Source organism: Amblyomma americanum, chromosome 1 (assembly GCF_052857255.1).
Source record: "Amblyomma americanum isolate KBUSLIRL-KWMA chromosome 1, ASM5285725v1, whole genome shotgun sequence".
NCBI classification, from domain to species: Eukaryota; Metazoa; Arthropoda; class Arachnida; order Ixodida; family Ixodidae; genus Amblyomma; species Amblyomma americanum.
In genome coordinates this window covers 424,231,165-424,303,253 of record NC_135497.1, presented here as the reverse complement: position 1 = coordinate 424,303,253, position 72,089 = coordinate 424,231,165, and the positions used below count along the sequence as shown (strand labels likewise).

The 72,089-nt window shown below is 46.6% G+C and overlaps 2 long non-coding RNA genes across 2 annotated transcripts; both read right to left on the bottom strand.

Annotated features, from left to right (window-relative positions):
* Positions 1 to 16,719: 16,719 nt before the first annotated feature.
* Positions 16,720 to 26,682, bottom strand: LOC144103618 (uncharacterized). Its single transcript, XR_013308311.1, has 3 exons — positions 26,379 to 26,682; positions 21,170 to 21,388; positions 16,720 to 17,168 (listed from the first exon to the last, which is right to left on the bottom strand). It is a non-coding gene; the product is annotated as an uncharacterized LOC144103618 (long non-coding RNA).
* Positions 26,683 to 42,688: 16,006 nt separating this feature from the next.
* Positions 42,689 to 71,592, bottom strand: LOC144103610 (uncharacterized). Its single transcript, XR_013308309.1, has 5 exons — positions 70,731 to 71,592; positions 67,248 to 67,435; positions 64,529 to 64,747; positions 46,323 to 46,541; positions 42,689 to 43,108 (listed from the first exon to the last, which is right to left on the bottom strand). It is a non-coding gene; the product is annotated as an uncharacterized LOC144103610 (long non-coding RNA).
* Positions 71,593 to 72,089: the final 497 nt, after the last annotated feature.

Genomic DNA, 72,089 nt, shown 5'->3' with positions numbered 1-72,089 from the left:
ACCAAATGCCTTTTATTTTACGAGGACACACACCCATCTTCATAACCGTTATTCCAATCATACTTATGTAGCCAAATACAAAATACGCATCTACAAATACAATTCAGAACGAGACAATACATTAAACTGAAACCAAACCACATATAAAGCACCCACAACGTGCACATGTGCCCAGGAGGGTAGAGCGCGTGAATATCCTAACCAATTGCACATGCCGATGAGCCAAAGAACTCATAAATTCATATGTCCGTTCATAAAACAAATTCAAAGCTATTAGTGCGCCTGCTCCCTGTGCCTGTGACACCCTTGGGGAGCGTATTGGTCAGCTACGGGGCTTTGCGTGCGTGCTACGAATATTCCGAAATTACTTTCGCGAAGAACGTTTTCAATTCTACGCTCCATCGAGATTTCTTTCGAAATGTTTCAGGGCCACATCCACATCCACTTCATCTTAGAGCGTGGCTAAAGGATGTAATTTCAACATTGTAAAAGCTTATGATGTTACCGTCTTTGATCAAGAAGTCTTGGCACTAGAATTGTAGCTCTAGTTCTTTGAGCAAGATCATGAAATACGCTGCATGAAATACGTCACGCATCCTACGCAATTTCCAATTAACGAAGAAACAACTAGCAGTAGAAAAAGGCAATATAAGCTATGCTTTCGCGACAGGAGCATGACGTTCCGCCTTTATAGTGTGTATTGGACATAAGGCATTTTGATGAATGCTGCTATGAAACACGTATGGAGTTTCCGAAATCAAGACAAACCTTCGGGTCTTCATTGTACTATTTCCTTCAGAAGCACTGATATAAACTTTCTTTTACACTAATGATCTTAACCTGCCGGGTCAGAGTAAATCACTGTTGGGACATGAGTTCCCTTCAGATGAATCTTCCTGCGCTAAGAGGTGGAGATGGCAGTGCCGGTCGCCAACAGCAAGTCGCTGCTAGGAGCTTGATAGAGCTGCACAGTTACGTAGCAGGTAACAGAGAGACCTGTTGCGGTAGATGAGACTAATATTTCCTACCCGAGCAAGGCCTAAATTGTGACGTGCAATAGATTGGGAGAGAGGCGAAGCAGAGAGGGGCGGGAGGAGAGCGTTGTTTCAGGGCAGAAAGGATAACGCAGCATTCCGTTATTAGTCCCCGTCAATTGTTACCTGAAAGCGAAATGTGGAAGAGTCTGAGAGGCCTACTACTGAAACACAACTGTCTGCAGCTAAGCTGCGAGAGGCGCTCGGGCGCCCTCGGCCTTGAAGCTAATCAACCGCACGTAAAAGAAAAACAGCAGTCTCTGTTATAAACAAGGCACGGCAGACCGGCGGCGAAAAGAAGACGATACGTGGTTCCTGTCATCCTGGTCTTTCTCTTTCCTCCCCTAGCATGGAGATCTGTGCGACGTCTCTAAGCACACTGAACGTTAACAAGCTCGCACAGTTCTGCATAATAAATCCACGTTTAGAATCGCGGTTCGTGCATAGGACAAGGTTTGGCTGGACTTTGCTGAAGTAATCGCGTCACACGCAAGTTCTCCCTAAGCTCGATATTTGATGCTGCGTGGTAAGTGCCAGTTCAATCTACAAGCGTCGTCCCGGTGGCTCGAACAGCTTGACTATGCGAACAAATTTTCAGATCTGGCCTTGCGGCAGATAGCTAGGAATAAGCACTGGCCGAATGCATGATACTTCACCTTCACAGAGCCTAAGGCGAGAGCAACTTCCCGCAGAGAAGAGAACTGGCGGCCGAGTTCCACGCCTGGTTCTCCAGTTCGACGAACACGAACAGCTCAGAGGCGTCCACGTCGCACAGCGGAGCGTGCAGCACGAAATCCTCGTAGACGTGCTTACTGCTTACCGCCGGTCGTTCGCTTCAGCTCTCGGCAGCATTCTCCAAAAGGCGCGTAGACGGAAGTTTCCAGGCTCGGCTTCGAATGGGCCCACGTGAACCTTGCTGGCGCCGCTCTCGTGGGTCATGCGCCACAGTTATTTCTTCGTCTTTGCTCTTTTGTGAATCGCACGTGCACGCCTGGTATCGATGTAGAATGCATTTAAGCGCTGCTCCCGAGTCATCACCTCTCCTGGCCTACGTCAGCAGCGTATGTGTAACCGGCTTGGTGATCAATGTATCCCGCTATAAACAGCATCTGTGGCACGTGCAAAGGCAGCAGTGACTTCGGGAGATAAGCCATCGGAGAAATGTGTAAACATGAAGAATTGTGTTCCTGCTAAAGTGGATGCACAGTGCTCTTCAGAAATATCTCGTGATCCACGTGAATACGTGCCCTATTTGAAGAGAACTGCATCCTCGCCTTCTGAAGAAACTCTGAACATCCTCCCACCGTCTGACGCCTCCTAGGAACCCTGCATGAGTGCAGCTGAGCTGGGCACTGACGCTAGGCTTAGTGACTCCGCTGCCACACTGGAGGAGGTAGCTCTGCCGGCGTCTCTCGTGGCATCACCTGCCACGCAGTCGACACCTCATCCGTGGCACCAGGTCCAGCTTTGTGCTCCCGGTTCATCGGCAGATGCACCCCTCCTGCCTTCGCGAAATGCCGGACTGCTCGTGAGTGATCTGCCACCAGGGCACATGGCCATCAACTCTACACCACTAGATGAGCCTCAAACCGCACGGCATGATGAACAGGACATTTCAATGGACTTATCGGCACCTCTACCGGTGCAAAAGTGCCCTCGCGCAACTCACAAGCGTCCCTCGAACGACAGCCAACCGATTCCCCCTTCGGTAAATGATGGCTCCCAAGGTAAGCGCACTTGTCTTACGATCGAGAACTCGGTGGAGCCTACACCAGGATCGTCTTCTTACAAAGTGACCATTAAATCACTGGCCAACAAGAGCCTTACCTATATACCGAACAAGATTTTACAAGCTAATTGGGACGCGTGCCTCGGAACCAAAGTTTTTCGGGGCTTCACAGCCAGGACAAAGTCCAACACCATTGCAGTGTGGCTTCCGACTCTGACTGACGTAGAACGGCTGCAAACGCTCACCAGTATTTCGCTGACAAGCGAAATCTCAGTGCCAGTACAAGAGTATTTAGTTGAAGGCTCCGACTTGCAGCGCTGCGTCGTCTACAACGTGGATATCACTGAGGATCAAACTGCTGTCCAGCGTGAGCTGTACTGTCCCACGCACCGCGTCATCCAGGCCCGACGCTTGGGAAAGGGCCGCTCTTGCATAGTCACCTTGCAAGGCCCTCTGTCACTACCAGTCCGTCTGTACTATTATGGCTGAATTTTACGGCCTCGGCCATATAAACCGAGTGCGGTATATTGCTATAAATGCTTCCGTACTGGACATATGCGCAAATCCTGCCCCTTCACTGCTGCCGGTGAAAGTACATCGGAAGAGAAAGTGGCTTATCGATGCGGCTTTTGTAAATCCAACGACCACGAGATAACATTTCCAAGCTGTCCGACAAAAAAAGGCAACACAACAGGCTCGTCGTCGAATGACTAAGCATTGGCAATTACAAGACAGTATAACTTCATTGCCGACATCCAATCAGTTCGCAGCTCTCTAGTGGGATGACGACGAGTGGCCGGAGCTCCCTGAGCACACCTCGCATGATCCTTCAGCTCGACAGTCTTCTAACGGTACTGTGCGAAAATGACGCATCCGAAAACAGCCAGCAAAGCAGCGCAGTGTGCCTGAACTACTGCAGGACGACATGGCTGCAGTCGACGAACAAATTGCACATCTTTTAGCGGAGGTCACCAAGCTCCGGTAGCACCGTGAACTGCTCGCTCGACGTACACGGGCAGCGGAATCATCCGCCTCATCTATCAATGGCGCAACAATATCGCCTTCCTGCCACCCACTAGTGTCATTTCCTGCCGCCTCTTCCCAGATTACCGCAATGCCCCAGGATAATTCTGCGACCCCTTTGTTCAGGTTTATGGTCAACCAGTTGTGCAACCTGACGTCCGTGATTCTACAGCGCTTGGGCTAGTAACAAGAAATGGCAAGTTCCAGCCGTGCTGGTGTGCTGCAGTGGAAATTCAGAGGCATTTCCACGGAGGTTGTAGAGCTCAAGACCCGACTACAAATTTACAAGCTCCAGGTGTGGGCCATGCTGCTACAGGAAAAAAACGCCTTGCCATCGATTCCAGGCTTCAGTGCCTACATGTCTCCTTCAAGGATAGACCGTCGTGTACAAACTGCTGCTCCCCCGGGCAAGGCGGCGGTGTCTGTGGACTCATATTTTCCACATGTACGCCTTGCTCTCTAAAACTGGTGCACGTCGTATCAAGAGGTAGGGGCAGTGGATGTGAAACTTAAGAAGGGAACCGTTGTGGTCGTTTCATTTTACGTTAGACCAGCCGGTGCTGCTTCCTCCCGTATTAATCTTGGCTGGTTAACAAGTGTCCGTCGGCAGTATCTCGGGTGTCCGATTTTAGTCGGAGGCGACTTTAACGCCCCTCACCAGGATTGGGGGTACCCCACTTCAAGCCCTCGTGGCAGGCGTGTGCGGGACGCCTTCAGGGATGCCCAATTTGTGCTGCTAAACCATCCTGGGACAGCAACACGGCCAGTGTGTCAAACTCGCAGTGCTTCCTATGCTCCAGACTTGACGTGGTTGTCGGGTCCAGGTACTCCCCCCTAGAACATGGAGCCAGACTGCTGGAGAAGTGATCATCACCCTATCATCATCGGTCTTCACACCTCAGATTTCCGACCTTTACGCTACAAATATTCTATGATCCACTAGGATAGTTTCCGTTCTTGTATGGACAATCTCTCCTCAGATTCTTCGCCAATCCTTGTTGAGCACATACAAACAGCGCTCAACAGTGCTACAAGTATCACCTGGACTGTTGTTAGTCGACCGGCACCAGACCTCGGCCTTCTTAACTTGTGGGCAGCACGCCTTAAACCGAGCTGCCTGCTACGAGAAACCCTATTTCGTCGCAGGCACGTATGCGATTGCACTATCTTACAGCTAAGGCACGCAAATATGAACGCGACCTCTCTCGGCGGCAGTGGCTTGCGTGGTGCGAACAATTTTCTGCAAAATCCTGGAATGCCTCTCTCTGGCGAACATTCCATACAGTGGAACGCGGTCACCGTTCGACTGACGCAGCGGCAACCGCATGCTTCGCGGCTAACTTGTCGCCAGATGATTTCGCCAAAGAAGCACCGCGAAAGTTTTTCCCGAAATACAATGCTGTGCCTTCTACATCCGCTAGTTTAAATAGGGCAGGCATCCCAGCGCATGTATATCAAATGCCGTCTGATGTCGACGTAGATGGAATTGCGTGTCCATTCTCTATGCCTGAGTTGCTGGCTGCAATAGATGATGCGAAACGGAAAACAGCGCCCGGCCCGGACAATATTCAGTACGAGGTGTACAAGAACCTGAGTAGCGCTGCACTCCTCCAACTACTAGACACGATAAACAAAGTATGGTTGAATGGCGTAGTGCCCGAGAGCTGGAAAACCGCGGTCGTGATTCATATACCGAAACCAGGAAAGCCTCCGACGGACCTTGCCAACTAGCGACCTATCTCCTTAACTCCTACGCTGTGCAAGCTGGCGGAGAAAATACTAGCCACACGATTGTCATGGTGGCTACAGCAGCACGGTTTTTATCACCCAGCACAAATCGCCTTTCGTCCATATATTGGTACAGAGGGCGGGTTGGCTGTCTTAGCATCTGCCGTTTTGTCATCTACCTGCAGCCGCAATGTGCGTACTGTTCTAGCAATGGACGTTGAAAAGGCATATGATAACATCAGTCATGCAGCCATTCTGAACTCCATTGACATGCTTCTTCTCCGTCTGAGAGTGCGTAGTTTCGTCCAATCATTTTTGGAAGGCAGAAAAATTTGCAATACGCCTCAGCGGCGAAGCGGCCGGATCATTTGTTCCTCTCTGGGGCGTGCCCCAGGGATCAGTATTGTCGCCGACGTTATTTAATATTGCTTTCAACCCGCTGACTTGGCGCTTACATGACATCCGTGACATAAAATTTCTTCAGTACGCTGACGACATCACGTTGTGGAGCACTCACCAAGATCTCCGTAATCAGGAGGCTGCCCTTCAATTTGCCTTGGATGTTACCTGTAATTACGCATCATCCATCGCACTTCAGCTATCCGTGCATAAAACAACACACACGTCAGTCGCCAACCGCTGGGGACGCCGTAAGCTTGCTGCAAGTCCAATCCGTCTTCGTCTATTAGACACCCGATTACAGGAAAGTCCGAGTGTAAAATGTTTAGCTTAATGATTCACCAATCAGGATCAGCGACTGCATGGCTTTCTCAGGCAAAAAGGCAAGCTATTCAGACTTAGTGTTTGATTAGAAGAATTGCCCCTAAAACTGGTGGCGCAGGATCGTTCGTTGCAAGGCAATTGGTGAAGGCAGTTCTGCAGCCACGTATTGTTTATCAAGCCCAGTTTCAACATCTTACAAGAGCCCAATGGGATCGCCTTGAAGCCGTGAACCGAGAGGCTATGAGGACCATTGCGTGCCTTCCACGCATCACACCGGTCATAGCTTTACAACAGAATGCGCAGCTCAATACCATTGATGAGCTGTTGCAGCAGCGCCGTGAAGCGCGCAGCCTGAATGCCAGTCTGTCACACTCCACGCATGCACTGAGGACTTATTCAACGTCACACTCCATTCTTCAGCCGCCAACGCCAGTTCTTCCCCCATGGAAGTTTATATAGCTCAGCGACAAGAAACCAACAGATAATCGCCGGCCAATATCTGCTCATTCGGCGTGGTTGCTTCGCCAGAAATTTGAGGAACAAGATTCTTGCCTGCCTGAAGAATCCATTGTTGTCTACGTAGACGAAAGCGTACAAGACTGCAAAGCAACAACAGCTATCTACTGTCCGTGCAGACCTGCCCTGAATCCATCCTCTTGGTTTCAGCTTACGGAACCCCCTTCGTCCTTTTGTGCTGAGCTCGTTGCAGTTCAAGAAGCACTCTGCTCTGTGGCCGACATAACTATGCTCCCTGCGGCCCGCGTTGTCGTCCGCACTGACGCCCTTCAAGTTGTCCGGTTGCTACGACGTGTTAGCCGCTGTCCCACGATATGTCAGGACATCCACCGGCGCGCGGCACGCATCCCGCAGCCAGTACGTATTGAGTGGGTCCCACGGGATCTACTGGCCTATCAAAGACAGGCAGATTTAGCGACCCGCCTTGCGAATACAAACTCACCACCGCATCGGCTTCTTCATTTGGACAATTTTGCCCTCCTTTCATCAAGAATGGAACTCCTCCTGCGCCGCACACGTGCTCTCGTCCCTCCCTGTGCTGTAACCCTCCCCCGCGGTCTTACCCGTGCAGAGGAGGTTGCGCTTAGGAGGATCCGCGTCCGGGTTGCCCTCACACCAGCCATCACTCGGAAGTGGCCTCAGTACCGAGAATTGTTTCCTCGGCCAAGGTGTCCGATACGTAAACACGAGGACATTGAGGCCGACATTCATCACTTACTGTGGGACTGCCCAGCTCTCAAGCCTACAAGGATCCGGCACCTGATTGTAGCAGGACTTTCACCAAGCAACCCTGCTTCATGCATTGCCTGGACGAGGGGATCATACCATCGTTCTCCACTAGACTTCTTTAAATCAGCTCACCTTTTTCCATTCATTTAATCTCTACTGCATCATTCATCACTCTTTCACACATCATTGATGCCCTGGGGCAATAAATTTCGCTTTAAAAAAAATGTGTAAGGGCGCGTGCGAGACACCTGAAGAGATGATTTTGGACACCAGTCCTCGTCTTTTGTCGTAGCATTGCTTACAACACCGAGAAGTCGCAGACCTGAGGCACGAATATCGTACAAAACTAGCTGCCAAATCAGTCCAAAAAATCATTCAATAAATTAATGAACCAATCAAAGAAACAACCAATCAATCAGTCAGTCAACCATTCAAATTAACTATTCAATTGAATCAACCTTCAAAGAAGTACTGTCATAGGCCGCCGCTAGAAAATGGGGCCCAAACAGCCACATCACAAAATTATTAAACAAGGGATCTTTTTGCCTTACAAATTTTGTGCAAAATGGCGTACCGAGATATTTTGTCTCATAATTACGAGACTATGAAACTTAATGAAATATTAGGCTTTCATTAACTCTCTGCAACTTTCCTATTGCCCTCTCGTACCTTTTCCGGCAAGTCGGAGTTAATACGATTATTTTGAGGTTAGCTGCCTTGTTATTGTCGTGGCAGCCATTTGGAGCACCTAATATCCCGAAAAATACCATAAACTCAATTTGTGGGCGCAGAAATATGTCGTTATCGATGTTTTGTTTCTTTGTTCTTATTGCATATTGTTAGCTTGTAATTGCAGCTTAGTAGCTTTGATATTCCTTGTCGTTTTCCTTAATTTGATTTTGTAGCGAGTAAGAATGCATTCTTGTTTCTTGAAGCGGTCTGTGCAAGTGTGGCCGGCAGCATTGAGGCGAGAAGTCTTGCATGCTGTATGCAAGACTGTACGCAAGACTGTATGCTGTAAACACCTTGCACGAACGTTTCGCAAATATATTTTGCACACAATTCCGTGATCAAGTTCATGTGCCCCGACCGCTAAAATGAACAGTGTTACAAACACGCTGCTCTCTTCCAATAGCAGGTGGCAGTCTGTTGATTCAGTTTATGCCATTATGCTTAAACATCATGAAAACACAAAAACATAGAAATTTTTAATGTGTTAATTTGACATCAGAATTCAGAAGCATGCTTTTATCGATGAAAAAACTTCTCACCATCGACTTCTAAGCCGTCCTGCAATGTAGGACACTACCACATGTACTACCTGCTGCGTCACGTGGGGTAAAGCCTATAACATTTCCCAATGACAGCAATGTCTTGTTTCTCATCAGAGACTGCAGCCCTCCGAGGCTGAAGAAGTCGTTTTGTCTCTAGCGGTCGCCATCGGCAACACGCCAGGAGAATCTCTCACCGTAATCGCTGACTCGCACCAAGCCCGTAGGAATTTCATCAACGGAAGACTGCGCACAACGGCTATGCGACTATTCATCAACACAGGGGCGGGAGTACCAGAATCAAACTACAGATATGGGCACAAGAACGAGGGGCTCTCTAGAGACCACGTGGTTAACTCCATCGCTTGAGGCCACACTTAGCGAGCGGGGGCTGGAGCGTGGCTGTCGCAGTCTGTACCCCTAAAGTACGGCGCAATACTGGGGTATTAAGTGGCAGTAGGTGACGATACCCTCCGCCTCGTTCTAAGCTCAGCAAAGAAGAGGCGACACGCTCGCGCCAGCTTCAGAAAGACGTTTTCGGGCCTACACATAATCATCAAAATTCATCCCACCGCGAAGAAGGATAGATGCCCACATTGAGGAGATAGGGCTACACTATTCAACACCATGTGGGCATTTCAACGTTACCCGACAGTGCCTGCATGCAAAAATCCCACAACGCAGCAGTTTTGGAGGCCGTGACCAGCACGGCCTTGGAGTACCAGCTTGCCTTTATAAAACGAGCCAGCGCTTCGAGTGTCTCCTTCGGGGGCCCGTATTAAAAGAGGTCCGGAGCGACCCGCACTGCTGCCATCTAGAAGGCTTTCAGAATAAAGTTTTTTCTTCTTATGAGAACACGCAAATCTGCTTTACTTGCGGAATCACAATGTGTTCGGTGCGGTCGAATCTGCTCTCTCCATCCAGTGTGTGTGTGTGTGTGTGTGTGTGTGTGTGTGTGTGTGTGTGTGTGTGTGTGTGTGTGTGTGTGTGTGTGTGTGTGTGTGTGTGTGTGTGTGTGTGTGTGTGTGTGTGTGTGTGTGTGTGTGTGTGTGTGTGTGTGTGTGTGTGTGTGCGTGTGTGTGCGTGTGTGTGCGTGTGTGTGCGTGTGTGTGTGTGTGTGTGTGTGTGTGTGTGTGTGTGTGTGTGTGTGTGTGTGTGTGTGTGTGTGTGTGTGTGTGTGTGTGTGTGTGTGTGTGTGTGTGTGTGTGTGTGTGTGTGTGTGTGTGTGTGTGTGTGTGTGTGTGTGTGTGTGTGTGTGTGTGTGTGTGTGTGTGTGTGTGTGTGTGTGTGTGTGTGTGTGTGTGTGTGTGTGTGTGTGTGTGTGTGTGTGTGTGTGTGTGTGTGTGTGTGTGTGTTAATATTTTTCTTTCGAAGTTCTTTGTGCTAATTATTTTCTCCTCTTTCTCCCTTTCGTTTTCTCTCCCAAATTCTTCTCTGCCTTCTCAGTACGCGCTCGGGTTTCGCTCAGTATCTTTTGTTTTTTTTCCCCTACGGCTGCCGCTTTTTCACGGGAAGCGGCCTTTTTGCAGTAGACAAATCAGTGGCCTAGGCGATCAGGGCTGAGCTGCAAAGGGTTTCTTCGCACTGGGACGGGGAGGGGTATCGGGAGTACTGAGGGAGGATTGGAGCATTCATACGTTAAAAATATACAGCTGTAATCACTTTTTGCAGAAGCTGCAAATTGAACGGGAATAGTCCGTTTCACAAGTCGGGGCTTTGTTCGTCGAAACAAAAAGAAAAATGGTCAGATCACTGTCGCTCCATCTCTCTTGAGGTTATAAGGCAATGCGTTCACGCATACCGCATTCGTCGCACCGTATCTAATTGGTCTAAACCTTTGACGGTTAAATGAGAAGTTGCTGATAGGAAGTATTCGCTGAAGCATTTTTTTTTTGCAGTTTCCGATAATGCGCAAATTTCGAAGCCACGCACAGCGTCATGGTAAAAGAGTTGAACTAGACCGCTTTCCTCAATTTGTGGTAACGCCATGCTTTAACACGCACATATTGCGATGCTAACACTGAGTAGTAATTAAGTTAGGGCTTGGTTGTAGGCTAGATGGTACGACATTGTGAGCAGCAAAACCGCAAAACAGGACGGGAGCGAGGCAGGCGAGAACACTGTCCCGTCCTGTTTTGTGGTTTTGTTCCTCAGGAGTAAATAATTCCTGTTTCTAGCATGAGTTTTAGTGTCAGCAATGTCTATTTTCCTGATATTAAGAATGTCTTTAGCATAACGCTTTGGCAGACGCGTGATAGGGCGAGCCTATGGTACCGTTACTGTGGTCTGTGGTCTATTAAAACAACGGAAAACAGTGCCATTTTAAACATGATTTATACTTCCATGACTCCATCATTGATCCATAATGACTATCATTTCAGGATTTCTGCTTTTTTATATATTCGAGATATTATCTACAGTCTATGCGAGGCCACAGGCATCAATGATATTGCCCAGTGTGCTTGCAGCATCGTCTATTTTGGTACCATAATTTGCATTCGTTGAATGTTGTTTAGATGACGCCGCGGACAGAGTGGACTAGGTAACGTGAGAATGGCTCCACTTTCTCTCGACAAGGCAGTCTGAAGTGCCTTAGGACAAACATTCCGGAGACAGTGCGCTCTTCGGTTAAGAACTATGCCAATCTCTCTACTGATAGTCTCTTGTCGTGTTGTAAACCGCTTAGTGAATTGCTAAGCTTTTGGCGATTGTCGTAGCAGTGTTACCATTCGTCGCGACGCAACGCCGCCGGCTTTGTTCAGGGCAACGGAGCTCTCGGACGAATCCATGTTAGCACGCGCCTCATGCATTGCTCAGCCGGCGCACTGTCTCACAGCGAACTTGCATATGAAAGGGCTCTGCGCGATGGCGAGAATTATCTTCTTCTTGGCTCTGGTGTCACGTCGTGTATGTGCGCTTTGCCATGGCCCGCTGGCGGTGATCACAGTGCAAAAACGAAACAAAAATTGACACTACAGTTCCAAAAAAATGTCAGTCTATTTACTCAGAAGTGAACAAAGGAAGAAACATGAGCTCGTGTTGAAAAGAACTGAAGGCACATATTTTTTGCAATGTGCGCAGTAGTGTCGCGAGCCGGGCGACAATGGAATGAACAACTCAGATAAATTTTTGCAGAGGTGAAATATAAGTCATTGGTCTTTCAACCAAAAAATCTCGAGAGCTTGCCCATGCACTCTAACGGTGTTCGCGTACTGGTGGTTCTTTCCCTTGCATCGCATGTGAATTAGCATAATTTGACGACCTACAAAATTTCAGTTATGAAAACAATCACTCCTGGTTAACAATCAAATATTAAACCAAGAACAACTTACTTCTAAATAGTGTATAATGCTTAGTCTCAAAGCAGCTTTAATCAGTGCCTGTTCAAACGTTCTCTGAACCAGTGATGATCTTGTATTTAATGCCAAACAATACCAGAGCCAGCCATGTGCTTCGAATTGTCATGTTCGCACTGCTAAATGTTAGTTCCGGTCTGCCACAGGGTTGTGCAGGGGCCTCCGCTAGATACAGCCTACTGAAGCACCAGCGCAGTGCTAGGCACATGTCATAGGGTAAGTTATTCCGATTTTTCATCCAATAGCAGTCACACCACTGCTTCTACCCAGAGCTGCAAAGGACCTATGTGGCATTATAGTGTGCGCTCAGTGTTTGTCTTCTGCGTCCTTATCTAATAAAAGTAGGAACGTCCGAAAGCTGCGCTTTCATAAATTCCTGATCCAGCGTATTAACCATTCAGGGTATGCGCACGCCATTTTTTGTTGTTAGCGCACGCGGATGCATCACTGACTTGCAACTTCAAACCGTCAACTGATTCGAACAAACCCATCTCTTATTGCAAGACTTCGTGTGTTCTGTCCAAGGGTAATATTGAATTAAATCAAGAAACACCGCAAGAGAGTAGGATGAGAGGAAAGGAGATATTCAGTCTGGGCAACATGAAGCTTTTAAGATATGTCAGCGTTCGTCTTAGTCAAACAAGCGCGACATAAATTAAACAGTGTAGAAAATTAGGTAAAGTATACATAATTCCGGAATAGCGCTTCTAAGCTCCTAATATGAGTACTTCCATGTGTCTAGTAATGAGCTGACCCAGAGGGAATTGAGCGAAACAAACTATGCATGCTATGGTTAACTCACTGAATTTTAGTATCGAATTTATAAAATTATGATTATTATGCGTTGTTATGTGCTCAGGGGCCCTAATAAAAAAGGGGAAAGACATATTTTCGGGGCGAATTCCTTTTCCCGAATTCAAGCTTACTCTTCGAGAGCTCTCCAGTCGAAAAAATGAAGCACTTGGACGTGGTGAGCAGACAGCTTGAATGATGCAATTTTAATGGAAGGGAATTTAAGTGGTCCTGCAACAAACCCCGAAGGAGAGGAAAGAGCTGCAGCTTTGCATTCGATGAGAAAATGTCATCGAATTCAGTCTGGACAGAAGGTGAGTTGTTAGACATTTGGCGAACATCTGGGAAATTAATGTTTAAGGGGTCATGGAGGTACTGCACCAACCACACCTGCGGAGTATGCAAACGGGACAAGGCGGCACTAAAAAAGACTGCAGGTTGACTGAGAAATATTATACAGGAGACGTGAAGAGGTGAATCGCACAATTTTAAAATTTTTTGAACTGTTAAAAGGCGAAACCTAGCTGATAAAGGTGGGATTCGTGCCTCAAGGTGCAGAGCAGCATTGGCGACATAATCTGGAAGCCCTAGACAAACACGCAACGCCTAATGCTCCAAGAGAAAAAGAGGGAGAAGTTTACAGGCAGGAGGTCCTGAGAATGAAAGAAAGGTGAACTCCAAAATCGGGCTGACGCAGACTTTATAAATCTGTAGATGTGTGTGCCTACTTATGCCTCACCAAGCACTTGAAAGCCTTCGCAGGGTGCCAAGGTCCTGGAACTCCTTTTGCAGAAACTTACTCAATGTGCGGCCGCCAGGATAGAGTAGAGTCGTATATTACTCCGACATACTTCGACGCCTGAGCTTGAGGAACTTTGTTATATCTATAGAGCGGGCAGATATTTACAGGATTAGAAAACGGAAATACTAACAATGCGCATTTCTTTACATTGAGGGACCGATGAATTCTTCCTAAGCAGCTGTCAAGAACATTGAGACTATTCTGCATGGTTTCATCAAGAGCGTGAATATCACCTTCTGATGCAAAAGGGCAATATCGTCGGCGTACACATGTGTTTTCACATATTGAATGCATAGAATTGATATTAGAAAAATGTTAAAAACAACAGGCGAGAGAACTGACCCTTGCGGTACAACTCTTGTCTGTTTAGACCTCTTAAAGGAAACACCACTTTTGCAACAATATAATTCTCTGTTTTCCAAAACAGCAGAAATCCAGGCTAGAAAGTAGTTTTGGAAATTCAGTTCCTGAAATATCAGCAAGAGAGTCCGTTGCTCAACGCTGTCTTAGGCTGTACTTACCTCCAAAGTGACAAGCGCGGCACGCTGTTTTCTGTTTCGAGCTCATTTAATACGGCTTTCGAGGTCAGTATGAGCACACCAAATTGAACAGCCCTGCCTGAAACAAATTTGACACAGCTTCAAGAAAGCATTTTCAAAAATGAAAGGCATGACACGGCTGAGAAGAACCCTTCCAACCAATTTCTCTAGGTTCGACGTTAATGAAATGGGCACATGTTGTCAAACGTTAACCCTTCTTCTTGCTTTTTAAGCAATAGAACTATTTCAGGACCATTATATGAATGGTTAATTAGAGCCAATAGGTCTTCAGGAGATTCAATAAACAAAATTTTGATCACTGATGAATTGACCTTATCGGGGCGACGAGCCACTGGGGATAAGCGCAGAACAATTTGCGACCGCTCAGGCATAGAGACCTCAGTGAAATCACTTGAGGTGCATATTATTATACCTAGAGAAGGTAGAGCAGATGTAAAGTAAAGCTCTAGGCCACAAGCAATGTCCTCTAAGGCCTTTGCGATGTCAGCAGGGGTCTGAACGAAGGAACCAATGTTAACAGCCGGTGGAATCGTCTTGTTGCGCCTCATGAAGTTAAACAAGCCTCGTTTATTTCCTGATTGCGAAAATAAAGCATAATGATTTGTGTTATACTCCTCCTTTGCACGGGCGATATTGCGCTTAAAATGTTGCTGCAACATACTTATAATCCAACCAATTTTTGGGGCATTGAGTGATGAGAAGTTTCTTCCAATCTGCTTTCCGTCCTCTGAATGCTCGCGTGCACTCAGCATCCCACCAATTGTTCGCGAATGCACCCTTGGTTCCCTTGATCAAAATTTCAGACTTTTGCCTTGCATGGTCCAGTACGGAACATAGATGTGTAGCCTTGCTTTCGGCACATTTCTCAGCGCATGGGTCTGAAGTGATTGTGAGAGCTTATTTTAGCGTGCCATTAATGCAACTGTAATTTATTAACCAGCGATGATCTCGCTCGGAAAGTGTTAATTTACACCTCAACCTGAAACAGACCGGTATACTCCTGGGCAGGAAAACTTTAAATCGAAGGCAGAGTGTCATTGACTCCGTACAAATTTAGGCAATCCGGAATAGTTTCAGACAAAGTTTTTATCACAAACGTAATCACATAGTCTAGAACTAAAGCTTTGTTTTAAAACCCAGTCAGGTGGTGCGAATCGAAGCCTTAAACTAATAAAACCTGAGAACGGCTGCTAGACATGACTGAGTCAAGGGGTCGAGGGTCATGCACACCTACGGGAAATATGCAGTGGCGATCGTAAATGGCTGTTGACCTGGAACTCAGAGGTCAACCGCAAGGATTTCACATTCATTGTCCGCATATTAGGAAGAAATGAGTGCCCTGTGACAAAATGTTGTGCAAATTAGCACTAACAACCCTCACAATCGTGATAACCTGTCCTTCAATCTATACTATTTTTTTCTTCTGCGCGTAGTTCAACTGCCCTCTAAGGCTCATGAAAACATTTAATGCTTTGGGCAGAACCTGATCCTGAATCAGTGGGGCCTTCATGCAAATGAACGGGTTAAACTGCACGCAAAATGAAGGAAATTTTCTAAATTACTGTTCTCTTTTCGAGTTCACACGGCAACGGACTCATTAAGAGAGCTACACTTAGCGCTGCAGAAAGAAAATGGTCGGAGCCATGAATTTGACATGGCAAACCGCAAAGGCTGGATAAAAACAGGATTTCTAGGATTCTTGGTGACAACCACTGTACCCCCGCCGGTCTCTCCGTTGTATTTCATGCATAGCCTATTCATCGTATTCTACGGGCGGGCTTTCCGGACTATGCATTGCGCCGACAAGCTGTAACAGTTTCCCCGCCACCCCGTTCAAAAGCGAAAATGGTTGCTAGGTATGTTATATGCTTAAGCTGGACCTTCCAACTTCCAAGCTGCTAACCGGCTAAGCCCGGCAAGAAATTTTCGCTTTGATCAGTTCCATCATGCCATACAGTATAATATGATTTCTCTAGGGGTTCTTTCAACCAACACGAAACTTTAGCGACTAGAACCGGCCTCAGTTGTGCTGAAACGTTCAGTACCGCTGTCCTGAATCTGCGGTAACGCCTTGGTTCAACACGCAAATATTGCGAAGATAAAGTCAGAAATAATTATGTCCTGCTTCTAGTATTATTTCTAGTGACAGCAATGTCCTCTTTCCTGAAAAGAGGAATGCTTTTAGCATAACGCTTTGGCAGTCGCCCGGTCTGTCCAGAGTATGGTGCTGTTATTGCGGTCAGATATTCATTAAAGAGATACGAAAAAGGGGCATTATAAATATGTTTAATACGTCCGTGTGTGCATCAGTGCTTCATAATAGCTAATACTTCTTCGCTTCTTCGCTTTTTTTATGATATTCGGGATGTTATCCACTGTGTGAGCCAGAGAACAGCCCTCTATGAGGTTGTCCAGCGTGCTAGTAAAGTCTTCTTATTTGGAACCATATTTGGCATTCGTTTATTATTCTTAATTAAGCCGCGGACACGACGAAGCAGGTAACGTAATAAGGGGTTCATTTTCTGAGGCCCAGGCACTCTAAAATCCCTGGGGACGAAGACGGGCGCTTCCGGAGATAGTGTGCAATAATATTGCAGACTATGCCAATCGCTTTCCTCTCAGGCTGTTGTGCTCGGAACCCCCTTAGTGAGTAATACAGCGTTAGGCGATTGTCGTAGCAGTGTGAACATTCGTCCTGACACAGCGCGGCTGGTTTTCTTCAGGGTAAAGGAGTTCTGGGTCGAATCGATGTTAGCCCGCGCCTCATGGGTTGCTCAGCAGGCAGACTGTCTCTCGGCGAACTTGGAGATGGACGGACTCTGCGTGATGGCGAAAATGGTCTTGTAGCTGACTCTGCTCCCACGTCGCGTATGTGTGCTTCTCCGTTGGGCACTGGCGGTGATCACTTTGCAAAAACAAAAAATTGACACTATAGCAGGCAAAAGAAGTCGGTCCAATTCAACGCAAGTAAACACAGGAAGACAGATGAGCTCGTGTGCAAAAAAAGAGACTGCACATATTGTTTGTACTGTGCGCAGTAGTGTCGTGAACAAAACGACAATTGGAATAAACAACTCAGATGCATTTTTGCAGCAGTGAAAGATAGCTCGTTGCACTTGCAACCAAAAACTCTGAGCTGGCCTATGCACCCTAACAAATTTCGAGTATTTGTTATTCTTGTCCTTGCATCGCAAGTAAAATAGTATAATTTGATGTGCTCTAAAATTTCCGTTATGAAACCAATCGCGTCTTGTTTAAAATAAAATAATAGCAAACCAGGAATGAACTTACTTCCTGACAGTGTACAATGCCTATCCTCAAACAAGCTTTAATCAGCACCAGTTCAAACTTTCTTTTAACCGACGACAATCTTGTATTTAATGCTCTAAGGAATACCAAACAGAACCATGAACATCGCAAAAAGCTAGGTTCGGACTCTTAAATATTAGTGTCGGCATGAAAGAGTTGCGCAGGGGCCTCCACTAACTGCAACCTACAGACATGCCAGTGCAGTGATGTGTTAATGTGACAAGGTAAATTACTCCTATTTTCCATCCAATAGAAGCCACACCATTGCTTCTGCCCACAGCTGCACAGGAACTATGTGGCACTATAATGTGCGCTCAATGGTTTGCTTTTGCGCGCTTATCTAATAAAAGTAGAAACGTCCTAAGGAAACGTTTTGCGAAGTGCCCCTTCAGGGTAAGCGCACGCCATTGTTTTAGCTCACACAGATGCAGCAATAACTAGCAACTTCAGAGTGTCGAGTTACTCGAACGAACCCATCTTTTATTGCAGGACTTCGCGTGTTCTGTTCAAGGGTGATATTGAAATATATCAAGAAACACCGCCAGAGAGTAGGATGAGAGGAAAGGAGATATTCAGTCTGGGCAACATGAAGCTCTTAAGAAATATCAGCGTTCGTCTTTGTCAAACAAACGCGACCAAAGGTGAACAGTGCATAAAAATAAGTATAACATAAATATGAATTATATGAAATGCGGCTTCTAATTTTCTAATATGGGTACTTCCATGTGTACAGTCGTCAGATGCCAAGAAGAAAACTGAGCGAAACAAAATATGACTACCAAGGTTAACTCAGTGAATTATATTGCATAATAAAATTTAGATTTCAATGCTTTGTTACGTCCTCCACGGCCACAGTAAAAAAAAAGTGCAAAGAGAGTTTTTTGGGCTAATGCTTTTTCCTGCATACAAGCTGAGTCTTCAAGAGCTCTCCAGTCGTGAAAATGAATCATCTGAAAGCAGAGCACAGTCAGCACGACTGACGTAATTTTACTTTGTGTAAACGGGCGCAGATACGAAGCTGGAATAACTTCATTTTGGGGTTTCTGTAACAGTTTGCGGGCATTCTCTGGCATTTTCTTCGGCATAGCAGCTATCTTCAATTGGTGGCATACCTTGGAAGTTGCGGAGAGCACAGTGAGCTTTGGAGAGAAAAATAGTGGACATAAACAAGGATGGACCTTGGTCAGGGCGTATAATTCCAAGACAAGATAGCCTTCACATTACATGCCCTGACCATGGTCATTCCTAGTTGATGTCCACTAGGATTTAAATAACTTTACACCCGTCAATTTTCTCTACGAAGCTCGCTGTGCTATTCACAGCCTTCGTATTATATGCCCTGCCCTGAGAAGGCAATATAATTCGAAGATAAGGCAACAGTAGAAGGGGGCGGCAGAAAGTCAGGTGGGAAGGCCATATTAGCGAGCTGAGGTACATAACCTGGCCGCTGATGACACAAGGCATGGGTAATTTCAGGTTTATGAAAGACGTCTTTGACCTGCAGAGGACGTAGTCAGGCCAATGTAGGCTACATATGTTGGCTATCGTTGTTTGCTATCGATGTTGTCTAATTCTCCACTGAAGAAGCGGAACACTGCAGTGTGAGGGAAAGAAACACACATTAGAAACCAACAGCGCAAAGGACGGGGCACGAAAGAGAAAATAGGATGAGCGCTGACTATGAACTTACGTTTTTACTTCAGGAAGGAGGAATATGGATGCTCTGCAGATTTGTAAACAAATATATAAATGCCATTCTAATCGACACATCTCATCATACGAAGGCCAGAGGGAAAGTGCTTGCTCCACTCGGTTGCTAACCAGGGGATGATGGAGGGGGGAGGCAAGAGAAACCTGAAAACGTAAAAAAGATCCAAAACTGCAAACAAAAAGGTATGTAAACAGTGACAACAATAAAGGTAACGTGCTGCTTAGTATCAAGGAATTGGTGATTAAGCTATGTTATTTCCTTCGGAAACAAGGTCAGGGATGGTGTGCTGACACTGGCTCAATTCTTCATGTGAATGATGAAGGCATCTCAGATTTCGCGTGCGCGCTGGTCTTGATATTTCTTTATGATGCATATCTGGTTAATCAATGGAAAGCAATCCTCACAACTGGCGCAGTGAATAGCAAGCGTGCAACCTATTGTCGGTCCAAGGGAATTGCGATGCTCTCGCAACCTGTCATTGATGCACCTCGCGGTTTGTTCTACACAATATTTTCCACATGACAACGGAATGACGGCGAGAATAACAGATGGGCTCCTACCCTTCCTGCTGTTTACTTGAGCTTGTCGGCGAAGCAATGCAAACATTTTATGACAGCAGTTCGTGATCGCTCGATATCTGTGCAGACTGCTTGAGTGTTCATGACAGTCTTTTAGTAGTTTTTCGCAAAGGTTCAGCAAGAGGCCGTCGAGAAATCCTGGGGATGTAAGTAGGCTTACCTGCGAGAGAAAGCTTATAGAAACCTAATGCAGGCATCAATGACCAAATGCATTCTTCATGGGACAGTTGGCTATGAATGGTTTTACTAGCTTGGAGTGCGCACAGGAAAATGGAAGCAGTCCCACCATTTGTGCTTTCTTTGAGGTAAGCCCACACCAACTAGCTCAAATGTCTGGTCATATCCAAAGAAAAACAGCCATTCAAACAGCCGCGGGGTCCATAGTCTGCACCTTGCACTGCACAGCCCCCAGCATCACTTCAAACAAAAATAAAGCATTTAGAATGTTTCTCTTATCTCTTTATTGGTTATGTTATTGCAGAAGCATCAGGGAAGCTGTGTTCCAGTGCGAACAAAAGTGGCAAACGTCATGAATTAAGTGACTTTTACTCCACTTCATTCCATGTCGGCGGCGCTTCGATGTTGGTGCTTGTAATGACACCGGTTCAGGGAAGCTAAAAGTCTCTACGTAATCACCTATTGTTGGGAATACTAGACACGTCATTGAAATGACTTAGTGGGCTGACAATTTCGCCACGGCGACAATGGGTAGCTTCAGGGAACGTTCCTTCAATAAAAATTAAGAAGCTTCATTCCACCCCGTGTTCTTCTCGTGGTGCTATGATTGAATATGAGACCTCCACCAGACAGAGTGGAAGAATTTCGCAAATCGGCCGTGGAGGGCAATGCGATGTCTGTTTCACTACAGTGCTTAGAATGAGCAAGAATGGCTCTTAATCAATCATGAAGCAGGGCAGAATGATGGGCCTATTGGTATGGCATATTAAAGAAATAACCAGCCAATAAAGACGAACACACAAGGAGAGAACAACACAGGACCACGGCTGGACTAAATAAATATTTTTGTTGAGTTGGCCTTCCGGAAGGCCCGCGAAATCTTTGGGGCCTTTCAAATAGCCAAACATCGCGATGCTTGCGTAAGTTCAACATCGATAGCGCTGACGATAAAATAACTTGATTATTTGAATAACCATGTTTGAGTGCCTGTCCTGTCTTGGCGCATGCGTTGAAAGTACTCGGTGGTCTGTACTCAGTAAATCATTCAGTTGTTAGTACAGGCGTTCTCCTGTGTTCGTCTTTTTTGGCTGGTTATTTCTTCTTTAACATTAATCATTAATGTGGCGTTACCTCTGTGATGTTTCGCGTGTAGTTCTCGCTGAAGGAAGAGACACCGGATTCCAGATTCCGGCACCTGTAGGCTGCCGCGCCACCAACACGAGTCCATCTGCAACGGAGCCGCCTGCAACCCGAGCCACGAGGAGTAGCGGGCTGCAGGGCTGCGGTGGGGGCTCCTCATCGACGCTGGGCTGCACCCACCGCTTCTGACTCGGCGCGGACGACGACGGGCTGCACCGGATGATTCGCAATGGCATACATCTTTTAATCACACGGAAAACATATACAAGTAGCTCCTAGCTATTCGTCGCTAGTGGACGTGCGCACAAAGCAAGCGCAGCATTTACTCTCTCATAAAGCGCACTCTTAATTCTTGATTAATAACTGTGACCGGCACCGCACTGCATTCCATTATTTCATGCTAAGAGGCCAATGGGAGAATGGCAATCCTGGGTGTGCGAGAGGAAAAAGTGTCAGGCATAAGAGAAAGCGAAGCCACTTTGGTGGCATTTAAATGCATACTCGGGATCCTCAGCATCATTTAACATCACGCTTAAAAGGATGGGTCGCTGTGCCTCAGCTGCGGCGCTGTACACAAAATCTTAACTATATTTAGTTAAAATAACTTTTTAAATAATAATATTTGTGAAGCGCCAACAGTATAGCCATGCCTTATTCTTTAATCCTATACTCCGCTAGGTTTACTGCTCGTATGCTTGTTTTTCTGCGAGGCAAGCGGTGAAGCCGTCGGCTCTCTCGCCATGTGTCTCAAACCTCTAAAGCCCACTTTCGCCTATTGTTGACGTGCATAGCGTCCGCCATGTACACATTAGCACGTTGAGGTTGAGCACAAAATTTAATAAATCAGATGTCAATATCTACCACAATTCCAGTGATATTAAGGAACATCTATAGTGCCACTGGAGGGAAGCTGTGCGTATGAAAATGGAGTGTGGATATACGGCTATTATTCTGCGTTGGGGAATAGCTCGTATTGTGAATACAGTTGCTTGAAGAGTGGGGAAGAATATATCGATATATATTGTTCGCGCTTCTTGGGTCCTCCAGGAGTGCGAGATGCCTTTACGGGACATTTGAAAAGGTTGTGCTGGTAGAATAACATCCTAATTTTCGAGAAATAGCGACAATGGGTATTTTCAAACCTTTGAAACTGCACAAGAAAGTGTATGAAAACCCATCTCGTCGCAGAATTCCCATCTTTGTGTCGTAGAGGTGTGTGCGTGCCAAAAGCTGTCCCTGCGACGAAGTAAAAAAATCTGTGCCAGCATTCGGTAGGTTCATTCTCCTCTTGTTTATACGAGATTATTGCCATTTGAATTCTATGCAAGTCTCGCTTCTGAGCCACATTGCATGTATAAATCGGCGAACTGTGCGGGGTCTGAGCTAATGGCACGAACACAAATATTGCAAATAAAGTTCTGGTTTGCGCTATTGTTTTCGTTTTTAACTTCTAGTAACAGCGCAAAAAACGGGGATGGCGGAGTGGGGGCCGAAGCAGCGTGCGCCTTACCCGCAGGTGAGTCTTCCATTGTCCTAGCTTTTTTGTGCTGTTTCATATGTCTAGACCAATCGGCCAGTCGACTACCGCGCATCACATGGTGACTGTATTCTCAGAGGACAGCTAGTAAACGCAGTGTATTTTCACTTCATAGTTGCATAGGTATACTTATTAAGAGATCTTCAAAGGATAAACAAAAACTAAACTTCAAAATTTATTCGGTTCCAAAAAGAACCGGAAATGGCAGCCATTCTTGATTCTCTCTGTTTTGCCACATTATCATAAGAAAGCAGAAATAAAAATACCCAGACTGAAGCTATCATTTGGAGGAATCGCAATAATATAGCGATATTTGCAAAAGGACTTTGACGAAAATAATGACGGCATAGTGCCAACTCCAAGCTGGCGCTTAGGACGACCGAAGTGGGAGCCTGCAACGAGAGGACGCAGTCAACACTGCGCAAGTACTCACGCAAAAAGGCAGAATCCTACACTCGTTGTCATACGCGCTGTAGAAGCCTCGCTTAGCTCTGCCGCAATAGAGGAAGGTATGGGATTTCGGCTTTATGTCCCGCAGATAGCTGTGGGCCAGGGCTTGGTAAGCGCGATATTTCAGGGCTCCTCATCAATTTTAACCAACATGGGTTCTTTACTACGCATTGATATTCCGCAGCACACGGTCTCTTATAAGTAACGCTCCCATCCACATGGGCCTGTCAAAAGCAGGTAAATTGCTCCGCAAGAGCAGGGAGGCAGGAAACTGGTACTCATGGTTCAAGCTTTCACTATTCAGGCTGCATTGAATTACTCAGAATTTTGGGAGCAAGCTGTCCTCTTGCCCTGGCGGCGGCGTGAAACACACTAGCTGCAGCCTTCGAGGCAACCCCGCGCTGCAATACAGCCAGAAAAACACGTCGGATGTGAGGAAGCGAGCTGGCCTAATGAATTTCGTAATTTCAGCATATCAGCAGAACTGCGATCCTAAATTTTCAGGGCAATACATCAAGAATGAAATGCTTGTGATTCCAGTTAATTTTTGCAGGTCCGCATTATTAAAATATGTGAACATGGGTCAATAATAATACGTAGTAATTTTTTTAGAGTCCGCATGCTGACGACAGTAACAGGTTGTATTTAATGTATTTAAGGCCGGATGTATTTAATGTATTTAATGCTTATATTTAATGCCGGATTCGACGTTCCGAATGTACATGTCGACCATTATTTTGCCAACGATGCGAGCTTAGAGTTCGAGGCCTGGAAACCGGTGTTGTATATGTCCATTTGGTTATGGTTTCAGTTTAGTGGATTGTCTTGCGACGTGCCTTTGTGCATGTATTTTTAAATTGTTTATTTAAAGTCAATGTGACTAAAGAATATAAATATCGGCGTCTTTGCCAAATAGACGGTGTTTCGTCAAACCCTCGACTACTGGGCCTGGTCTTCGTTCCCTCGCGGCCTTCGACCCCACCACATTGGTCATGATGAGTTGTTAGACCTGCGTTCACGGCCGCACCGACACGGCTCCCCAGTTTCATAAGCAGGTCGCATGACACAAGTAGTCTCAAAATATTGGTTACTAATATTTCTTAGTTCCATACTCTGCGGGCGTCACTTCAAGCTTCGTCGGCAGCTGTTCTGCAGCAGATGTAGTTCCTGTCAATTTCTATTTTCCATTTTCGCCATGTATTTTTCATTTTTTGGCCGAGCCGTGCATCTACCTCCGGCAAGAACACAGCGAGTGCCTACAGGGATGTTGCGTTTCATGTAGCTTCCTCTTATGCGTTTCTCGTTCGGATGTGACTGTGCAGAATTTTTTCAAGTTCCCGATCTTGCCTAGAACGACATCGATAGAATCCGGTGCGAACCAGGATGCGGATGCACATCCTCGAAAGCAATAAACGTCGATAAATGGAGATTGCTTGAAAGGTAAACTTCCTCAGAGATCACGAGGATACACGAAGCCGACCGTCAAACCATAAATTTTCAAATGGCAGCCCGAAAATAATGTACAGAATCTCAATTCAGTAACCCGCATTTTAATGGTTGAGTGGTAGACCAAATGCCTTTTATTTTACGAGGACACACACCCATATTCACACCCGTTATTCCAATAATACTTATGTAGCCAAATACAAAATACGCATCTACAAATACAATTCAGAACGAGACAATACATTAAACTGAAACCAAACCACATATAAAGCACCCACAACTTGCACATGTGCCCAGGAGGGTAGAGCGCGCGAATATCCTAACCAATTGCACATGCCGATGAGCCAAAGAACTCATAAATGTATATGTCCGTTCATAAAACAAATTCAAAGCTATTACTGCGCCTGCTCCCTGTGCCTGTGACACCCTTGGAGCACGTATTTGTCAGCTACGAGGCTTTGCGTGCGTGCGACAAATATTTAGAAATTACTTTCGCGACGAATGTTTTCAATTCTACGCTTCTTAGAGATTTCTTTCAAAATATTTCAGGGCTACATCCACATCCAATTCACCTCAGAGCGTGGACAAAGGATCTGATTTCGACATTGTAAAAGCTTATGATGTTACCGAATTTGATCAAGAAATCTTGGCACCACAAGTGTAGCTTTAGCTTTTTAAAGCCGGATCAAGAAATAAGCTGCATGAAATACGTTCACGCATTCTAAGAAATTTTTATGAAACCAAGGAATAACTAGCAGCAGAAAAAAAAGTCAATATAAGCTATGCTTTTGCGACTGATGCATCACGTTCCGCCTTGATAGTTTGTATTTGACATAAGGCATTTTGATGAATATAGCTATGACACTCGTATGGAGTTTTCGAAATGAAGACAAACCTTCGGGTCCTCATTGTGCTATTTGCTTCAGAACCACTGATACAAAGTTTCTTTGACACAAATGATCTTAACTTGCCGAGTCAGAGTTAGTCACTGTAGAGACTGAAGTGCCCTTCCGATGAATCTTGCACCGCTAAGAGGTGGAGATGGCAGTGCCGGTCGCCAACAGCAAGTCGCTGCTAGGAGCTTGATAGAGCTGCACAGTTACGTAGCAGGTAACATAGAGACCTGTTGCGGTATTGAGACTCATATTTCCTACCCGAGCAAGGCCAAAATTGTGACGTGCACTAGATGGGGAGCGAGGCGAAACAGAGAGGGGAGGGAGGAGAGAGTTGCTGCAGGGCAGAAAGGATAACGCAGCATCGCGTTATTAGTCCCCGTCAATTGTTACCTGAAAGTGTAATACGGGAGAATCTGAGAGGCCTACTGTTGAAACACAGCTGTCGGCAGCTGAGCTGCGAGAGGCGCTCGGGTGCCCTCGGCCTTGAGGTTAATTAACCACACGTAAAAGAAAAACAGCAGTCTCTGTTATAAACAAGGCACGGCAGACCGGCGGCGAAGAGAAGACCATACGTGGTTCCTGTCATCCTGGACTTCCTTTTTCCTCCCCTAGCATGGAGATCTGTGCGACGTCTCTAAGCACACTGAACGTTAACAAGCTCGCACAGTTCTGCATAATAAATCCACGTTTGGAATCGCGGTTCGTGCAAAGGACAAGGTTTGGCTCGACTTTGCTGAAGTAATCGCGTCACAAGCAAGTTCTGTCTAAGCTCGATATTTGATACTGCGTGGTAAGTGCCAGTTGAATTTCCAGATCTGGCCTTGCGGCCGATCGTTAAGAATAAGCACTGGCCGGATGCATGATACCTTACCTTCACAGAGCCGAAGGCGAGAGCAACTTCCCGCAGAGAAGAGAACTGGCGGCCGAGTTCCACGCCTGGTTCCCCAGTTCGACGAACATGAACAGCTCAGAGGCGTCCACGTCGCACAGCGGAGCGTGCAGCACGAAATCCTCGTAGACGTGCTTACTGCTTACCGCCGGTCGTTCGCTTCAGCTCTCGGCAGCATTCTCCCAAAGGCGAGTAGACGGAAGTTTCCAGGCTCAGCTTCGAATGGGCGCACGTGAACCTTGCTGGCGCATCTCTCGTGGGTCATGCGCCACAGTTATTTCTTCGTCTTTGCTCTCTTGTGAATCGCACGTGCACGCCGGGTACTGATAGAAAATGCCTTTAAGTGCTGCTCCCGAGTCATGACCTCTCCTGGCCTACGTCAGCAGCGTATATGTGTAACCGGCTTGGTGATCATTGTATCCCGTAATGGACAGCATCTGCGGCACGTGCAAAGGCAGCTGTGTCTGTGGGAGATAAGCCATTGGAGAAATTTGTAAGGGCGCATGCGAGACACCAGAAGAGATGATTTTGACACCAGTCCTCGTCTTTTGTCGTAACCTTGCTTACAACACCGAGAGGTCGCAAACCAGAGGCACGAATATGGTACAAAACTAGTTGCCAAATCAGTCCAATAAGAAATTCAATAAATAAATGAACCAATCAAATAAACAACCAGTCAATCAGTCAGTCAACCATTCTATTTAACTATTCAATTGAATCAGCCTTCAAACAAGTACTGCCATAGAGCGCCGCTAGAAAATGGGGCCCAAACAGTTACATCACAAAATTATTATACAAGGGATCTACTTAATTTAAAAATTTTGGGCAAAATGGCGTACCAAGATACTTTGTCTAATAATAACGAGAGCTGCAAAACTTAATGAAATATTCGGCTTTCATTGACTATCTGGAACTTGCCTATTGCGCTCTCGTGTCTTTTCCGGCACGGCGGAGTTAATACTGCTACTTTGAGGTTAGCTGCCTTGTTATTGTCACGGTAGCCATTTGGAGCAACTAATATCCCGAAAATACCATAAACTCAATCCGTGGGTACAGAAGTACGTCGCTATCGATGTTTTCCTTCTTTGTTCTTATTGCATATTGATAGCTTGAAATTGCAGCTTAGTATCTTTGATATCCTTTGCCGTCTTCCTTAATTTGTTTTTGTAGCGAGTAAAAATGCGTTCTTGTTTTTGAAGCGGTCTGTGCAAGTGTGGCCGCCAGCTGTGAGATGAGAACTCTTGCATGCTGTATGCAAGACTGTACGCAAGACTGTATGCTAAACACCTTGCCCGAACGCTTCGCAAATATATTTTGCACACAATTCCGTGATCAAGTTCATGTGCCCCGACAACTGAAATGAATAGTGTTACAAATACGCCGGTCTCTTCCCATGACAGGTGGCAGTCTGTTGATTCAGTTTATGCCATTATGCCTAAACTTGAGGAAATCACAAAAATGTAGAAATAGTTGAATGTGTCAATTTAACCTCAGAATTCAGAAGCATGCTTTTATCGATGAAAAAAACTTTTCTCACCATGAGATTGCTGCGAGCAGCCGAGGTGAGCGGACACCTGTCACATGCGCTCCGCAGTTTTTGGGCTTTTTGACCCATCGAACCCTACTGGACCACCGAAACTGTGACTGGTATCGACGCCGGAACGGACGAGGACCGCGAGGATTCCAAATTCAAGCCGGTGGGTCCAATATTTTGGACTTTATCGGACTTTGAATTTCCCACGTGGTCGGCCAAATGGTAGACCTAACAAGGCCTAGGACGAGAGCCGGGTTCCGCGGGCTCCCCGGCCTCTGCCCGAGGTAGAGACGACCCGGAGCGATGTCCGGATCGACTAACGTTAACCTCGAGCAATCATCGATGAGAGAACCCACTGATTTTACGGCGGAAACCCAAGAAATCATGGAGGAGGATTTTCACGATGCCGCCAAGCCCGACTTCGTGCAAAACCGAAGCGAGCAGGCGGCAGGCACCCAAGACCCGAGCGGCAGCACCCCAGTGGAAATAAGAGCACAGGCAGAGAATAGCAACGACCAGGATTGGGAAGTCGCCATTTCCAAGAGACAGAGGAGACGCCAGCGACACGGCAGCGGACCGAGCGGCCATGAATTGGCGGGAACAGCGCTAGAGAACGGAAATTCCGTAGGCAACGTAAAGGTCACAGATAGCGCGCCAGCTGTCGAAAAGAGGAGGAGAGGGAGTGCCGCGGAGGAGACTGCCTCCGCTTCCCAAGGAACATTTAAAGATAGTGCTCAGACCGAGGGGACTTGCAGTCAAAAACCTTCAAACTCACCAAGTAGCGCGAGCGGTGGTGGCGGCCGCCGGGCCCGGATGCAAGACGGAAGATTTGATCATTCGGCAGCGCAACGGCTCCAACATCATAATAGTAAGCACCGACAACGAAGAAGCGGCCCAACGTATACGGCGCATCACAAAGCTAACGTTTGGGAACAGCTACGCCATCAACGCACACGTGGCGGCGCCGGAGGGCACGCTGCAGAGGGGGGGGGGGGGGGGGTCATCCACGGGGTGGACCCGAGGACCTCGCCGGAAGAACTCAAAGCGAACCTTAGGGTCCGAACACAAGGAGTCAAGATCTTGGCAGCCAGGATGTTGGGAAGATCAAGCACGGCGGTCATCACCTTTGACGGCCCCATAATTCCGAAACAAGTACTCTACTATGGTGTAGAGATGGGGTGCTACCCGTACCGCCGACGAGACAAGTATGCTACGTATGCTGCCAGCTGGGCCACCGGTCGGACGTCTGCCCGACCCCGGAGGCCAAGGCCTGCAAGCAATGCGGCTGCCAAAACCCAGCTGAGCAACACCAATGCACTCCTAAATGCCTGATCTGCGGGGGCAACCACGTGGCGGGCACGCGGGACTGCAAGTAACGACTCAAGACGGCCATCGAACTGCGAGGACGTCCCCAAGGACAGCAGCAGCAAAGGCGCAGCCGCAGCCTCAGCAGAGGCGGCGCGAGAAGACCACGGTGGTTCCGGGACGAGGGCCAGGACAAAGGTCAGCAAAGCCTCCATGGCAACCGGAGCGGGTCGCGGAGCTGGAGCCGCAACCGAGGCAGGAGCCAGAGCCGAGGGTCCAACCGGGACGGGTCCTATCTACCCCTGGGCGGCCCGGGGCAGCAGAAGCCGCAGCAGAAACAGCAAAAGAAGAGCGGCGGCGGCGTTAAGGTAAGCTGGGGGCTGGCCCTCCCAAAACGCTTTTTGCTCCGTACTCGGGACCAAACAACAACAACAACACACAAACAGCAGCCGACAGGCAACTCATTGAGGAAAACAAGAGTCTTAAACGCGAACTCGAGCTATACCGAGAGTAAACGCGAGGATAGACAAAAAGAGGATAGACGACCTAATCAGAGAAATGCAGGAACAAACGCGGGCGGGGTACTCGCCAGGCAGGACGCCAGCACCACCACCGCAGGTCGGGGCACCAGTACAACAAAATACAGAGGAGAAAAGCTTCAACAACGAGATCAGAAGCTTTATGACTAGCATGCAAAATCAGATGCAGCAGATGCAAAACCAGATGCAACAAACACAACAAAAAATATCTTTGCAGGATCAAAGCTTTCGCAACTATGTTAAAAATCAAAACACGCAAAAGACCACCAACGATGCCAGAGACAGTCTATATAGCGAACGAAGATTCGGATCAGAAATTCAGAATGCAAACTCAAACAACGCAACATGGCAGGACAAAACGAACTAGAAATATGGCAGTGGAACTGTAGGGGCTACACGCGCAAGCAGGGGCTCCTGCAACAGTTCATATGCACGCGAGACAGACCACCGGACATAATAATGCTACAGGAAACAAATAGCACCCCCCCCACTGAGGGGCTACACGTGTCAGGAGAGCGGCCGCACTGCGACCCTTGTTAGCAACAAAGTCGTAGCCATAGCGCATACAGAAATTGAAGAGACCCAGATAGAACATGTAATAACGGAAGTAATTCTCAAAACGAAGAGGAAGACTAGAAGCACCTACATAATAAACCTATAGAGCCCGCCTAAGCAGACAAAAGGTAACTTCATAAAACTCCTTGCGGAAGCCAAGAGACTATCGGGGCAAAACACTCTAATTATCGCGGTAGATTTTAACGCGAAAAGCCCGCGCTTGGGCTATAAAAAAGGAAGATAACAAGGGTAGGGGCACCTGAACGGCGGCAGAGAATACCGGGTGCGAGCTACTAACCGACGAAAACCAACCGACCAGAGAGGGAAACAGCGTCAGTCCAGAAACGTGTCCCGGCCTAACCTTTATCAGAGGCGCCAAGCAAGCACAGTGGGAAAACCTGCTCGAGAACCTAGGCAGCGACCACCACATTATAAGAATCAGCACGGTGGCAGACAACGTCAAGAGGAAGATTGGCACAGCTCGGCTAATGGATTGGGACGCCTTTAGAGCGCACTGCCGGCAAATGAAGGGCGACATCATTTCGATAGAAGAGTGGAGCCAACAACTCAGACATATCCAGGAAATGTACACGCAAGAAGTGGACAGAACCGAACAAACACCGGAGGTGGACAAGCGATTCCTCAAGCTATGGGAGGCTAGACGCGGGCTCACCAAAAGATGGAAGAGACAAAAGCTAAACAAGAAACTCCAAAAGAAAATAGCGGACATCACTAAACAAACGGAGGAATACGTGACGCAGCTGGCCAGACACGGGTGGCAACAGTTTAGCAACTCGCTAAACGGTACCCTCAGCACGGCCAAAACGTGGCGCATCCTCAAGGCCCTAATGGATCCCAGCAAGAACAAATCGAAGAGCGGCAAATCGATCCAAAGACTGGTCCACCAGTACGAGGGCTCTGACGAGCAGCTCCTGAAAGAAGTCCGAGAAAAGTGCTACGGGAAAGATCAAATCGTAGGCTACGAAGGGGATTACCTCGGCGAGGAAAATCCGAACGTGGACAAACCCATCACGAGAGAGGAAGTTACCGAGGCCGTGAGAGCGGCCACGAAGAACTCGGCGGCGGGAGCGGACAAGATTCGAAACTCGCTCATAAGAAATTTAAGCGACGAGGCAATCGATAAGCTGACATCGTACCTCAACACGCTTTGGCAAGAGGGGAAGGTCCCGGCGGAATGGAAACACGCCGTTGTGGTCATGATACCCAAGCCGGGCAAGAAACTACAAATCGAGAACCTCAGGCCAATTTCGCTCACGTCGTGTCTGGGAAAACTGTACGAGAGAGTAGTCACCAAAAGAATCCAGCAACACCTGGAGAACGGAAGATGGTACCCCGACAGCATGTACGGCTTCAGGGCGAACCTCTCGACGCAGGACGTCCTCCTACAATTAAAAGAAGAGGTACTCAACACAATGCCTAAGGCGGCCGAAAACGTTGTGAAAGCGCTCGACATCAAAGGCGCCTTCGACAACCTCAGCCACGCGGCCTTAATTGAAGGCCTCAACAACACCAACTGTGGAAGGAAAGTACACGACTACGTCAAGGACTTCCTAACCAATAGAACGGCTACGGTAGGGCTGGGGGAGCTGAGAAGCGACACCTTCACCACCCCATGCAAAGGCACACCCCAAGGCTCCGTAATATCCCCTGTGCTGTTTAACCTGGTGATGATCGGCCTGTCAAAAAGACTCGGTGAGATCGAGGGCATCCAACACGCGATGTACGTGGACGACGTCACGGTATGGGTCACCTGAGGATCGCTAGGAGAAAAGCAAGAGAGGCTCCAAGAGGCGCCGAGCTGCATCGAAAAATACACCAGAGAAAGAGGACTAATTTGTTCTATGGAGTAATCGAACTCCTGAGAGTCGGAAGACACCCCACCCAAGCAACACTGGAGGTTAAACTCGAAGGTCAAAACATTCCCGAAAAGAACATGATCAGAATCCTGGGCATGTGGCTACAAGGCAGCAGGAAGTGCAGCCAGGGAGAGCGCTCCTGACTAGGTTGGGAAAGGATACGAGCGGATACGTCGACAGATAAGCAGACGTACCCGACAACCTAAGAAAAACAATAAACGTTAGGCCGCTACCCAAGAACTTGGACCCTAACCTCCACGAGCGCTGGAGACAGGTGCGGGCTGAACATCTGGAAAACACACTACCGCGACTGAGAAATACAGTATACACGGATGCCGCCACATACCCGCGAGGAGAGGACCGCGCGGCCACAGCGGTGGTGGTAGATTGCACAGGAAACCTAATCACATGCGCGACGGCGAAAATCGCCAGTACCGCAGAGGCCAAGGAAATTGCCGTGGCGCTGGCGGTAGCAGCAGGTTACAGAACAGGCAGGCCTCTAAATATCCTAACAGACTCAAAGGAGGCGTGCAGAAATTACACAAGGGGCAGGATAAGCAGAACCGCCCTAAATATCCTCGGCGGGATCATGCTCGCCAGGAGAGACATTACGCGCAAGTAAATCAGGATTCGATACATGCAGGCATAGAGGGCAACGAAAGGGCAGACAGCCTAGCTCGAGAAACCACGTTCCGAGCCGGGCAGTCGCATGCCCCGGAGTATCGCCCACACGCGTGTGAGGGAGGATATACAGACATCCTAAACCTACACAGGGGGACGAGAGCTAAATACCCCCACCACATAAAGCCCTGACGAAAGAGGAAGCAACGTTTTGGCGCCAGACTGCAAACAAACTCCTTCACAAATTTATACATCCTAAACAAAATGTACCCGACGCAGTACAGAGATACCTGCCCCTGGTGCGGGGCTACACCCACACTCTACCACATCACATGGGAATGTAAACGCAACCAAACATTCCACCAACACAAAAACGCGAGTGCGGAGCAATAGGAGAGTCGGGTCACCAGCTGCGAGCTCACGGCCCAAAGGGCTTTAGTGCAGCACGCAAGTGAGGTAGCTAGGCTCAGTGGAGCCCTGAAATAGGGGCCCAACCTTGCTTAAGAAAAGGCCTCAAGTCGCCAGCGCAGTGAAAGCCCTTGAAAGCACCCAAATAAAGTTTTTTCTCTCTCTCTCACCATCGACTTCTAAGCCATCCTGCAATGTAGGACACTACGCAGATGTACTACCTGTTGCGTCGCGTGGGGTAAAGCTTGTTACATTTCCCATTGGCGGCAATGTTTTGTTTCTAATCGGAGACTGCAGCCTTCCGAGGCTGAAGAGGTCGTTCTGTCTCAAGCGGTCGCCATCGGCAACACGCCGGGAGAATCTCTCACCGTAATCGCCGACTGGCGGCAAGCCCGTAGGAATTTCCACAACGCAATACTGCGCACAACGGTCATGCGACTATTCATCAACACAGGGGCGGGAGTACCAGAATCAAACTACAGATATGGGCACAGGAACGAGCGGGCCTCTCTAGAGACCACGTGGTTAACTCCATCGCTTGAGGCCACACTCTGCGAGCGGGGGCTGGAGCGTGGCTGTCGCTGTCTGTACCCCTAATGTACGGCGCAATACTGGGGTATTAAGTGGCAGTAGGTGACGATACCCTCCGCCTCGTTCTAAGCTCAGCAAAGAAGAGGCGACACGCTCGCGCCAGCTTCAGAAAGACGTTTTCGGGCCTACACATAATCATCAAAATTCATCCCACCGCGAAGAAGGATAGATGGCCACATTGAGGAGATAGGGCTACACTATTCAACACCATGTGGGCATTTCAACGTTACCCGGCAGTGCCTGCACGCAGAACTCCCACAACGGAGCAGTGGGAGGTCTTGACCAGCACGGCCTTGGAGTACCAGCTTGCCTTTATAAAACGACCCAGCGCTTCGAGTGTCTCCTTCGGGGGCCCGTATTAAAAGAGGTCCGGAGCGACCCGCACTGCTGCCATCTAGAAGGCTTTCAGAATAAAGTTTTTTCTTCTTATGAGAACACGCAAATCTGCTTTACTTGCGGAATCACAATGTGGTCGATGCGGTCGAATCTGCTCTCTCCATCCAGAGTGTGTGTGTGTGTGTGTGTGTGTGTGTGTGTGTGTGTGTGTGTGTGTGTGTGTGTGTGTGTGTGTGTGTGTGTGTGTGTGTGTGTGTGTGTGTGTGTGTGTGTGTGTGTGTGTGTGTGTGTGTGTGTGTGTGTGTGTGTGTGTGTGTGTGTGTGTGTGTGTGTGTGTGTGTGTGTGTGTGTGTGTGTGTGTGTGTGTGTGTGTGTGTGTGTGTGTGTGTGTGTGTGTGTGTGTGTGTGTGTGTGTGTGTGTGTGTGTGTGTGTGTGTGTGTGTGTGTGTGTGTGTGTGCGTGCGTGCGTGCGTGCGTGCGTGCGTGCGTGCGTGTGTGTATGTGTGTGTGTGTGTGTGTGCGTGCGTGCGCTCTTTCTCTCTTTCGTTTTCGCTCCCAAATTTCTCTCTTCCTTCTCATTACGCGCTCGGGCTTCGCTCAATATTTTTCTTTTCTTCCATTACGGCTGCAGCTTTTTCACGGGCGGCGCCCTATTTGCAGCAGACATATTAGTGGCCCAGGTGATCAGGTCACGCTGGTCGTCCAGGGCTGAGCTGCAAAGGGTGGCTTCGCACTGGGAAAGGGAGGGGTATCGGGAGTACTGAGGGAGGATTAAGGCATTCATACGTTAAAAATATACAGCTGTATTCACTTTTTGCAGAAGCTGCAAACTGAACAGGAATAGTCCTTTCCACAAGTCTGGGCTTTGTTCATCGAAGCAAAAAGGAAAATGGTCCGATCACTGTCCCTTCATCACTCTTGAGGTTATGAGCCAATGCGTTCACGCATACTGCATTTTTCGCGCCGTAGCTAAGTGGTCTAAACCTTTGACGGTTAAATGAGAAGGTCTTGATAGGAAGTATTCGCTGAAGCATTTTTTGCAGTTTCCGATAATGCGCAAATTTTGAAGCCACGATTAGCGTCATGGGAAAAGAATTGAACTAGACCGCTTTCCTGAATTTGTGGTAATGCCATGGTTTAACACGCACATATTGCGATAGTAATACTGAGTACTAATTAAGTTAGGGCTTGGTTGTAGGCTAGATGGTACGACATTGTGAGCAGCAAAACCGCAAAACAGGACGGGAGCGAGGCAGGCGACAACACTGTCCCGTCCTGTTTTGTGCTTTTGTTCCTCAGGAGTAATTAATTCCTGTTTCTAGCATGAGTTTTAGCGTCAGCAATGTCCTTTTTCCTGATATTAAGAATGTCTTTAGCATAACGCTTTGGCAGACGCGTGAGAGTGCGAGCTTATGGTACCGTTACATTGGTCTGTGGTCTATTAAAAAGAAACAAAAAACAGTGCCATTTTAAACATGATTAATACATCTATGACTGCATCATTGATCCATAATGACTATCGTTTCAGGTGTTGCGCATTTTGTAAATATTCGAGATATTTTCTACAGTCTGTGCGAGGCCACAGGCATCTATGATATTGTCCAGTGTGCTTGACGAAAGAAGAAGGCGCCGACCAAAAGAAAAGAGTACCAGTGTGCTTGCGGCACCGTCTATTTTGGTACCATAATTAGCATTCGTTGAATGTTGTTGTGATGACAGCGCGGACAGAGTGGACTAGGTAACGTGAGAATGGCTCCACTTTCAATTGACCAGGCACTCTGAAGTGCATTGGGACAAACATTCCGTAGACAGTGCGCTCTTCAGTTAAGAACTATGCCAATCTCTCTTCTGTTACTCTCATGTCGTGTTGGAAAGCCGCTTAGTGAGTTGCTAAGTGTGTGGCGATTGTCGTAGCGGTGTGACCATTCGTCCCGACGGAACGCCGCCGGCATGTTCAGAGTAGCGGAGTTCTCTTGCGAATGCATGTTAGCACGCGCCTCATGCATTGCTCAGCAGGCGCACTGTCTCACAGCGAACTTGCATATGAAAGAGCTCTGCGCGATGGCGAGAATTTTCTTCTTGACTCTGGTGTCACGTCGTGTAAGTGCGCTTCGCCATGGCCCGCTGGCGGTGATCACAGTGCAAAAACGAAACAAAAATTGGCACTATGGTTCGAAAAAAAAGTCAGTCTATTTCCACAGAAGTGAACAAAGGAAGACGCATGAACTCGTGTTGAAAAGAACTGAAGGCACATGTTTTTTGCAATGTGCGCAGTAGTGTCGCGAGCCGGACGACAATGGAATGAACAACTCTGATAATTTTTTGCAGAATATAACTCATTGGTATTTCAACCGAAAAATCTCGAGAGCTTGCCCATGCACCGTAACGGTGTTCGCGTACTGGTGGTTCTTTCCCTTGCATCGCAAGTGAATTAGCACAATTTCATGACATGCAAAATTTCTGTTTGAAAACAATCACTCCTGGTTAACAATCAAATATTAAACCAAGAATCAATTTTCTTCTAGATATTGTACAATGCTTAACCCTAAGGCAGCTTTAATCAGTGTCTGCTCAAATGTGCTCTGAACCAATGATGATGTTGTATTTAATACCGAACAATACCAAAGCGAACCATGTGCTTGGAATTAAGTCATGTTCGCACTGCTAAATATTACTTCCGGGTTGCCACAGCGTTTTGCAGGGGCCTCCGCTACCTACAGCCTACAGAAGTACGAGCGCAGTGGTGGGCACCTTTCACAGGGTAAGTTGTTACGATTTTCCATAAAATAGCAGTCACACCATTGCTTCTACGCAGAGCTGCACAGGACCTATGTGGCATTATAGTGTGCGCTCAGTGGTTGCCTTCTGCATCCTTACCTAATAAAAGTAGTAACGTCCGAAAGCAACGCTTTCATAAATTCCTGATCCAGCGAAGTAACCATTCAGGGTATGAGCACGCCATTTTTTTGTTAGAGCACGCTGATGCATCACTGACTTGCAACTCTAGACTGTCAAGTGATTCGAACAAACCCATCTCTTATTGCAGCACTTCGCGTGTTCTATCCAAGGGTAATATTGAATTAAATCACGAAACATCGCCAGAAAATAGGATGAGAGGAAAGGAGGTATTCAGTCTGGGCAGCATGAAGCTTTTAAAAAATGTCAGCTTTTGTGTTTGTCAAACAAGCGCGACATAAAGTAAAGAGTCCAGAAAATAACTAATGTAAAACATAATTCCGAAATAGCGCTTCTAAGCTCCTAATATGTGTTCATCCATGTGTCCACTAGAGAAATGATCAAGAGACAATTGAGCGAAACAAAGTATGCATATCATGGTTATCTCTCTGAATTTTAGTGTCAAATTTATAAATTTATTATTATTATTATGCGTTGTTGTGTGATCAGGGGCCCCAGTTGAAAATGGGGAAAGACATATTTTCGTGGCGAATTCCTTTTCCTGCATACAAGCTTACTCTTCGAGAGCTCTTTAGTCGAAAAAACGAAGCACTTGGACGCGGTGAGCAGACAGCTGGAATGATGCAATTTTAATGGAAGGGACTCTAGGTGGTGCTGCGACAAACCCTGAAGGAGAGGAAAGGGCTGCAGCATTGCATTCGATGAGAATATGTCATCGAATTCAATCTGGACAGAAGGTGAGTTGCTATACATTTGGCGAACATCTGTGAAATGAGTGTTTAAGGGGTGAAGGAAGGACTGCACGAACCTTACCTGCGGAATATGCAAACGGGACCAGGCGGCGCTAAAAAGCACTGCAGGTTGACTGAGAAATACTATACAGGAGGCGTGAAGAGGTGAATCGCACATTTTTAAAAAGGTTTGAACTGTTTAAAGGCGAAACCTAGCTAATAAAGATGGTATTCGCGCCTCAAGGTGCAGAGCAGGATTGGCGACACATTTTGGAAGCCCCTGACAAACAAGCAACACCTCACGCTCCAAGAGAAAAAGAGGGAGAAGTCTACAGGCAGGAGGTCCTGAAAATAAAAGACAGCCGAACTCCACAATCAGGCTGACGCAGATTTTATAAATCAGTAGAAGTGTGTGCCTGCTTATGCCTCACCTAACACTGCAAAGCCTGCGCAGGGTGCCAATGACCCAAACTCCTTTTGCAGAAACTTGCTCAATGTGCGGCCGCCAGGATAGAGTAGTGTCGTATATTACTCCGACTTACTTCGACGCCTGAACTTGAGGAATTATGTTATTTCTATAGACCAGGCAGATATTTACAGGATTAGAAAACGGAAATACTTACAATGCGCATTTCTTCACATTGAGGGACAGATGAATTCTTCCTAAGCAGCTGTCAAGAACATTGAGACAATTTTGCATGGTTTCATCAAGAGTGTGAATGTCACCTTATGATCCAAAAAGGCAATATCGTCGGCGCACACATGTGTTTTCACATATTGAATGCACGGAATTGATTTTAGAAAAATATTAAATACAAAAGGCGAGAGAACTGACCCTTGCGGTACAACTCTTCTCTGTTGAAACCTCCTGGAGAAAAAACAATTTGGCAGCAATATAATTCTCTGTTTTCCAAAAAAGCAGAAATCCAGGCTTGAAAATAGTTTTGGAATTTGAGTTCCTTTAATATGAGCAAGAGATTCGGTTGCTCAACGCCGTATAAGGCTGTATTGACATCCAAAGTGACAAGCGTGGCACACAGTTTTCTGTTGCGAGCTAGTTGAATACGGCTCTCGAGGTCAGTATGAGCACACCAAATTGAACATCCCGGCCTCAAACCAATTTGATACAGATTCAAGAAAGCATTTCCAAAAATGAAAGACACGACATGGCTGAGAAGGACCCTTTCCACCTATTTCACTAGGTTCGACGTTAATGAAATGGGCATACGTTGTCAAACGTTAAGATTTCCCCTTGCTTTTTAAGCAATGGAACTATTTCAGCAAGACGCCACTTATAGGGTATCCAAGGACCATTAATTGAATGGTTAATTAGAGCCAATAGGTCTTCAGGAGATTCAATAAACAAAATTTTGATGACTGATGAATTGACCTTATCGGGGCGACGAGCCACTGCGGATAAGCGCCGAACAATTTGCGACCGCTCAGGCATAGAGACCTCAGTGAAATCACTTGAGGTGCATGTGAATATAGCTAGAGAAAGTAGAGTAGATGTAAAGTGAAGCTCTAGACCACAAGCAATGTCCTCTGAGGCCTTTGCGATGTCAGCAGGGGACTGAACGACGGATCCAATGTTGACAGCCGGTGGAATCATCTTGTTGCGCATCATGAAATTAAACAAACCTCCCTTTATTGTTCGATTGCGAAAAAAAATCTTAATGGTTTGTGTTATACTCCTTCTTTGCACGGGTGACAGTTCGCTTAAATGTTGCTGCAATACACTTATAATCAAACCAATTTTGGGGGATTGATTGATGAGAAGTTTTTCCAAGCTGCTTTCCGTCGTCTATATGCACGCGTACACTCAGCTCCCACCGATTGTTCGCGATTGCACCCTTAGTTCGCATACCCAAAATTTCAGACTTTTGCCTTGCATGGTCCGGTACTGAACATATATGTCTAGCCTTGGTTTCGGCAATTTTCTCAGCGCATGGGTCTGAAGTGATTGTGAGAGATGTAATTTATTAACGGGTGCTGATTTCACTTGGAGAGAGTTGATTTAAACCACAACTTTAAACTGACCGGTAGACGATAACTGTTTGTTGCACAGTCAACAGGCGCCCAAGACGTAGCAGAGACTCTTGGGCAGGAAAACGTTAAATCGAAGGCAGAGCGACATTGACTCCGTACAAATTTAGGCAATCCGGAATTGTTCCAGACAAAGTTGTTATCACAAACGTAATCAAATAGTCTAGAACCAAAGCTGTCGGTTTAAACACCCCGTCAGATGGTGCGAATTGAAGTCTTCAACTAATAAAACCGGAGAACGGCTATTGGACATGACTGAGTCAAGGGGTCGAATGTCATGCACACCTGACGGGAAATATGCATTGGCGACCGTAAAGCACTGTTGACCTGGGACACAGAGGTCAACCGCAAAAATTTCACATTCATTGTCCGCGTATTGGAAGTAAATGAATGCCCTGGGAGAAAACTTTGTACAGATTAGCACTAACAACCCTCAACCTCGTGATGACTTGTCAAGCCGGAACGTACGCTAATTCTTGAGAGGACAGTTGAAATCAGTATTTAGCCATGTTTCTTGTAAAGAGGTTATATCTCGTAGAAGCTGATTGCTTAGGAAATATAAATCCGTTGAAGCTGAGAGTATTGAATGGCAATTAAACTTTACTAAACTTAAGAACACTATCTTGACGGGAGTGCCGCAGCCGCGACTGCCTTTCCTAGAATCCTGGCCTTTGGATTTTGAGTAGCATTATTTTTTTCATTCTACTGGGAACAAGATGTACCTCCAATATTCAAAGGAGACCCACTTCGTTTCTGGGCGCGGATATTTGATTCCATATACACACAGTCCATCCATAGAGGATGTGTCCATAGCGCTGTTTGGAAGAGAGACCTCAGAAGTTTTTTTGCTCATATTGATTTTGGCCCTGTGGAGTGCAATTGACGACCACAGAAGGAGGAGCAGCTTCCAAAAGAAGGCAAAAGCGGAGCAGTGGGCACCTGCAGCAGAACGGTAATTTGGGTCGCTATGACCTGCATAATTCACGTGGATACGGTTTGCATAATGCGATGTATTGCATTTGTCATAGCTTTCTCAACTGCCGCTGTGATAGCGTGAGACCAACTGGCATCCATTATGGATGGGCATTTTGCGGCCACACTAGAGTAGCCTGAGGCTCTCTCCTTCACTGGGGCGAAAGCTTCTCTCGGCGTGCTTTTGCGTTTGTATATATGCTCGAGCACCTGAACTTCTTGTGCTCGCGCAGGACAGTCAGGCGAATCAGCAAAGTGCACGCCACTACACAAACATTTTTCTTGCTGTTCGGGGCATTCCTCTCTACCATGCCCTTCCCCACATGCATTGTAACGTAATCCCGATTTGCAAGCTTTGCCGCTGCGGACAGATCTCCAGCAGTTTTTGACACTGAAGGGGCCGAGAGTTAAAACCATCGACTCGAAATACCGATTGCCACACCTTTATCTCTGACAGGCAGAATATTCCTTCAAACGTGGCTATTACGGACTCCGCAGGAATTTTTACTCCTTCGAAAATTCTGCTGCATCAATGGACAACAATCACTCCTGCAGACGGGAGGTTCTCAAGCGTTTCCGAAAAGCTCTATCGAGAGTCGACCCCTCGGACTAAGCCCTTGGTACACGCTAGATGAGGCGAAATGAATGCGCTCAACGGCTGGTTGGCGAAGGACGTACACTTTAGCAGGTCTTCTATACCCTTTTGACAGCGTGTAATGAGGGGTGTTCCAACTTTCAGATTCAAAATATTCGTATCAAAAGAAATGAGAGGTGAGGCCGTCAATCTATACTATTTTTTTCTTCAGCGCGTAGCTGAACTGCCCTCTAAGGCTCATGAACACTTTTAATGCTTTAGACAGAACCTGATCCTGAATCAGTGTGGCCTTCATGCAAATTAACGCGTTAAACTGCACGCATAATGAAGGAGATTTTGTGTATTACTGTTCTCTTTTCGAGTTTACACGGCAACGGACCCATTTTTAAAGCTACACTTGGCGCTGCAGAAAGACAATGGTCGGAGCCATGAATTCGACATGGCAAACCGTAAAGGCTGGATGGAAACATGAATACTAGGATTCTTCGCGACACCAATTGCACCCTCATCGGTCTCTCCGTTGTATTCCATGCATAGGATATTCATCGTATTCTACGGGCGGACTTTCCGGACTTTGCATTGCACCAACAAGCTGTGACAGTTTCCCCGCCACCCCTTTCAAAAGCGAAATTGGTTGCTAGGTACGTTAAACGCTCAAGCTGGACCTTCCAACTTACAAGCAGCTAACCGGCTAAGTCCAGCAAGAAACTTTCGCTTTAAACAGTTCCACCATGCCATACGGTATAATGTGATTGCTTAATGGGTTCTATCAACCAACGCGAAACTTTATCGACCAGAACCGGCCTCAGTTGGGCTGAAACGTTTAGTGCCGCTGTCCTGAATTTGTGGTAACGCCTTGGTTCAACACGCAAATATTGCGAAAATAAAGTCAGTAATGATTATGTCCTGTTTCTAGTATCATTTCTAGTGACAGCAATGTCCTCTTCCCTGAAAAGAGGAGTGCTTTTAGCATAACACTTTGGCAGCCGCCCGGTCGGTCCCGAGTATGGTGCTGTTATTGCGGTCAGTGATTCATTAAAGAGATAGGAAAAGCAGCATTATAAACATGTTCAATACGTCCGTGTGTGCATAGGTACCTCATAATATCTATCACTTTAGGTTCTTCGCTTTTTTACGATATTCAGGATGTTATCTACTGTGTGAGCCAGACCGCAGCCCTCTATGAGGTTGTCCACCATGCTAGTAACATCGTCTTATTCGGAACCATATTTGGCATTCGTTTATTATTGTTAATTAAACCGCGGAAACGACGAAGCTGGTAACGTAAGAAGGGCTCAACTTTCTGTGGCCGAGGCACTCTAAAATGCCTGGGGACGAAAACGGGCGCTTCCGGAGATAGTTTGCTATAATATTGCAAACTATGCCAATCGCTGTCCTCTCAGGCTGTTGTACTCGGAACCCCCCTAGTGAGTCAATCACCGTTAGGCGATTGTCGTAGCGGTGTGAACATTCGTCCTGACACAGCGCCGCTGGCTTTCTTCAGGGTTGCGGAGTTCTTGGTCGAATCAATGTTAGCCCGCGCGTCATGGGTTGCTCGGCAGGCACACTGTCTCCCAGCGGGATTGGAGATGCACGGACTCTGCGTGATAGCGAGAATGGTCTTGCAGTTGACTCTGCTGCCACGTCGCGTATGTGTGCTTCGCCGTTGGGCACTGGCGGTGATCACTGTGCAAAAACAAAACAATTAACACTATAGCGGGTAAAAGGAGTGTGTCCAAATCAACGCAAGTAAACACAGGAAGCGAGATGACCTCGTGTTCAAAAAAAGGGACCGCACATATTATTTGCACAGTGCGCAGTAGTGTCGCGAACAGCACGACAATTAGAATAAACAGTTCAGAGCTCTCCACTCGTGAAAATGAAGCATCTGGAAGTAGGGCACAGTCCGCAGGACTGACGTAATTTTACTTTGCGTAAAAGGACGTGGGTACGAAGTTGGAATAACTTCATTTTGCGGTTTCTGTAACAATTTGCGGGGATTCTCTGGCATTTGCTTCGGCATAGCAGCTATCCTCAATTTGAGGCATACCTTGGAATTGGAGGAAAGCACAGTGAGCTTTGGAGAGAAAAATAGTGTACATCAACAAGGATTGATCTTGGTCAGGGCTTATAATTCGAAGGCAAGATAGCCTTCGCATTACATGCCCTGACCACGGTCCTTCCTAATTTATGTCCACTAGGATTTCCCGTCAATTTTCTCTACAAAGCTCGCTGTGCCCTCCGCATCCTTCGTATTATATGCCCTGCCCTGAGAAGGCAAGATAGATTTGAAGAGAAGTTAAGAGTAGAAGGGGGCGCAGAAAGTTAGGTTGGAGGATCACATTAGCGAGCTGAGGTAGACAACCTGGCCGCAGCTGACACAGGGCATGGGTAATTTCAGGTTTATGGAAGACGCCTTTGACCTGCAGAGGCCGTAGTCAGGCCGATGTAGGTTTGGTTTGGTTTATAGGGGTTTAACGTCCCAAAGCAACCCAGGCTATGAGAGACGCCGTAGTGAAGGGCTCCGGAAATTTCGACCACCTGGGGTCTTTAACGTGCACTGACATCGCACAGTACACGAGCCTCTAGAATTTCGCCTCCATCGAAATTCGACCTCCGCAGCCGGGATCGAACCCGCGTCTTTCGGGCCGGCAGCCGAGCGCCATAACCACTCAGCCACAGCGGCGGCTGGCCGATGTAGGCTAGATATGTTGGCTATCGTTGTTGGCTATCGATGTTGTCCAAGTCGCCACTGCAGAAGCGGAACACAGCCCTGTGAGTGGAACAAACACACCTTACAAAACAACAGCGCAAAGGACGGGACACGAAAGAGAAAACAGGACGAGCGCTGACTATGAACTTACGTTTTTACTTCAGGAAGCAGGAATATTGAGGCTCTGCAGATTTGAGAACAAATATATAAATACCATTCTAAAGGACCAATCTCATCAAACGAAGGCCAGAGGGAAAGTGCTTGCTCCGCTCGGTTGCTAACAAGGGGATGATGGAGGGGGGAGGCAAGAGAAACCAGAAAACATAAAAAAGAACCAAAAGGGTCAACAGAAAAGGTATGTAAACAGTGACAACAATTAAGCTAACGTGCGGCTTAGCATCACGGAACTGGTGATTAAGGTATGTGATTTCCTTCGGGAACAAGGTCACGGATGGTGTGCAGACACAGGCTCTATTCTTCATGTGAATGATGAAGGCATCTCAGATTTCGCGTGCGCGATGGTCTTGATATTTCTTTATGATGCATGTTTGATTAATCAATGGAAAACAATCTTCACAACTGGCGCAGTGAATAGCAAGGGTGCCATCCATTGTCGATCCAAGGGATTTGCGATGCTCGCGCAACCTGTCATTGATGCACCTCGCAGTTTGTCCTACACAATATTTTCCACATGACAACGGAATTTCATATTGCGTAAATATTTGCCTGTGATGTGTGCCACACGCAACAACTGGGAACTCATGTTAACCCGTTTACAAAGCGTCGCCAGCTTGATTGGTGGCGAGAATAACAGATGGGCCCCTACCTTTCCTGTAGTTTACTTGAGTCTGTGGGCGAAGCAATGCAAACATGGAATGACAGCAGTTCGTGATCGCTCGATATCTGTTCAATCTTTGATTGGGTGTTCATGACAGTCTTTTAGTAGTTTTACACAAAGGTTCTGCAGGAGGCCGTCAAGATATCCTGGGGATGCAAGCCGTCACATGCGAGAGAAAGCTTATAGAAACCTCATGCAGGTATGAATGACAGAATGCATTCTTCATGGGAGAGATGGCTAGGAATGGTTTTACAAGCTTGGAGTGTGCACAGGAAAATGAAAGCAGCCCCACCCTCTGCGCTATCTTTAAGGTGGGCCCACACCACCTAGCCCTAAATTCTGCTCATGTCCAAAGAAACGCAGCCAATCAAACAGCCGAGGGGTCCATAGTCCGCACACTGCGCTGCACAGCACGCGACTTTTACAGCATCCAGCATCACTTGAAACAAAAATAAAGCATTTAGAATGTTTCTGTTATCTTTCCTATTGGTTATGTCATTGCAGAAGCATCAGGGAAGCTGTGTTTCAGAGCGAACAAAAGAGGCAAACGTTATGAATTAAGGGACTTTTACACCACTTCATTTCATGTCGGCGGCGCTTCCATGTTGGTGCTTGTAATGACGCCGGTTCAGAGAACCTCAAAGTTTCTACTTAATCACCTGTCGTTGGGAATACGAGAAAAGTCATTCAAATGGCTTAGTAAGCTAAGACTGTCACCACGGCGACAATTGGTAGCTTCAGGGAACGTTCCTTCAATAAAAATTAAGAAGCTTCATTCCACCCAGTGTTCTTCTCGGGGTGCTATGATTGAATATGAGACCTCCACCAGACAGAGTGGTAGAATTTCGCAAATCTGCCGTGGAGGGCAATGCAATATCCGTTTCACTACAGTGCTTTGAATGGTGAAGAATGGCTCTTAATCAATTATGAAGCAGGGCGGAATGGTGGGCCTGTTGGTATGGCATGTTAAAGAAGAAATAACCAGCCATAAAAGACGAACACACAAAAAGAGAACAGCACAGGACAATGGCTGGACTAACAACTGAATTCTGTATTGAGTTGGACTGGAAGGCCCGCGAAACCTTTAAGGCCTTTCAATAGCCAAACATGGCGATGCTTGCGTAAGTACAACATTGATAGCGCTGACGATAAAAGAACTTGATTATTTGAATAACCATGTTTGAGTGTCTGTCCTGCCTTGGCGCATGCGTTGAGATTACTCGGTGGTCTATACTCAGTAAAGAATTCAGTTGTTAGTCCAGGCGTTGTCCTGTGTTGATCTCTCCTTGTGTATTCGTCTTTTTGGCTGGTTATTTCTCCTTTAACATTAATCAATCATGTGGCGTTACCTCTATGATGCTTCGCGTGTAGTTCTCGCTGAAGGAAGAGACACCGGATTCCAGCTTCCGGCACCTGCAGGCTGCCGCGCCGCCAACCCGAGTCCATCTGGAACCGAGTCGCCTGCAACCCGAGCCACGAGGAGGAGCGGGCTGCAGAGCTGCGGTGGGGGCTCCTCATCGTCGCTGGGCTGCACCCACCGCTTCTGACTCGGCGCAGACAACGGCTGGCTGCACCAGTTGATTCGCAATGGCATACATCTTTTAATCAGACGGAAAACATATACAGGCAGCTCTTGATTAATAACTGTGACCGGGGCCGCACTGCATTATCTTTTTGCATGCTAAGAGGCCAATGGGGGAAAGGCCATCCTAGGTGTGCGACAGGAAAGTTTGTCGGGCGCAAGAGAAAGCGAAGCCTCTTTGCTACCATTTAAATGCATACTCGAGATCCTCATCATCAATTAACATCATGCTTAAAAAGAAGGGTCGTTGTGCCTCAGCTGCCGCGCTGTACACAAAAACTTAACTATATTGAGTTTGTAATAACCTTTAAATTAATAATCTTCAGGAAGAGCCAACAGTATAGCCATACCTTATTCTTTAATTCTTTACTACGCTGGCTTTACAGCAGTTATGCTTGTTTTTTTGCGAGGCAAACGGTGACGCCGTCGGCTCTCGCGCCATGTGTCTCAATCCTCTAAAGCCAACTGTCGCATATTGTTGACATGCATAACGTCCGCCATGTACACAATAGCACGTGGAGGTTGAGCACAAAATTTCAAAAATCAGATGTCAATACCTACCACAATGCCAGTGATTGTAAGGAACATCTATAGTGCCACTGGACGGAATCTGTGCGTATGAAAATTGGTGTGGATATACGGCTATTATATAGCGTTGAGGAACAGCTCGTATTGTGAATACAGTTGCAAGAAGAGTGGGGAAAAATAGTTCAATAAGAATTGGTCGTGCTGCTTGGTTCCTTCAGGAGCGCCGATGCCGTTACGGCACATTGGGAAAGCTTCTGCTGGTAGAATAACTTCTTAACTTCCGAGAAATAGCGACAATGGTTATTTCCAATCCTTTGCAGCTGCCAAGAAAATGTATGAAAACCCAACTCGTCGCAGAATTCCCATGTTTGTGTCGTGGAGGTGTGTGCTTGCCAAAAGCTGTCACCAGTCCCTGCGGCAAAGTAAAAAAATCTGTGCCAGCATTCGGTAGGTTCATTCTCCGCTTGTTTATACGAGATTATTTCCATTTGAATTCTATGAAAGTCTCGCTTCTGAGCCACATTGCATGTATAAATCGGCGGTAAACTGTGCGGGGTCTGAACTAATGGCGAGAACACAAATATTGCAAATAAATTTCTGGTTTGCGCTATTTTTTTTGTTTTCAACTTTTAGATACTGCGCAAAAAACGGGAACGACGGAGTGAGGGTCGAAGCAGCGCGCGCCTTGCCCGCAGGTGAGTCTTCCATTGTCTTTTTGTGCTGTTTTAAATGTCAAAACCAATCGGCGAGTCAAATACCGTGCATGACATGGTGACAGTACTCTTAGAGGACAGCTAGTAAACGCAGGGTATTTTCACTTCTTAGTTGCATATGTATACTTATTAAGAGATCATCAAAGTTTGTTTTTGTTTCGAGATATTTCTGCTTTACATATGTCTTATGTATTCTAATGAAATGTAATTGTGTGTGTGTGTGTGTGTGTGTGTGTGTGTGTGTGTGTGTGTGTGTGTGTGTGTGTGTGTGTGTGTGTGTGTGTGTGTGTGTGTGTGTGTGTGTGTGTGTGTGTGTGTGTGTGTGTGTGTGTGTGTGTGTGCATGCGTGCGTGCGTGCGTGTGTGCGTGCGTGCGTGTGTGTGTGTGTGTGCGTGTGCGTGTGCGTGTGCGTGTGCGTGCGTGCGTGCGTGTGTGTGTGTGTGTGTGTCATCAACATCATCATCATCATCAGCCTTACTACACCCACTGCAGGGCAAAGGCCTGTCATTTGCCAGCTGCATCCGCCCTTTGCCTGCAAACTTCTTAATCTCATCCGCCCATCTAATCTTCTGCCGCCCCTTGCTAGGCTTACTTTCTCAATCTACATCACGTCCTGGTTGAGATCATTCCTCAAAAACGTTGCAGGCCAAGCACTTTTATACTAAATCTGTACACCCCACCTCTCAACCCAAGAGAAGACTTCAGACCAATTATACATGAAACTATTCATATAGCAGGCTCAAACCAACTGGTCATACTCTGAGATCTGAACGCTCCCCACAGTACTTGGGGATATGCGGTAGACTCCCAAAAGGGCAAACTTCTCCTGGAAGCGGTGGATCAAGAAGGATTAGACCCCCTTACCGACGTTACAATCCCAACGAGAATTGGAAACAGCGTCAGTAGGGACACCTGCCCAGATCTAACGTTCTCGAAAAACATTGCAGCAGCTACTTGGACAAACCTGGTGGAACAACTAGGCAGTGGCCACGACATCCTTAGTACGCCAGTGCCAACGTCTAAACTTCGCCGAACGCTCGGTGAAGTAAATATTACTGATTGGGAAGCTTATCGCAGGCGTCCCGCACCCGAGGAAAGCATCCAAGACATAGCAACATGGAGTGAACACATCAGGGAAGCTCACAAAGCTAGCACACAGAGTATACCGCGCACAACGAAAAACCCGGAAGTAGATCGTCACCTTTTACACTTGTGGCAGGCTCGTCGTAGTCTCGTCCGCAAGTGGAAGAAGCAAAAGTTAAACCGCAGACTCCGACTTAAGATATCAGCACTTTCTGAACAAGCCCAGGAGTACGTAACGCAACTCGCTCAGCAAAACTGGATATATTTTTGTGCCTCCCTCAAAGGCACACTCATCACCTTTCAAACTTGTACCATACTAAGAAGCTTAATTGATCCGAGCAAAACCAAAACCACAGTCAATCGCACGTTGCAAGAAATTGCTTACAAATTTCAAGGAACAGATCATGAATTGAAACAAGCCCTACAAGACCAGTACATTGGTACTCAAAGAATCCCGCCATGCAATATTCAATACACAGGAGCTCTGAACACTGATCTAGACAAGCCCATCACGGTGGCTGAAGTATCTGCGTCAACAAGAGCCGCCAAACGCAATAAAGCCGCAGGAGCAGACAAAGTGACCAACGCAATGATAAGAAACCTTAGCTCAAAACATATTGAGCAAATGACCGACTACATTAATGGCGTGTGGGAGGAAGGACGAATCCCAAATAAGTGGCGACATGCAGAGATTATCACATTTCCTAGGGCCAGAAAGCGGCCCACCCTTGAAACATTAAGACCGATCTCCCTTACATCCTGTCTCGGGAAGCTCTATGAGCGAGTTATCCAAAACCGCCTCGTGAATTTCATTGAGGACAGGGATCTCTTTCCACAGTCCATGATTGGCTTCAGGCGCGGTCTCTCAACCCAGGACGCCTTTCTCTTGCTTAAGGAGGAAGTTCTTACAGGCATCCCAAGAGGAAGCAAACATCTGATCCTGGCGCTTGACCTTAAGGGAGCTTTTCACAATGTCTCACACGAAGCTATCCTCCGCGAACTGAACTCCCTGGGATGTGGACAGAAGATCTTTAACTACATTAGAGCTTTCCTCACGGACCGCACTGCAACAATTGGAATTGCAAATACTAGATCAGATACCATACCAATGCCAAACAAGGCCACTCCGCAGGGATAAATCATCTCTCCCCTCTTATTCAATGTTGCCATGACAGGATTGGCTCGTCGGCTGCAGGAATTACCCGATATAGGATTTGCACTGTATGCAGACGATATAACTATCTGGACGACTAAGGTATCCCTTGCACAGAAGGAACAAGCCCTACAGGAAGCGGCATCGATTGTCGAAACATTTGCCGCTAGTAGTGGCCTTCGCTGTGCACCGGAGAAGTCAGAAGTAATCAGTGTGCACGGTCAAAATTACGAAAACTCTGGACCAATAGATCTCTATGTAGAAGGCCAACCGATTCGAGAGGTCTCGGTCATTAGAATTCTCGGGCTTTGGATTCAAAGTAACTTACGCGCTGGACATACCATAAAAACTCTCAAAACAACCACCCACCAATATACGCGTATGATTCGTCGTATAACACGCCGCAAGAAACGCATGCGCGAGGAAGACACTCTTCGTCTTGTACAGTCCTTGGTTATCTGCAGAATAGCATACCGCCTTCCGTATCATCATCTCACAACGGGAGAACTTAAGCAGGCCGACACTGTCATTCGCAGCGCGTACAAAACAGCTCTCGGCCTTCCTCCAAGCACCTCGACCGAACGTCTAATCAAGCTTGGAGTACACAACACCTTTGAGGAGATCAGAGATGCGGTCTTAGCATCGCAGAGAGCCCGACTCCAACAGACCACCACCGGTAGAGCCATTCTTCAGCGCATTGGTACACCACGAGATCTACAAGAGCTCTGGCGACACACTTCCCTACCTGCAAACATAAGAAGACAGATCTCGGTGGCTCCGCTACCAAAACATATGCATCAAGAAATCCACAAAGGCAGACGGGATCGAAGCTAGGGTCACTCATCTACGCCGGCGTCTAGAGTCAGATTACAAAGCAGTCTATGTAGACGTGGCGGCGTACACTGAACCGAGCATCTTTGTTGCAGTCGCCCTTGACCCCAATTTCCAACTACTTACGAGTGTTTCACTCCGGGCTGAGGATCCTGCCGCGGCGGAAGCCTCCACCATCGCCCTTGCCATAAGGCATTGTGATCTGGCAGGCAAATCAGCTCACATAATAACTGACTCGAAGCGAGCCTGTCAGTATTACATTACAGGGAGACTCCCAAAAATGACAGCGGCTCTACTCATACCGTCGGGCCTCTCACCTACACTTCAATGCCCCATAACATTACTTGGACCCCGGGCTATTCAGGTCTTGAAGGCAACGAGGCGGCAAACCATCTAGCTCGTGAGCTAACAAACCGAGCGGATCCTTGCCCCTACCTCACCCCTCTACCATCAAACTATGGGGAACGGCTGGAGATGCTTAGATTATATCGTAAAATATATCCCCCTCCCCATATTAAACTCACCAGAGAAGCCGCATTTTGGAGGCGAATACAAACGAATACCTTCCCTAACCTGTACTTGTACAGCTTCATTCGCCCTTCCAAATACCGCCCCTTCTGTTCATGGTGCGGCGATAAGCCTACGCTGTTTCACATTTCCTGGAATTGTCCCCAAAAACCACCTCATCTAAAAACATTACAGACATCATACGAGGAGTGGGAGGCAGCCCTGACCAGCAATGGTCTAGAGGACCAGTGTCGCATCATCAGACTGGCCCAGGCATCCGCCCAAGCCACCGGAGTCCTGAACTGAGGAGTCCGCCTACCTGACTCGTAGAACACTTCAATGAAATAATAAATGTTTTATCTCTCTCTCTCTCGGAATCCATTCCGTTACCCTTATGGGCCAGCGGTTATCTTCCCTTCGCATTACATGCCCTGCCCAAGCCCATTTCTTTCTCTTGATTTCGACTAGGATGTTATTAACCCGTGTTTGTTCCCTCACCCACTCTGCCCGCTTCCGGTCTCTTAACGTTGCACCTATCATTTTTCTTTCCATGGCTCGCTGCGTTTTCCTTAACTTAAGCTGAACTCTTTTCGTTAGCCTCCGCGTTTCTGCCCCGTAGGTGAGTACCGGTAAGATAAAGCTGTTGTACACTTTTCTCTTGAGGGAAATTGGTAATCTGCCTCTAATGATCTGCGAGAACTTGTAATATGCTCTCCACCCCATTCTTATCCTTCTAGTTATCTCCCTCTCATGATCCCGATCAGCTGTCACTACCTGCCCTAAGAAGACGTATTCCGGCACACCTTCTAGGCTCTCGCTGGCAATTGTGAACTGTTGTTCCTTTGCTAGGCTGTTGAACATTACCATGGTTTTCTGCATGTTAATTCTTAGACACATCGTTCTGCTCTGTCTCTCTTAACTCATTGATCATGACTTGCAGTTCACCTCCTGAGTGACTCTGGAGGAGTGTGTGTGTTAATATTTTTCTTCTTTCGAAGTTCTTTGTGCTAATAATTTTCTACTCTTTCTCCCTTTCGTTTTCTCTCCCAAATTCCTCTCTGCGTTCTCATTACGCGCTCGGGCTTCGCTCGATATTGCTATATTGTTTCTTTTTTTCCCCCACGGCTGTCCGCTTTTTCACGGGCAGCACCCTATTTGCAGTAGACATATTAGTGGCCCAGGTGATCAGGTCACGCCGGTCGACCAGGGCTGAGCTGCAAAGGGTTTCTTCGCACTGGGACGGGGAGGGATATCGCGAGTACTGAGGGAAGATTGGGGCATGCATACGATAAAAATATACAGCTGTAATCACTTTTTACAGAAGCTGCAAATTGAACGGGAATAGTCCGTTTCACAAGTCGGGGCTTTATTCGTCGAAACAAAACGAAAAATGGTCAGATCACTGTCGCTCCATCTCTCTTGAGGTTATAAGCCAATGCGTTCACACATACTGCATTCGTCGCGCCGTAGCTAAGTGGTCTAAACCTTTGACGGTTAAATGAGAAGGTCCTGATAGGAAGTATTCGCTGAAGCATTTCTTGCAGTTTCCGATAATGCGCAAATTTTGAAGCCACGATTAGCGTCATGGGAAAAGAATTGAACTAGACCGCTTTCCTGAATTTGTGGTAACGCCATGGTTTAACACGCACATATTGCGATAGTAATACTGAGTACTAATTAAGTTAGGGCTTGGTTGTAGGCTAGATGGTACGACATTGTGAGCAGCAAAACACCAAAACAGGACGGGAGTGAGGCAGGCGACAACACTGTCCCGTCCTGTTTTGTGGTTTTGTTCCTCAGGAGTAATTAATCCTGTTTCTAGAATGAGTTTTAGTATCAGCAATATCCTTTTTCCTGATATTAAGAATGTCTTTAGCATAACGCTTTGGCAGACGGGTGATAGGACGAGCCTATGTTACCGTTACTGTGGTCTGTGGTATAATAAAAAGAAACGGAACCCACTGCCATTTTAAACATGATTAAAACTTCTATGACTGCATCATTGATCAGTAATGACTATCGCTTCAAGTGTTGAGCGTTTTTTAAATATTCGAGATATTTTCTACACTCTGTGCGAGGTCACAGGCATCTATGATATTGCCCAGTGTGCTTGCGGCGTCGTCTATTTTGGTACCATAATTAGCATTCGTTGAATGTTGTTGTGATGACAGCACGGACAGAGTGGACTAGGTAACGTGAGAAAGGCTCCACTTTCTCTCGACCAGGCAGTCTGAAGTGCCTTGGGACAAACATTCCGGAGACAGTGCACTCTTCTGTTAAGAACTATGCCAATCTCTCTTCTGTTAGTCTCATGTCGTGTTGGAAAGCCGCTCAGTGAGTTGCCAAGTGTTTGGCGATTGTCGTAGCGGTGTGACCATTCGTCCCGACGCAACGCCGCCGGCATGTTCAGAGTAGCGGAGTTCTCTTGCGAAAGCATGTTAGCACGCGCCTCATGCATTGCTCAGCAGGCGCACTGTCCTACAGCGAACTTGCATATGAAAGGGCTCTGCGCGATGGCGAGAATTTTCTTCTTGACTCTGGTGTCATGTCGTGTATGTGCGCTTCGCCATGGCCCGCCGCTGGCGGCGATCTAAATGCAAAAACGAAACAAAAATTGACCCTACAATTCCAAAAAAAGTCAGTCTATTTCCTCAGAAATGAACAAAGGAAGAGACATGAACTCGTGTTGAAAAGAACTGAAGGCACATGTTTTTTGCAATGTGCGCAGTAGTGTCGTCAGCCGGACGACAATGGAATGAATAAATCTGATAAATTTTTGCAGATTTGAAATATAAGCCATTGGTATTTCAACCGAAAAATCTCGACAGCTTGCCCATGCACCGTAACGGTGTTCGCGTACTGGTGGTTCTTTCCCTTGCATCGCAAGTGAATTAGCACTATTTCATGACCTGCAAAATTTCTGTTATGGAAACAATCACTCCTGGTTAACAATCAAATATTAAACCAAGAATCAACTTACTTCTAGATAGTGTACAATGCTTAGCCTCAAAGCAGCTTTAATCAGTGCCTGTTCAAACGTTCTCTGAACCAATGATGATCTTGTATTTAATACCAAACAATACCACAACCAACCATGTGCCTCGAATTAAGTTTCCCACTGCTAAATATTAGTTCCCGGCTGCCACAGCGTTGTGCAGGGGCGTCTGCTTCCTACAGCCTACAGAAATACCAGCGCAGTGATGGGCACATGTCACAGGGTAAGTTGTTCCGATTTTCCGTCCAATAGCAGTCATGCCATTGCTTCTACCCAGAGCTGCACAGGACCTATGTGGCATCATAGTGTGCGCTCAGTGGTTTTCTTCTGCATCCTTACCTAATAAAAGTAGTAACGTTCGAAAGCAACGCATTCGTAAATTCCTGATCCAGCGAAGTAACCATTCAGGGTATGCGCACGTCATTTGTTTTTTGTTAGCGAACGCGGATGCATCAGTGACTTGCAAATTCAGACCGTCAGGTGATTCGAACAAACCCATCTCTTATTGCAGGACTTCGCGTGTTCTGTTCAAGGATAATATTGAATTAAATCAAGAAACACCGCCAGAGAGTAGGATGAGAGTATAAGAACATTCAGTCTGGGCAAGAAATGTCAGCGTTCGTCTTAGTCAAACAAGCGCGACATCAATTAAACAGTGTATAAAATTAGGCAAAGTATACATAATTCCGCAATAGCGCTTCTAAGATCCTAATATGAGTACTTCCATGTCTCCAGTAGGGAGATGACCAAGCGTCAATTGAGTGAAACAAATTATGCGTACCATGGTTGACTCACTGAAATTTAGTGTCGAATTTATAATATTATGATTATTATGGGTTGTTATGTGCTCAAGGACCCCAGTTAAAAAAGGGAAAAGACATATTTGTGTGGCGAATTTTTTTTCCTGCATACAAGCTTACTCTTCGAGAGCTCCTCAGTCGAAAAAACGAAGTACTTGGATGTGGTGAGCAGACAGCTGGAATGTTGCAATTTTAATGGGAGGCACTTTAGGTGGTCCTGCAACAAACCCTGAAGGAGAGGAAAGGGCTGCAGCTTTGCATTCAATGAGAAAATGTCATCGAATTCAGTCTGGACAAAGGTGATTTGTTATACATTTGGCGAACATCTGTGAAATGAATGTTAAAGGGGTCAAGGAGGGACTGCACCAACCACACCTTCGGAGTATGCAAACGGGACCAGGCGGCACTAAAAAAGACTGCAAGTTGACTGAGAAATATTATACAGGAGGCGTGAAGAGATGAATCGCACAATTTTAAAAATGTTTGAACTGTTAAAAGGCGAAACCTATCTGTGAAAGATAGCATTCGTGCCTCAAGGTGCAGAGCTGCATTGGCGACATATTTTGAAAGCCCCAAAGACGCAACGCCTCATGCTCCAAGAGAAAAAGAGGGCGAATTTTACAGGCAGGAAGTCTTGAGAATAAAAGAAAGGCGAACTCCAAAATCGGGCTGACGCAGACTTCATTAATCGGAAATACTAACAATGCGCATTTCTTCACATTGAGGGGCAGATGAATTCTTCCTAAGCAGCTGTCAAGAACATTGAGATAATTTTGCAAGGTTTGATCAAGATTGTGAATATCACCTTCTGATGCAAAAAGTCAATATCGTCGGGGCACATATGCGTTTTCACGTAATGAATGCATGGAATTTATCCTAGAAAAATGTTAAAAACAACAGGCGAGAGAACTGACCCTTGCGGCACAACTCTTTTTTGTTGAAACCTCCTAGAGGAAACACCATTTTTGCAGCAATATAATTCTCTGTTTTCCAAGACAGCAGAAATCCAGGCTAGAAAATAGTTTTGGAAATTGAGTTCCTGTAATATGAGTGATAGAGTCGGTTGCTCAATGCTGTCATAGGCTGTACTGACATCCAAAGTGACCCTTTCCACCAATTTCACTAGATTCGACTTTTTGAAATGGGCGCATGTTGTCTAAAGTTAAGCCTTCCTCTTGCTTTTTAAGCAATGGAACTTTTTCAGCAAGATGACACTTATGGGGCATCCAAGGACCATTAATCGAATGGTTAATTAGAGCCAATAGGTCTTCAGCAGATTCATTAAACAAAATATTGATCATTGATGAAGTGACCTTATCGGGGCGACGAGCCACTGGGGATAAGCGCAGAACAATTTTCGACCGCTCAGGCATAAAGAGCTAACTGAAATCACCTGAGGTGCATGTAAATATAGCTAGAGAAGGTAAAGCAGATGTAAAGCGAAGCTCTAGGCCACACGCATTGTCCTCTAAGGCCTTTGCGATGTCAGCAGAAACTGAACGAGGGATCCAATGTTGACAGCCGGTGGAATCATCTTGTTGAGCCTCATGAAATTGAACAAGCCTCGTTTATTTACTGATTGCGAAAGGAAATCATAATGGTTTGTGTTATATTCCTTCTTTCCTTGGGCGACATTGCGCTTAAATGTTGCTGCAACATACTTATAATCCAACCAATTTTTGGGTCAGTTATTGATGAGCAGTTTCTTCCAAGCTGCTTTCCGTCGTCTATATGCACGCGTGCTCTCAGCATCCCAACAATTGTTCGCGATTTCACCCTTGGTTATCTTAACCAAAATATCAGACTTTTACCTTGCATGGTCCAGTACTGAACATAGATGTGTAGCCTTGCTTTCGGCACTTTTCTCAGCGCACTGGTCTGAAGTGATTGTGAGAGCTGATTTTAGCGTGCCTTTAATGCAACTGTAATTTATTAACGACCGCTGATGTCACTCGGAAAAAGTTAATTTGCACCACAACTTGAAACTGACCAGTAGATGATAACTGTTGGTTGCACAGTTAACAGGCGCCCAATATGTAATAGAGACTCCTGGGTAAAAAAACGTTAAATCGAAGGCAGAGTTGCATTGACTTTGTAAATTTTAGGCAATCCGGAATTGTTTCAAACAAAGTTGTTATCACCAACGTAATCAAATAGTCTAGAACCAAAGCTGTCTTTTTTAAACCCACCGTCAGATGGTGCGAATTGAAGACTTCAACTAATGAAGCCTGAGAACGGCTACTGGACATGACTGAGTCAAGGGGTCGAGTGTCATGCACACCTAACGGGAAATATGCATTAGCAACCGTAAAGGGCTGTTGACCTGGGACATAGAGGTCAATCGCAAGGATTTCACATTGTTCGCGTGTTGGAAAGAAATGAATGGCCTGTGACAAAACTTTGCGCAGATTAGCACTAACAACTCTCACCCTCGTGATGACCTGTCAAGCCGGAACGTACGGTAATTCTTTACATGATAATTGAAATCAGTATTTAGCCATGTTTCTGGTAATGCGGTTATATCTCGTAGAAGCTGATTGCATAGGAAATATAAATCTGTTGAAGCTGAGATTATACAACGGCAATTCCCCTGGAGTATACTTAAGAACCCTATCTTGTCGGGAGTGCCACAGCCGCGACTGCCGTTTCTAGAATCCTCGCCTTTGTATTTTGACTAGCATTACTTTGCATTCTACTGGGGCCAAGATGGACCTGCAATATTGAAAGGAGACCCACTTTGTTTCTGGGCTCGGATATCCGACTCCATATCCACACAGTTCATAGAGGATGCGTCCATAACGCTGTTTGGAAGACAGACCTCAGAAGTCTTTTTTTGCTCATAATGATTTTGGCCTTATGGAGCGCAATTGATGACCACATAAGGAGGAGCAGCATCCAAAGCCGAAGGAGGCAAGAGCGGAGCAGTGGGCACCTGCAGCAGAATGGTAATCTGAGTCGCTATGACCTGCGTAATGCCCGTAGATACAGTTTGCATAATGCGATCCATTGCATTTGCCACAGCTTTCACAACTGCCGCTGTTATAGCGTGAGACCAACTGGCAGCAATTATGGGTGGGCGTTTGGCGGCCACACTAGAGTAGCCTGAGGCTCTCTCCTTCACTGTGGCGAAAACTTCTCTCGGCGTGCGTTTGCGTTTGTCCATAAGCTCGAGCACCTGAACTACTACTGCTCGCGCGGGACAGTCAGGCGAATCAGAAGAGTGCGTACCACTACACAAACAACATTTCTCTTGCAGTTTGGGACATTCTTCTCTACCATGTCCTTCCCCACATGCATAGCAACGTAAGCCCGATTTGCAGGCTTTGCCGCTGTGGACAGATCTCCAGCCGTTTTGACACTGAAGGAGCGGACAGTTAAAACCATCGACTCGAAATACCGATGGCCACACCTTTATCTGTGACAGGCAGAATATTCCTTCAAATGTGGCTATGACGGACTCCGCAGGACGTTTTACTCTGTCGACATTTCTGCTGCATCATTGGACAGCAATCACTCCTGCAGACGGGAGGTTCTCAAGCATTCCCAAAAAGCTCTATCGAGAGTCGACCTCTCGGACTAAGCCCTTGGAATACGCTAGATGAGGCGGAATGAATGCGCTCAACGGGTGGTTGGCGAAGGACGTACACTTCAGCAGGTCTTCTATACCCTCTTGACAGCGTGCAATGTGGGGTGTTCAAACTTTCCGATTCAAAATAATCGGAGCAAAAGATATCATAGGTAAGGCCGTCAACCTATACTATTTTTTTGTTCTGTACGTAGTTGAACTACCCTCTAAGGCTCATGAAAACTTTTACTGCTTTGGGCAAAACCTGATCCTGAATCAGTGCGGCCTTCATGCTAATGAACGCGTTAAACTGCACGCAAATTGAAGGACATTTTGTGTATTACTGTTCTCTTTGAGAGTTTACACGGCAACGGACTCATTTACAGAGCTACACTTAGCGCTGCAGAACGACAATGGTCGGAGCCATGAATTCGACATGGCGAACCGCAAAGGCTGGATCGAAACATGATTGCTAGGATTCTTCATGACACCGACTGTACCCACGCTGGTCTCTCCGTTGTATTTCATGCATAGGATATTCATCGTATTCTACGGGCGGACTTTCCGGAATACGCATTGCACCGACAAACTATGACAGTTTCCCCTCCACCCCCTTCAAAAGAGAAATTGGTTGCTAGGTATGTTATATGCTCAAGCTGGACCTTCCAACTTCGAAGCTGCTAACCGGCTAAGCCCGGCAAGAAATTTTCGCTTTGATCAGTTACACCATGCCATTCAGTATAATACGATTGCTTTAGAGGTTCTTTCAACCAACACGAAACTTTATCGACTAGAACCGGCCTCAGTGTTGCGGAAACGTTTAGTACCGCCGTCCTGAATTTCTGGTAACGCCTTGGCTCAACACGCAAATATTGCGAAGATAAAGTCAGTAATAATTATGTCCTGTTTCTAGTATCATTTCTAGCGACAGCAGTGTCCTCTTCCCTGAAAAGTGCAATGCTTTTAGCATAACACTTTGGCACTCGCCCGGTCGGTCCAGAGTATGGTGGTATTGCGGTCAGTGATTCATTAAATAAATACGAAAAAACGGCATTATAAACATGTTTAATACGTCCGTGTGTGCATCAGTGCTTCATAATGGCTATCACTTCAAGTTTTTTTGCTTTTTAAAATATTCTGGATGTTATCTACTGTGTGAGCCAGACCACAGCCTTCTATGAGGTTGTTCGGCGTGCTAGCAACATCGTCTTATTTGGAACCATATTTCCCATTAGTTTATTATTGTTAATTAAGCCGCGGACACGACTACGATTTTAACCTAAGAAGGGCTCAACTTTCTGTGGCCCAGGCACTCTAAAATGCCTGGGGAAGAAAACGGGCGCTTCCGGAGATAGTGTTGAATAATAGTGCAGACTACACCAATCGCTTTCCTCTCAGACTGTTGGGCTCGGAACCCGCTTGATGAGTCACTCAGCGTTAGGCGATTATCGTAGCGGCGTGAACATTCGTCCTGACACAGCGCCGCGGGCTTTCCTCGGGGTAAAGGATTTCTTAGTCGAATCGATGTTAGTCCGCGCCTCACGGGTTGCTCGGCAGGCACCCTGTCTCTCAGCGAACTTGGAGATGGACGGACTCTGCGAGATGGCGAGAATGGTCTTTTAGTTGACTCTGCTGCCACGTCGCGTTTGTGTGCTTCGCCGTTGGGCACTTGCGGTTATCACTGTGCAAAAACAAAAAAATTGACACTATAGCGGGCAAAAGGAGTCGGTCCAATTCAACGCAAGTAAACACAGGAAGAGAGATGAGCTCGTGTGCAAAAAAGAGACCGCACATATAATTTGCACTGTGCGCTGTAGGGTTGCAAACAGCACTAAAATTGGCATAAACAAATCAGATGCATTTTTGGAGCAGTGAAATATAGCTCGTTGCATTTTCAACCAAACATCTGAGCTGACCTATGCACCCTAACAAATTTCGCTTATTGGTGATTCTTGTCCTTGCATCGCAAGTGAAATAGTATAATTTGATGTGCGGCAAAATTTCCGTTATGAAACCAATCGCGTCTTGTTTAAAATAAAATATGAAAACAAGAATGAACTTACTTCCTGACAGTGTACAATACTTATCCTCAAAGAAGCATTCATCAGTACCTGTTCAAACTTTCTTTTAACAGATGACAATCTTCTATTTAATACTCTAAGGAATACCAAAGAGAACCATAGACTTCGGAAAAAGCTAGATTCGGACTGTTAAATATTAGTATCGACGTGAAAGAGTTGCCCACGGGCCTCCACTAACTGCAACCTACAGACATGCCAGTGCAGTGATGGGTCCATGTGACAAGGAAAATTTTTCCTATTTTCCATCCAATAGCAGCCGCACTGTTGCTTTAACACACAGCTGCACAGGACCTATGTGGCACTATAGTGCGTGCTCAATGGTTCTCTTTTGCGCGCTTATCTAATAAAAGCAGAAACGTCCTAAGGAAATGTATTCATAATGCATGCTCCTGGGAAATGCCCCTTCAGAGTAAGCGCATGCCATTTTTTGTTAGCTCACACGGATGCAGCAATGACAAGCAACTTCAGAGTGCCAAGTTACTCGAACGAACTCCTCTTTTATTGCAGGACTTCGCGTGTTCTGTTCAAGGGTGATATTGAAATAAATCAAGAAACACCGCCAGAGAGTAGGATGAGAGGAAAGGAGATATTCAGTCTGGGCAACATGAAGCTCTTAAGAAATGTCAGCGTTCGTCTTTGTCAATCAAGCGCGACCAAAGGTGAACATTGAATAACACTAAATATAACATAAATAAAAATATATAAAATGCGGCTTCTAATCTTCTGATATGAGTACTTCAATGTGTACAGTCGTCAGATGCCGAGAAGACAACTGAGCGAAACAAAATATGAATACCGAGATGAACTCAGTGAACTATATTGCATAATAAAATTGCGATTTCAATGCATTGTACGTCCTCCAGGGCCACAGTAAAAAAAGTGCAAAGAGAGTTTTTTGGGCTAATGCTTTTTCCTACATACAAGCTGAGTCCTCAAGAGCTCTCCAGTTGTGAAAATGAAGCATCTGAAAGCAGAGCACAGTCAGCAGGACTGAAGTTTATTTTATTTGTGTAAAAGGGCGCAGATACAAATCTGGAATAACTTCATTTTGGGGTTTCTGTAACAGTTTGCGGGCATTCTCTGGACTTTTCTTCGGTATAGCAGCTATCTTCAATTGGAGGCATACCTTGGAAGTTGCGGAGAGCACAGTGAGCTTTGGAGAGAAAAATAGTGGACATAAACAAGGATTGACCTTGGTCAGGGCGTATAATTCGAAGGCAAGATAGCCTTCGCATTACATGATCTGACCATGGTCATTCCTTGTTGATGTCCACTAGGATTTCGATATATTTACACCCGTCAATTTTCTCTACAAAGCTCGCTGTGTTCTCCGCAGCCTTCGTATTATATGCCCTGCCCTGAGGAGGCAAAATAGATTCGAAAAGAAGGGAACAGTAGAAGCGGGCGGCAGAAAGTCAGGTGGGGGGTGACATTAGCGAGCTGAGGTAGATAACCTGGCCGCAGCTGACACAGGGCATGGGTAATTTCAGGTTTATGGAAGACGCCTCTGATCTGCTGAGGACGTACTCAGGCCGATGTAGGCTACATATGTTGGCTATCGTTGTTGGCTATCGATGTTGTCTATGTCGCTACAGCAGAATCGGAACACAGCAGTGTGAGGGGAAGAAACACACCTTAATAACAACAGCGCAAAGGACGGGACACGAAAGAAAAGACAGGATGACCGCTGACTATGAACTTACATTTTTACTTCAGGAAGGAGAAATATATATGCTCTGAAGATTTGAAAACAAATATATAAATGTCATTCTAATGGACACATCCCATCATACTAAGGCCAGAGGGAAAGTGCTTGCTCCGCTCGGTTGCTAACAATGGGATAGGGAAGGGGGAGGTAAGAGAAACCAGAAAATATAAAAAAGAACCAGAAGGGTAAAAAAAATAGTATGTAAACAGTGACAACAATAAAGCTAACTTGCGGCTTAGTATCAAGGATCTTGTGATTAAGCTTAGTGATTTCCTTCGGGAACAAGGTCAGGGATGGTGTGCAGACACAGGCTCTATTCTTCATGTGAATGATGAAGGCATCTCAGATTTCGCGTGCGCGCTTGTCTTGATATTTCTTTATGATGCATGTTGGGTTAATCAAAGGAAAACGATCTTCACAACAGGCGCAGTGAATAGCAAGGGTGCAATCTATTGTCGATCCAAGGGAATTTGGATGCTCGCGCAACCTGTCATTGATGCACCTCGCGGTTTGTTCTACACAATATTTTCCACGTGACAACGGAATTTCATATTGCGTAAATATTTGCCTGTGATGTGTGCCACACGCAACAACTGGAGAGTCATGTTAACCCGTTTACAAAGCGTCGCCAGCTTGATTGGTGGCGAGAATAACAGATGGGCTCCTACCCATCCTTCTGTTTCCTTGAGTCTGTGGGCGAAACAATGCAAACATGGAATGACAGCAGTTCGTGATCGCTCGATATCTGTGCAGTCTTTGCTTGAGTGTTCATGAGAGTCTTTTCGTAGTTTTTCACAAAGGTTCAGCAGGAGGTCGTCGAGAAATCCTGGGGATGCAGGTCTGCTTACTTGCGAGAGAAAGCTTATAGAAACCTCATGCAGGCATCAATGACCAAATGCATTCTCATAGTGGAGTTGGCTATGAATGGTTTTACTACCTTCGAGTGCACACAGAAAAATGAAAGCAGTCCCTCACTTTGCGCTATCTTTAAGATGAGCCCACACCACCTAGCCCAAATGTCTGTTCATGTCCAAAGAAACACGTCCCCTCAAACAGCCGCGGTGTCCAATGTCAGCACCCTGCGCTGCACAGCACGTGTCTTTGACAGCGCCCAGCATCACTTCAAACATAAAGCATTTAGAATGTTTCTGTTATCTTGCTTCTTGGTTATGTTATTGCAGAAGCATCAGAGAAGCTGTGTTCCGGTGCGAACAAAAGTGGCAAACGTCATGAATTAGGAGACTTTTACACCACTTCATTCAATGTTGACGGCGCTTCGATGTTGGTGCTTGTAATGACACTTGTTCAGGGAAACAAAAAGTCTCAACGTAATCACCTGTCGTTGGGAATACCAGAGACGACATTCAAATGACTTAGTTGGCTGAGACTGTCGCCACGGCGACAATTGGTAGCTTCAGGGAACGTTCCTTCAATAAAAATTAAGAAGCTTCATTCCACCGCGTGTTCTTCTCGGGGTGCTATGATTGAATATGAGACCTCCACCAGACATAGTGGAAGAATTTCGCAAATCAGCCGTGGAAGGCAATGCAATGTCCGTTTCACTACAGTGCTTAGAATGTGCAAGAATGGCTCTTAATCGATCATGAAGCACGGCAGAATGGGACCTGTTGGTATGGCATGTGAGAGAAGAAATAACCAGCAAAAAAAGACGAACACATAAGGAGAGTAACACAGGACAACGGCTGGACTAACAACCGCATTCTTTATTGAGTTGGCATTCCGGAAGGCCCGCGAAATCTTTGAGGCCTTTCAAATAGCCAAACATGGCGATGCTTGCGTCAGTTCAACATCGATAGCGCTGACGATAAAATAAGCTGATTGTTTGAATAACTTTTTTTGAGTGTCTGTCCTGCCTTGGCGCATGCGTTGAGATTACTCAGTGGTCTGTACTCAGTAAACAGTTCAGTTGATAGTCCAGGCGTTGTCCTGTGTTGGTCTTTTTTGGCTGGTTATTTCTTTTTTAACATTAATCAATCATGTGGCGTTACCTCTATGATATTTCGCGTGTAGTTCTCGCTGAAGGAAGAGACACCGGCTTCCAGCTTCAGGCACCTGCAGGCTGCCGCGCCACCAACCGGAGTCCATCTGCAACGGAGTCGCCTGCAACCCGAGCCACGAGGAGGAGCGGGCTGCAGGGCTGCGGTGAGGGCTCCTCATCGTCGCTGGGCTGCACCCACCGCTTCTGACTCGGCGCGGACGACGACGGGCTGCACCGGTTGATTCGCAATGGCATACATCTTTTAATCAGAGGGAAAACATATACAAGCAGCTCCTGGCTATTCGTCGCTAGTGGACGTGCGCACAAAGGAAGCGCAGCGTTTACTCTCTCATAAAGCGCACTCTTGATACTTGAATAATAACTGTGACCGGCACCGCACTGCATTCCATTATTTCATGCTAAGAGGCCAATGGGGGAATGGCCATCCTGGGTGTGCGAGAGGAAAAAGTGTCAGGCATAAGAGAAAGCGAAGCCTCCTTGCTGCCATTTAATGCATAGTTGGGATCCTCAGTATCAATTAACATCATGTTTAAAAGGAAGGGTCGCAGTTCCTCAGCTGCCACGCTGTACACAAAATCTTATCAATATTGAGTTTATAATAACTTTTAAAATAATATTCTTCGTTAAGAGCCAACCGTATAGCCATACCCTATTCTTTAATACTTTACTCCGCTAGCTTTACTGCACATATGCTTGTTTTTCTGCGAGGCAAACGGTGACGCCGTCGGCTCCCGCACCATGTGTCTCAAACCTCTAAAGCCTACTGTCGCCTATTGTTAACATGCATAGCGTCCGCCATGTAAAAATTAGCACGTGGAGGTTGAGCACAAAATTTCATAAACCAGATGTCAATACCTACCACAATGCCAGTAATTTTAAGGAACATCTATAGTGCCACAGGACAGAAGCTATGTGTATGAAAACTGGTGTGGATATACGGCTATTATATTGCGTTGAGGAACAGCTCGTATTGTGAATACAGTTGCATGAAGAGTGAGGAAAAATAGTTCAATAAAAATTGTTCGCGATCCTTTGGTCGTTCAGGAGTGCCGATGCCGTTACGGCACATTTGGAAAGCTTGTGCTGGTAGAATAACTTCCTAATTTTCGAGAAATAGTGACAATGAGTATATCCAAATCTTTATAACTGCACAAGAAAGTGTATGAAAACCCATCTAGTCACAGAATTCTCATGTTTGTGTCGTAGAGGTGTGTGCGTGCCAAAAGCTGTCACCAGTCCCTGCGGCGAAGTAAAACAAATCTGCCAGCATTCGGTAGGTTCATCCTCCTCTTGTTTATACGTGATTATTGCCATTTGAATTCTATGAAAGTCTCGCTTCTGAGCCACATTTCATGTATAAATCGCCGGTGAACTGTGCGTGGTCTGAACTAACGGCGCGAACAGAAATATTGCAAATAAAGTTCTGGTTTGCGATTTTTTCGTGTTGAGCATTTAGAAACAGCGCAAAAAACAGAGACGACGGAGTTGGGGTCGAAGCAGCGCGCGCCTTGCCCGCAGGTGAGTATTTCATTGTCCTAGCTTTTTTGTGCTGTTTTAAAGGTCTATACCAATCGTCGAGTAGAATACCGCGCAACACATGGTGACAGTATTCTTAGAGGACAGCTAGTAAAGACAGGGTATTTTTGCTTCATAGTTGCATAGGTATACTTATTAAGAGATCTTCAAAAGATAAACAGAAACTAAACTTGAAAATTTATTTGGTTCCAAAACGAACCATGAATGGCAGCCATTCTTCATCTCTGTTTTGCCGCATTATCATAAGGATACAGAAATAAAAATACCCAGACTGAAGCTATCATTTGGAGGAATCGCACTAATAAAGCGATATTTGAAAAAAGACTGACGAAAATAACGACGGCATAGTGCGATTAGATAAATCATAAATTCAAATTATAGGGTCTAACTTCGCGTTGCCAAAGAACGTAGCAGATGTGAACCAAGTAATAAATATTTTAATATTTACGCAAAGAAGTCTTTTGATACAGGTGGTGTGTCGCATGTTTCCTCTCAACTTGACGCTCCTATTCATCAGACGGGCGAGAGCAGGTTGCTGCTGTGCGACTGCCGTTGCGATTTCTTTGCCGTTAACGAGCATAAATGTAGAGTGCGTCTTTTTCGTTGACCTCTGTGGTTATATGTTGTTTCAGTTCTTTAGTCAAATACATGTCAGCTATTAAGTTAAGAATAATGCTTCGTCACATGGGCGATCCGTGACCGCCCATCGCTCTTTTGGCTGACGAATTATACATAGTTACGATGAATGATCACCTCCCTCGTTTGACCCCTGTCGTAGGACGACGTACGAAGGCACCGCCGATTAAACGTAGCCATTCATACCGCCAGATATCCCTACATAGTAAAACTGATAGCGTCTAAATTACCCACGACAAAGGCGGATACAAATGGTGCGAAGCTTTGAAGAAATTACGAGCTTAATTGCTTAGCCGCCTGGCTTCTGTGCCAGCTACCTTTCTATGAGTGAGAAAGAGAAAGAAATCACGTAATCAAACAACTATTAATCCTTTAAAATGTGAGCAGTATGAGGAACCAAAGCGATCTGGTTCTCCAGCTGTGCCGATGCTAGGCAGGCAATCCACGAAGGGGAAAGAGATGAGGTGGGAACGGTGTGGAAGAGGGCCTTACCGGCAATTTAAAGAAGGAATTACGCCAGATTGGCAATTACTTACCTAGCTTCAGTGCTCTCTGGTGACGAGTTATGATATTCGTCGGGTTCAGACGCTGCCTTCGCGTGCGGGTGTATGTCGGCGTAGAGCAGTAACTCAACGAATTCGTTCTCGCGCGAGCCACCCTGGCAGTCGGCATCGGGACAAGAGGCCAACTCCAAGCTGGCGCTCAGGACCACCGAAGTGGGAGCCTGCAACGAGAGAATGCAGTCAACACTCCGCAAGTACTCCCGCCAAAAGGCAGAATCCTACACTCGTTGTCATACGCGCTGTAGAAGCCTCGCTTAGCTCTGCCGCAACAGAGGAAAGATGGGATTTCGGCTTTATGTCCCGAAGATAGCTGCGAGCCTGGCCATGGTAAGCGCGACATTTCCGGGCTCCTCATCAATTTTAACCATCATGGGTTCTTTTCTACGCATTGATATTCCGCAGCACATGGTTCCTTGTAAGTAACACTCCCATCCACATGGGCCTGCCAAAAGTAGTTAAATTGCTCCGTAAGAGCAGGGAGGCCGGAAACTGGTGCTCATTGTTCAAGCTTTCACTATTCAGGCTGCATTGAAGTACTCAGAATTTTGGGAGCAAGCTGTCCTCTTGCCCTGGCGGCGGCGCAAAACACACTAGCTGCAGCCTTCAAGGCAACCCCGCGCTGCAACACTGCCAGAAAACGCGTCTGATGTGAGGGCACATGCGAGCTGGCCTATGAATTTCATATGTGGAGCATATCAGCAGAACTGCGATCATAAATTATCAGGGCAATACATCAAGAATGAAGTGTTTGTAGTTTCAGTAAATTTTCGAAGGTTCTCAGTATTAAAATATGTGTAAATGGGTCAATATTTATACGTAGTCGTTTTTTTGAGTCCTCATGCTGATCCTACAAAGTTGACGGCAGTAACAGGTTCATCATCCTTGTATTTAATGCCGGATTCGACGTTCCGAATGTACATGTCGGCAGTTATTTTGCCAGCGATGCGAGCTTAGAGCTCGAGGCCTGGGAACCAGGGTTGTATATGTCGATTTGGTTATGGTTTCACTTTAGCGGATTGTCTTGCGACTTGTCTTTGCACATGTGTTTTTAAATTGTTTATTTAAAGTCAATGTGACTAAAGAATATAAATATCGGTGTCTGTCGAATAGACTGTGTTTCGTCAAACCTAAGACTACTGGGCCTGGTCTTTGTTCCCTCGCGGCCTTCGACCCCACCACATTGGTCACGATGGGTTGCTAGGCCTGCGTTCACGGCCGCACCGACATGGCTCCCCAGTTTCATAAGCAGGTCGCACGACACAAGTAGTTGCAAAATATTTGTAACTAATATCTCTTAGTTCCATACTCTGCGGGCGTAACTTCAAGCCTCCTCGGGAACTGTTCTGCAACAGATCTAATTCCTTTCAATTTCTATTATTTTCAATTTTCGCCATGTCTTTTTCATTTATCGGCCGAGCCGAGCGTCTGCCTACGGCAAGAACACAGCGAATACCTTCCGGGATGTTGCGTTTCATGTAGCTCACTCGTATGCGTTCCTCGAACGGATGTGGCTGCGCAGAATTTTTTCAAGTTCCCGATCTTGCCTCGGACGGCATCGATCGAAACCGGTGGGAACCAGGATGCGGATGCACATCCTTGAAAGCAATAAACGTCGATAAATGGAGATAGCTTGCAAGGTAAACTTCCTCAGAGATCACGAGGATACACCAAGAAGACCGTCAAACCATAAATTTTCAAATGGCAGCCCGAAAATAATGTACAGAATCTCAATTCAGTAACCCGCATTTTAATGGTTGAGTGGTAGACCAAATGCCTTTTATTTTACGAGGACACACACCCATATTCACACCCGTTATTCCAATCATACTTAGGTAGCCAAATACAAAATACGCATCTACAAATACAATTCAGAAGGAGACAATACATTAAACTGGAACCAAACCACATATAAAGCACCCACAACGTGCACATGTGCCCAGGAGGGTAGAGCGCGTGAATATCCTAACCAATTGCACATGCCGATGAGCCAAAGTACTCATAAATTCATATGTCCGTTCATAAAACAAATTCAAAGCTATTAGTGCGCCTGCTCCCTGTGCCTGTGGCACCCTTGGGGAGCGTATTGGTCAGCTACGGGGCTTTGTGTGCGTGCTACGAATATTCCGAAATTACTTTCGCGAAGAACGTTTTCAATTCTACGCTCCTTCGAGATTTCTTTCCAAATGTTTCAGGGCCACATCCACATCCACTTCATCTTAGAGCGTGGCCAAAGGATGTAATTTCAACATTGTAAAAGCTTATGATGTTACCGTCTTTGATCAAGAAATCTTGGCACTAGAATTGTAGCTCTAGTTCTTTGAGCAAGATCATGAAATACGCTGCATGAAATACGTCACGCATTCTACGCAATTTCCAATTAACGAAGAAACAACTAGCAGTAGAAAAAAGGCAATATAAGCTACGCTTTCGCGACTGGAGCATGACGTTCCGCCTTTATAGTGTGTATTGGACATAAGGCATTTTGATGAATGCTGCTATGAAACTCGTATGGAGTTTCCGAAATCAAGACAAACCTTCGGGTCTTCATTGTACTATTTCCTTCAGAAGCACCGATATAAACTTTCTTTTACACTAATGATCTTAACCTGCCGGGTCAGAGTAAATCACTGTTGGGACATGAGTTCCCTTCAGATGAATCTTCCAGCGCTAAGAGGTGGAGATGGCAGTGCCGGTCGCCAACAGCAAGTCGCTGCTAGGAGCTTGATAGAGCTGCACAGTTACGTAGCAGGTAACATAGAGACCTGTTGCGGTAGAGGAGACTCATATTTCCTACCCGAGCAAGGCCTAAATTGTGACGTGCAATAGATTGGGAGAGAGGCGAAGCACAGAGGGGCGGGAGGAGAGCGTTGTTTCAGGGCAGAAAGGATAACGCAGCATTCCGTTATTAGTCCCCGTCAATTGTTTCCTGAAAGCGAAATGTGGAAGAGTCTGACAGGCCTACTACTGAAACACAACTGTCTGCAGCTAAGCTGCGAGAGGCGCTCGGGCGCCCTCGGCCTTGAAGCTAATCAACCGCACGTAAAAGAAAAACAGCAGTCTCTGTTGTAAACAAGGCACGGCAGACCGGCGGCGAAAAGAAGACGATACGTGGTTCCTGTCATCCTGGTCTTTCTCTTTCCTCCCCTAGCATGGAGATCTGTGCGACGTCTCTAAGCACACTGAACGTTAACAAGCTCGCACAGTTCTGCATAATAAATCCACGTTTTGAATCGCGGTTCGTGCATAGGACAAGGTTTGGCTGGACTTTGCTGAAGTAATCGCGTCACACGCAAGTTCTCCCTAAGCTCGATATTTGATGCTGCATGGTAAGTGCCAGTTCAATCTACAAGCGTCGTCCCGGTGGCTCGAACAGCTTGACTATGCGAACAAATTTTCAGATCTGGCCTTGCGGCAGATAGCTAGGAATAAGCACTGGCCGAATGCATGATACTTCACCTTCACAGAGCCGAAGGCGAGAGCAACTTCCCGCAGAGAAGAGAACTGGCGGCCGAGTTCCACGCCTGGTTCCCCAGTTCGACGAACACGAACAGCTCAGAGGCGTCCACGTCGCACAGCGGAGCGTGCAGCACGAAATCCTCGTAGACGTGCTTACTGCTTACCGCCGGTCGTTCGCTTCAGCTCTCGGCAGCATTCTCCAAAAGGCGCGTAGACGGAAGCTTCCAGGCCCGGCTTCGAATGGGCCCACGTGAACCTTGCTGGCGCCGCTCTCGTGGGTCATGCGCCTCAGTTATTTCTTCGTCTTTGCTCTTTTGTGAATCGCACGTGCACGCCGGGTATCGATGTAGAATGCATTTAAGCGCTGCTCCCGAGTCATCACCTCTCCTGGCCTACGTCAGCAGCGTATGTGTAACCGGCTTGGTGATCAGTGTATCCCGCTATAAACAGCATCTGTGGCACGTGCAAAGGCAGCAGTGACTGCGGGAGATAAGCCATCGGAGAAATGCGTAAACATGAAGAATTGTGTTCCTGCTAAAGTGGATGCACAGTGCTCTTCAGAAAAATCTCGTGATCCACGTGAATACGTGCCCTATTTGAAGAGAACTGCATCCTCGCCTTCTGAAGAAACTCTGAACATCCTCCCACCGTCTGACGCCTCCTAGGAACCATGCATGAGTGCAGCTGAGCTGGGCACTGACGCTAGGCTTAGTGACTCCGCTGCCACACTGGCGGAGGTAGCTCTGCCGGCGTCTCTCGTGGCATCACCTGCCACGCAGTCGACACCTCATCCGTGGCACCAGGTCCAGCTTTATGCTCCCGGTTCATCGGCAGATGCACCCCTCCTGCCTTCGCGAAATGCCGGACTGCTCGTGAGTGATCTGCCACCAGGGCACATGGCCATCAACTCTACACCATTGGATGAGCCTCAAACCACACGGCATGATGAACAGGACATTTCAATGGACTTATCGGCACCTCTACCCGTGCAAAAGTGCCCTCGCGCAACTCACAAGCGTCCCTCGAACGACAGCCAACCGATCCCCCCTTCGGCAAATGATGGCTCCCAAGGTAAGCGCACTTGTCTTACGATCGAGAACTCGGTGGAGCCTACACCAGGATCGTCTTCTTACAAAGTGACCATTAAATCACTGGCCAACAAGAGCCTTACCTATATACCGAACAAGATTTTACAAGCTAACTGGGACGCGTGCCTCGGAACCAAAGGTTTTCGGGGCTTCACAGCCAGGACAAAGTCCAACACCATTGCAGTGTGGCTTCCGACTCAAACTGACGTAGAACGGCTGCAAACGCTCACCAGTATTTCGCTGACAAGCGAAATCTCAGTGCCAGTACAAG